This window comes from Gastrolobium bilobum, unplaced genomic scaffold, assembly GCF_033153095.1.
Source record: "Gastrolobium bilobum isolate Gb01-03AN ecotype WA unplaced genomic scaffold, APGP_CSIRO_Gbil_v1 utg3122, whole genome shotgun sequence".
In the NCBI taxonomy this organism is placed as follows: Eukaryota; Viridiplantae; Streptophyta; class Magnoliopsida; order Fabales; family Fabaceae; genus Gastrolobium; species Gastrolobium bilobum.
Genome location: NW_026897077.1, coordinates 180,732 through 252,820, shown reverse-complemented (window position 1 = coordinate 252,820; position 72,089 = coordinate 180,732). Strand labels below are relative to the sequence as shown.

General features: G+C 36.1%; 5 protein-coding genes, 1 non-coding gene and 1 pseudogene across 7 annotated transcripts; 2 read left to right on the top strand and 5 right to left on the bottom strand.

The window, feature by feature from the left end:
• Window positions 1-7,780: 7,780 nt before the first annotated feature.
• LOC133303897 (U-box domain-containing protein 27-like) lies at window positions 7,781-9,019 on the bottom strand. Its single transcript, XM_061503868.1, has one exon. The coding sequence runs from the start codon at window positions 9,017-9,019 to the stop codon at window positions 7,781-7,783; it is 1,239 nt and encodes a 412-aa protein (XP_061359852.1).
• A 10,150-nt stretch (window positions 9,020-19,169) lies between these two features.
• Window positions 19,170-19,242, bottom strand: TRNAA-CGC (transfer RNA alanine (anticodon CGC)). Its single transcript has one exon. It is a non-coding gene; the product is annotated as a tRNA-Ala (tRNA).
• Window positions 19,243-20,162: 920 nt separating this feature from the next.
• On the bottom strand, window positions 20,163-20,792 carry LOC133303889 (putative RING-H2 finger protein ATL21A). The gene has a single exon (XM_061503858.1). The coding sequence runs from the start codon at window positions 20,790-20,792 to the stop codon at window positions 20,163-20,165; it is 630 nt and encodes a 209-aa protein (XP_061359842.1).
• A 1,955-nt stretch (window positions 20,793-22,747) lies between these two features.
• LOC133303888 (RING-H2 finger protein ATL20-like) lies at window positions 22,748-25,874 on the bottom strand. The gene is made up of 2 exons (XM_061503857.1): window positions 25,151-25,874; window positions 22,748-23,214 (listed from the first exon to the last, which is right to left on the bottom strand). The coding sequence occupies exons 1-2, from the start codon at window positions 25,872-25,874 to the stop codon at window positions 22,748-22,750; spliced, it is 1,191 nt and encodes a 396-aa protein (XP_061359841.1).
• Window positions 25,875-37,899: 12,025 nt separating this feature from the next.
• Window positions 37,900-40,799, top strand: LOC133303895 (uncharacterized). Of its 2 annotated transcripts, none has more exons than XM_061503865.1 (4): window positions 37,900-38,116; window positions 38,310-38,441; window positions 39,546-39,704; window positions 40,328-40,799. In XM_061503865.1, the coding sequence occupies exons 2-4, from the start codon at window positions 38,361-38,363 to the stop codon at window positions 40,652-40,654; spliced, it is 567 nt and encodes a 188-aa protein (XP_061359849.1). In that variant the 5' UTR covers window positions 37,900-38,116; window positions 38,310-38,360; the 3' UTR covers window positions 40,655-40,799. The 2 variants fall into 2 exon arrangements, with proteins under 2 accessions (XP_061359849.1, XP_061359850.1); XM_061503866.1 differs by having other exon boundaries at window positions 37,900-38,212.
• Window positions 40,800-41,668: 869 nt separating this feature from the next.
• LOC133303887 (phosphatidylinositol 4-kinase gamma 2-like) lies at window positions 41,669-43,666 on the bottom strand (annotated as a pseudogene).
• Window positions 43,667-43,686: 20 nt separating this feature from the next.
• LOC133303886 (phosphatidylinositol 4-kinase gamma 2-like) lies at window positions 43,687-44,526 on the top strand (the record flags this gene model as incomplete). The annotated part of the gene is made up of 2 exons (XM_061503855.1): window positions 43,687-43,794; window positions 44,149-44,526. Coding segments are annotated over 2 exons (486 nt in total), but the record flags the coding sequence as incomplete, so codon positions are not given.
• Window positions 44,527-72,089: the final 27,563 nt, after the last annotated feature.

Genomic DNA, 72,089 nt, shown 5'->3' with positions numbered 1-72,089 from the left:
TAATATCAAATAAGCATTCGGGTTGCGCGCGCGCGCACATATATATATATATAGGGCTTAACATTTCTGTAGCAGCCGTAGATAGTGTTATCTACCGCTGACACAGAAAAGTGGGCCCATGGCTTTTAAAAAAAAAAAAAAAAAACTCAGGATCCGTTGCCGTATTCTAGGTTCCGGACGCGGATCCTTGCTTGCTGTAGGTACAGCAGCTGCAGAAATCATTTTTTCATATATATATAGGGAAAAGATCTGTTTACAAATTTTTTTTATAAACTTTTGCAAATCACATTATATACTCTCAGGAGAATATATAGTGTAACTTAGTGTTCTCTCGGGAGTACATAGTGTAGTTTGTAAACAAAAATTTTATAAATATAACTCTATTCATATATATATATATATATATATATATATATATATATATATATATATATATAATATTATTTTTCGCAATTATTATGAGCATTCGTGCAGGTTGGAATGGGATTCGGGTTACCAAGCCTTTGATGCGTGGAAGCTGTTGTGGATGTGAGTGGCATTGGCGTAATCAATTACTCATCTTATATCTGTCATTGAAAGCCAGAATCATGGTTGTTTTGTATACATCATCGAGTTTTGAGAAACAAACACGGAAATGAAAAGAGCATTTTATGGTAAATAAGATGTATGCATTCAATGGCACCTAGACTTAGATATCAAGTTTGTGATGCAATTATGAAAATAATCATGATTGCACGTAGATAAATGATATTAGTTCTACTTATTTCTATTTATTTCCATCTCAAACGCCACCTAATAATTTATAGTAGTCTAATAATGTTTTCATTTTTAGGTGTAAGTAAAGTATCATTGAGACTTTAAATAAAAAGAAGAAGGAAGAAAACATATAATTGAAACGTTCAAACCACGTACACAACCGCAAATATCGGTTTCGGAAGGCAATAAATCATTTCAATACATGGCTCAATTTATAGTGCAAGAGTTGCAGTCATATAATAATTATTATGATTTTGCTAACAAGTATTCTAAAATTATTAATTAAGATTTAACATATTTTACCTAAAATTATAATTGCGTTAAAGCAATAAATAATTTTTCATTTCTATTGTATTAAATATTTTATTTAAAATTTTTAATCAGTACTCTAAAGGCATTTGGTAGTAAACTCTAATTATTAAAAGATATATGAATCAGAAATTATCCCATATATTTTATGGGTATTTTTAAATTTATGTAAATTTTTAAAATATAAAATAAAATATTTAAAATTATGAGAGAGATATACGTAATTAATAATTCATTTAAATAGAATCTTAAAATATATATTTAAAGCACATTTAAAATCATACAAAAGGTATACATATTTAATTTAAAAGAATAAAAATTAAGAATGACAAGAGTATTTTTTTTATGGCAGAATTATAATTTGGCATAGTAAGTTTATGGTAATTTTAATGCATCCCAAGATTTCCATATTATTACAATTTAAGCATGATTTGATTACTCAATTTCATTTTAAATCGCGGAGGAATTTTTCCATTCTGAATTATGACCGGAAACACAGGAAAACCCTTTCTAACTATTATCTTTGATTCTTTATCAGGATCAATATTCCATTAAGTGCATGTTTTAGATATAAAAAACAGAGATGGCGCATGCTGAGGTGTCAGGTGATGGGAGGTAACCCCAAAATGCAACTGAAAAGTCAACATGCAGAACCGACGAGAAATTAAGTCATTAGAATTTATGGAGTGACAAAGAAATTTGAATAGTTTATATTATAGTATGATGAATAATTATTATGTTAAGAAAAAGATAAGTTAAATTCATTGAATACTGTGTTATCTCACTTTTTTAATATTATATAATTTGTCTTTTTCTTAACATAACAACTATTCATTTATCATGTAACATGACAAATGCATTTCTCTTATATTATATATTCATTTCTCAATACTGTATCTAAAAAAAGAACTAATGAGAAATTTTAGTGGTCAGTTATCTAGTCACGGAGCTCGTTTTCTATGGTCGGAGCAAGTGCTCCATTTCCAAATACAGGGGAGAAAATTAATATATATTTATATATATTTATATATATATATATATATATATATATATATATATATAAATGTGATGAAATTTTGCCTTTTTTATAAAAGGACCAGTGGACCACCAAACAATAATGAAATTTACTTTAAAAAAAATCCCTAGTCACATTACAAACCCACAATAACAAAAAATTTACTTTAAAATTATTTTCAAGATACTATTGAATTTTTTCAATACAAAAAAAACATTAAAATTTAAATCTATAATATGATGCAAACTATCAAATTTCCTCATCTGCCATAAGTGATTGGTTACGTGCATTAGGAAACTTTAAAAGCTTGCAATACATTATTTATTATAGTCTGCATCACTAGTGTGCATTTAAATTTGGGTCAATAGTAAAATTAAAGATAGCTGAATGGAGCAAGCATTAACTTTATCGCAATTGACAAACTAGTATTTGATGTAGATCTGATAAATTATATGCCCTCTTTTTCTCAAGATTATGGATCAGCTAATTATTTTATTAAGATTTAACAAATCGGATCAAGTTATTTTAAATTGTATGATGGAGGGTGGGCATTGTTTAGGGCCCTAAAACCATTCCAGTTTGCATGTATGCCGTAGGGATTGGAGTGGTCAAACCTATGCTATATCCCTCTCCCCCTTTTAAACCAATCCTTTTTCAATTGGGATTCCCATCCTTTCATTCCTTCCTTGTGAAAAAACAATTTTTTTTGAAAGAGAAAGCTCCCGTTACATTCATCAAAGCAGCCCTATTTCAGCATTTTGCGGCACTTTGTCTACTTCTATCTCTCTCTCTCTCTCTCTCTCTCAAGAAATTGTTTGCTTTAGGTGCATTAAATCCAATTACAAAGTCATTTCAGTTGTTCACACCCACATATTTTCCGGAACCTCGCTATTATTCTGTCCTTAAGGGGGCGTTTGGTTGAAGATTTTTGAGGAGAATGATAGGGAAATGTGAAGTGGGGAAATACAATGGCCATGTTTGGTTGAGAGAGTTTCATCATTTAGCCACCTAAATCCGTTAGCTATGAAACCAGTTTATGTATGTATCTGAAGGCAGATAGCCGGCGAGAAATTCCCTTGGCTGAGGAGGTATTTGTGGTTATCTATGTATGTGGTTTAGTGGTGTTATTGGCAATAGACGAGCGTACCCCTTGTTTAAGCGCGCGAATGGAAATGGCCGTACCAATTTGCTGACTACATCTGTTCCCTTGTCACTTTCCAAATACCGCACAGACGGAGACGGAAACATGCAAGCGAAATGGAGAAGCAAAATAGTCTTCACCATCTTCCTTTATGTGGTCTGATTCCTTTCTCCAACCATCAGTGAGCAGGAAGGTTAGTTCGCGGGAGGTAAGTTCGGAGGAAAAAAAAAATTTGTGTCTGTGGTTTTCGGTATTTTCCACACAAATGGCAGTGTTGTTCCCTTCATCCATGGTGTTACATTTTAATTTGAAGCCTTGCATGTAGGTGAAAAAATTTCTCCGGTGTTGAACCTGAGATTTCTGTTTTGTATCTGAGCTACCTATTTTCAATCTTCTCCACAAAGAATTATGGCATCATCGAGGGACAAGGAACAAGCGCCGCCGCACCATCACCAACCTCTCTTGAGCAGCCTCGTCGTCCGCCCCTCCCACAGCGAGGGCGGCGGCGGCGAATCCGCCGGTGGTCGTTCCGGCGATTTCGAGCCCGGCGAAGTCCACCGAGATCCTCCTCCCCCTTATTCCCGCGCCGATCGATATTCCGATGACCCTGGTTTGTTCCATCTCTTATGTCCGTTATGCTTATGATTCGGGTGATTGGGTTAGATTTTTTAATTTTTCGTTCCTAAAATTTGAAGAAACTTGTTCTGTTTATCTGTATGTTGCAATTTAGTTGGTTTCTGACAAAATTGGTGTCTGTTTTTTTGTTATTATTGTTTTCGAATATTGGACTTTGAAGTTGTAGATTTAGTTTTCAGTTCTTGCTACCCGTAAAACTTGTTTCAGTTTTGGTTTAATAGGTATTGGGTTTTATTTAATTATCAATTCAACTACTGATAACAACACCAATAGTTGTTGGTTGGTAATAACGAAACGTGAGAACAATTGGTGCCCATGGTTGCCGTGAAAACTTGTCTATGATATAGTTTTTGAAGTCTGAATTGGTTAAAGCATGGTTTTCAAGTAGAATTAAATGGTTGAATTTGTAGCATTCGAATTAATTTTGGGGGTTGGGTGAGAAGAAAGCTGTCATTTCTTGTTTTCTTTTTCTTTTTTGTTTTTTGACTGATACTATCTATACATATGTGGGTTTTGTTAGACTTGCTGTCTATTCATTATGTGCATGCCACGCATATGATTTCCCATCGATTATGGAGTGTCAAGAGTGAATAAATTTTGCATTTGTGTGTTACAACTCTGATGTTGCCTGCAAGATCTTGGGCCTTGAGGAAGGCATGTTGCTGTGAACTCAGCTTTGGATCCTGATCTGGGATTTTTTTTTTTTTTTTTAATTTAAAAGGGTTAGTAAGTGTCTTGGAAATAGTCCATTCTACATGAACATGTGGGGGGTTTTGCAGCACTAAATCTGTTGCATGGGTTCTCATTTTGCAGAGTCATGGTCATATGTTTGGTTTGGGATATTTGTGAAGGTAAAGACATGTCAAGTTTAATGAAATCTTGGATACAATTTGAAGTATTTGTTATACATGGTACAGTGGGCAATGCTTAGAACATCAATGTGGTTGCAGGATTTGTAGAGGACAGAAATTGACCATTAAAAATTGTTTCTGGCGAATAACCTTAAGTTATAACCGAAGTTTGGCTGGTTTATCTAGGTTCTGCAGCAAGAAGTTCTTTGTGGGTGGATGAAATGCTAATTTGCTACCTTTGCGGAAGCTGACATGATTATTTGGGAAGATAATATTCACTGATGATAAACTTTGTAGTGTTATTGGTTTATATGGTTTTTTTTTTGTTGAACTCCTGGTTATTGATGATATATTTCTTTTATGCATTCTTTCTTTCACTCAATGATATATATTCTGTCAGCATGGTCTTCATTCTGTGCATTGTCTACTGCCATTTGTAGTTTTTTTTAACTTGCCTCAACTACTTGTTGCAACAGGGTCTTCAACTACTGATGGTTTGAAAAATTGCTGATCCATGTCATCCCACATAAATTCCAAAGGCCCTCAACCTAAACCATTCAACCGATTGTGTTTGATGTAGGGTGTCGGTTTTAACAATTATGCGTTTAAGTTGGATGTAAATCAGCTTGTATATGGACCTTTGATTAATGAAGGCTTTGTGGTTATGCTGTAAAACTTTTTTAGTCCTTTTCCTTTGTTGACTTGTAACTGTGTTATTTATTATAAATGTCAGATGTTTTTATCCTTTGTTGTTATTGGATTTGAGTGCATGGTTATCAACATAAACCAGTGTTAATATATTGTGCTTCGTTCCATTTAATTAAGCTGAGATTTTTAGTAACATAGATATCAGGATACACTGTTAAGACTTAAGTCAGTGTCTACTCTATGGAAACATTCAAAGTCTGAGAAACAGCCAAATCATTTTAGACAATTGACTTTTGTTTAGAAAATAAACAGGTCAATGACACCTTTACTAATCAATTTCAATTCAACTATTGTTTAGCCCCTGGCCATCATCTTTCATTAGCATCCAATATCTCAGGATTCTTTACAGGCCCCCAATTCCCTTTGGCAAAAAGTAGAGATTAAAATCTAATTTTCAATTCATCGAAGCTGTTCTAATTAATAACTTTGACAGTTTTCTCTATTTACCTCCAGATTCCAATTCACCATGCTATAGATGGATTTGAATTTATTTGGATTAATATGCAACAAGATAATTCTTAGAAAGATAAAAACCAACTTATATTTCACTAAAAAGATGTCTCGTATATGTAATACAGATTTCATGGTCTGCATGTACAAGCTTGAGCACATGTCAAAGAAGGGAAGATAGGAAGTGATCATCAAACATCACTGAGAATGACTAAACAGTACCCCACAGGATCTTGACAACTAAAAAATCCATCCATTCATGGTCGTTGGCAACAGTCAATTTTTTCAAAGGTGAACGGTTGGGTTTTGACAACCCTGTTTGTAGCCACCGAATTAAAATTTTAATATCAGGGCTATTTTCGTAAACAATACTTCTTTTCCCATCTATATTTTACCTTCAACCAAACAAGGATTTCATAAAAGTTACCTAATTTACCCAGTAAAGTTTTTTCTCACCAAACAACTTTTTTTTACATTTTCCTACCTATCTCACTTTCCAATCATTTTCCCATCAATTACATTTCCCTAGTATTCAAAAAATTTCTCCTTAACCAAACGCCCCGTAAAGATGCAAGTTCAATGTATTCACTTAAGCACGAAATAGAAATAGGTTTCATAATAGTTTTTTGGTCAAAAATGACAAACGACGCAATTCTCGACTAATTAGCCAACTGCCTTGAAGTTCTTAAAACTCAACCCAACGCATTCCCTGTGAAATTTAGATTTATTTCAAAAAAAAAAATGGTTTTCGAATTCTTCCTGATTTGGATGGAGATTGCAGCTACTGAATTATTATTTTTTATATTTATTAATTCATAGATTATCCGACTAATTTGGTTCGAAGTCTCTAATTAAGGAAACATCGTTATCACTTGAACTAATGAATATTGATATTAAAACATTTTTTCGTTTTAAAAGAACTCGTCCCACTCCGTTGGTTGCCATATAATGCTAATTTATTTAGGGTTTTATAAGAGTTATGTCGTAAGAAAAGTGATTGTCTAATGTTATAGGGATTCGTTTTGCGTGCCGTAATTTTTTTTTTTTTTTTTCCAAAAAGTGTAGATCCCACAAAATATTGTGTGTAGAGAAGTTTGTTGTGTCATATTAAATGACAATTGCAAATCTCATTTATGAAAAATATATGGTCAAAGTTGAATTACTTCGTGGCCAAATTGTTGCAATTTGCAAAGCTTCATGCATTGCACGAACAAAAATTCATCGAGTCGTATAGTGCTCACCAAAGGAATCATCGATCATGTTGAGATATATAGTTTCACATTGGTTATATGAGCAACTAATGTGGAGTTTATAAGGCTTGGGACTCCCACCTTTTGAGTTAGTTTTTGGGGTGATGTATCCCAAGGTTCTTCGAACAGTAGGTGGACCTGTGCATTGTCCACCATTCAAGCTCAATGGGCTCTCGTGTGAAGGAACTTGTTGAGATATATAGTCTCACATTGATTGTATGAGAGCAACTAATGTGGAGGTGAAGTTTATCAGACTTTGGACACTCTACCCTTTGAGCTAACTTTTGGGTTGATATATTACAAAATTCTTTACAGGTCCATACCCACAATTGACATAAAAAAGCATATATAGAATCACCCAAATGTGGTGCCATTTTTCTTTAATCAATTTAGCAACCTATCTGCTGGGGTGTTGCACAAAATTCTGGAATTCCTCATGGGGTTTAAGAAAAGAAATTCTTTTGTAATCAATTATTAGAAATTGCAACACACTTGAATTCACCGTGTAAGAGAAAATAAAAAGAAAATAAAAATCTAGTACTTACTCCAAATGAATTTCCACTTTTTTAGTTTTTGTTCTTTTTTTTTTTTCCCCCTCTCTGTCTATAGACTAACAAAATTTCGTTTGATTTACAAGCTTTTTAAATATGTGTCTCCGAGTGAATCAAAACGGCATGATATGTGTGGTTTTGGTGTCGTAGCAAGAAAGGCACGATTTAGAGTTAACCCGAAAAATCATGAGCAAATCGGTGCACATTTGGCGCACCTGAGGCGAACAATTGCTCTGCATCAACAACAGAATCTTGGTCAAGCCATTCGCATGCGTAACCGCTTCTTGTGCCTTGTGATCCCCAAACAGATAACAAACACTCCACAGCGTCGTCATCGCGTGCTCCGTCGCCACGCTCGACACCTTCAGAACCTTGTTCAGTATCGCCGCCAAGCAAGCCGCGTCCTCGCATATCTCCCTCCTCCCTTCCCTCGTCGACGACGTCGTTTCCATCAGCTTCAGCACCTTCTCCACCACCGCCACGTTCAAATTCGACTCCGATAGCAACTCCGATAGCGTCTTCACCGCTCCGAGGTTCACGAGTTTCAGCTTGTTCCGTTTCGGCGTTGAGATCGCCACCAAGCTCGCCAAGGCGATCTCGATTAGCGCCGGATCTTTCTCCGGCGTCACTAAATTCAGCAATTCGTTTACCAGGCCTTCCTTGTCGGCGATCAAGAGCTTCGAATCGGTGTCCAGAGCGATGAAATTCAAAACCCTAGCTGAGGCAATCTTTGAATCGGAGCTTCCTCGTTGCAGAACGAGAAGCAGAGAATCTAAGCAGCCACTTTTTCCCTTCAACATAGAGTCTTTCAATCCCTCGCAATCTTCGATTTTATCCATGACCAAACTCAACGCCTTCACAACTTGTTCGAGAAAATCAACGCTTCCTGTTACTCCGCCGTCGACATTGTCGAGGAAACCAACCAGCAGGGGCACTAAGCGGTTTATTTTCGCAAGGAAGACTCGGTTATCTTCACAATCTTCAGCGAACCGAACCAGTTTTACGAGCGAGCTGAACCGGTTTTCACTGCGAGTGTCCATGTCGATGATGGCTTGGAGGACCTGGTCACGTGAAAGGACCGATTTGGAATCGGGCGGGTCAACCCGGTGCGTAACGGATTCGGACCAGATCCGGATGAGGCTGTGCAAAGTGCGGTTAGGAACGAAATCCTTGGTTTGAAGAACCTGCATGGTTGCGGGGCAAGTGTTGTTACCGTTATCTAACCAGCGTTGGATGCTGGAACGGTCGTAGGTAACTCCGGTGCAGAGGCTCACAGGGGATTTCATGACATCGAGTGAGATAGGGCACTTGAAGAAGCTCGGAACCGTTATGCATAGATTGTCTCTCACCATTGTCACTTATCTCTATAAGGAAGTTCGAGTAAAAGAAAATCAACAGAGAAATGGGATATAGTGAGCACAAGAGAATGCGGTGTTTAAAGATGGGATGGGAATGAGATATTGAGATATAATTAAGAGAGTCAAAGGTAGGTGACGTGAGATGCTTGCTTTTTGTTTTCCATAAATATTTGGGTTTTTAAGATATTCTTTGCTCTTCGCTTTGGGTCTTTGGTCAATGAGGGAATTATGGAAATGGCATGGAAAGGAGGACCGTCGGATCCTGACAAGAACATGATCAACGGATGTAATGGTAATGGGTCACACGTGCAGTGAGAGGTTTTCTTTTGTTGGATGCGAAGGAAGTAAATGCGTATGATGAGAACTTGAGGAGGAGAGTTGAATAGAACGGGTGGCGGGGACCACAAAGCAGTGGAGCGTTTTTTTATGTATACTTTTCTCTTTGGTTTGTGGTTGGGACCCATAGAGTTCCGTTTATTCTGCCTAAATGCCTAATGCACTTTTACATAGTTAGTATTTGAGTTTCAAATTTTCTCATTCATTAGAGACATATTTTTTGCAGAGTTCATATTTATTATAAAAATAAAAGAAAATATTGTATAAAAAGTAATAGTTATTGGTAGGAGAAAATAACTTTATGAGAAAATAATTTTTCTTAATAATAGAAAATATTATTTCTTGTGTTACATGAAATAACTTATTTCGTGCAATATACAAAAGTGGATGAGATTTATTTATTTTTTTACTCTCTCTTTTCTGTAACGAATCTCACCCATTTTTTTGTCTGTTTCATGCAATATTTTGTTTGATGTAACATGAGAAATAATATCCCCAAATTATTAATAATACTTTGATAGTATGTAAAAAAAAAAATTGATATTACTGTAAAATTTTAAATATAGTCCATATTACGTACATGTATCCTGCATAGTCTGTGCGACTGTTTTTCTACTAAATTAAAGACGTGTATTTTTTAACGATAATTTACATTAAGGTTACACATTAATAAAATGTGAAAATGATGAAAATGTTTGTTCTTCAAATTTAATATTTAACTTTCATTTGCATTCTCTCATTGCACATAACTAGTAACCTTGAGAGAATACTTTTATATTATCCCTCCAGCTCAATTTGTTTTCAACCTTATTTTTCCTGTTTTAGACTTTGTTTGGGAGTTGGTTTTAGGAGGAGAAGAAAAGGAAATGGATGGCTTTAGTAAGCCTTTTCCTTGTTTGTGAGTTTAAAAAAAGAAGGAGAAGAGTTTGAGGATTTTTCAAAACCCTCCAAAACTCTACTTCTTCTTAAAATTAAAGTTCTCCCAATTTGGAAGGTTTTAGAGGGAAATATTAAAAATTATTTATCTATCCTTAGCATTAAAATGTTAAAACTACATAATTTGAATCATCTTTAAATGTGATATTATTAGAAAGGTCTCAAATACCGACATAATTTATTGACGAAAAATATTTCATAAAAAATAGAGATGCAATTTTTGATGAAAATCATATACGTCAAAAAAATTTCGTCAAAACTAAAGACGAAATTAGAGACGGAACTAGATATTGCCATAATCACTAATATAAATTTTGTACAGAAAAAAAATTCATTCAAATTTTTTGATAGAATCTAAATTTCGTCGAAACTTTTAACGAAAATATTTCCGTCCAAAATTTTGATGAAACACATTTCCATCGAAAAGTTTCGACGTAAAACAATTACGTCAAAATTTTTTACGGAAAATATTTCTATCAAAATTTTGATGAAAAATATTTTCATCAAAATTTATGACAAAATATTTCTGTAAAAAATTTGACGAAAATTTTTTTTTGTCAAAATTCTTTACAGAATCTAAATTTTGGCAAAATATTTCATAAAAAAACATATTCATCGAAATTTTTGACGAAAAATATTTTTCCATTAAAATTTTAATGAAACACATTTCTATCGAAAATTGTTGACGAAAAAAAATTTCATCAAAATTCTTGACAGAATTTAAATTTCCCCGAAAGTTTTCGACTCAAATATTTTCGTTAAATTTTTTGACAAAAAAAATTTCTGTCAAAATTTTTAACGAAACACATTTCTATCGAAAATTTTTGTCGAAAAATATTTTCGTCAAGTTTTTTGATAATAAACATTTCCATCAAAGTTTTCAATGGAACGCATTTCTGTCAAAATATTTCGACATAAAATATTTCCGTAAAAATTTGACGGAAAATATTTCGACAAAAAAAATATTCTATCAAAATTCTTTACAAAATCTAAATGAACCCAGTTGGAGATGTCATAGCATTTGATGTCATAGCATTTGCACTCCAAGTTGGAGATGTGCTGGAGTTTAATGAACCCAGCTCATACCAAGAGGCTATGAGGCTGGATTCTAAAATTCATTGGCTAAAAGCCATAAAGGAAGAGATGGACTCTCTTGAGAAAAATAAGACTTGGGTTTTGGTGGAGCATCCAAAGAACAAGAAGGTGATTGGATGCAAATGGATTTTTAAAAGAAAGCCAGAAATCCCAGGTGTTGAAGCTGCCAGGTTTAAGGCAAGGGTTGTTGCTAAGGGTTTTTCACAAGTTGAGGGGGTTGATTACAATGAAATATTCTCCCCTGTTGTGAAACATGTTTCAATTAGGCTCATACTTTCAGTTGTTGCAATTCATGATTTAGAATTGGAACAATTGGATGTCAAGACTGCCTTCTTGCATGGCAGCCTTGAAGAGCTCATATTCATGGAGCAACCCGAAGGGTTTATAAAAAAGGGGGCTGAGAACAAAGTGTGCCTTTTGAAAAGGTCCCTTTATGGGTTAAAACAAGCCCCTAGGCAGTGGTATAAGAGATTCGATGACTTTGTTTTGTCCAAAGGCTTTAATAGGAGTAGTTTTGATCATTGTGTGTACTTTAAACAACTGCATGATGACTGTTTTATCTACTTGTTGATTTATGTTGATGACATGTTAATTGCATCTAAGGACATAAATGAAATTAATAATCTGAAATCATTGTTGAAAAAGGAATTTGAGATGAAGTTCCTTGGTCCAGCCAAAAGGATACTTGGCATGGACATTACAAGGAAAAGAGATGAGAGGATATTGACTCTCTCTCAATCTGAGTATGTGAAAAAGGTCTTAAAGACCTTTGACATGTACCTGGCAAAACCTGTAAGTGTTCCCCTTGCTGGTCACTTCAGGTTAAAAGCTGTAGATGGTGAGTTAGCCTCGGATGAGGCTACTTTTATGTGCAACATTCCATATTCTAATGCTGTTGGATGCCTAATGTATGCCATGATAGGATCTAGGCTTGATATTGCTTATGGTGTTAGTGTAGTAAGTAGATACATGAGTAAACCATCTAAGGAACATTGGAATGCTGTGAAATGGTTGCTTAGATACCTTAGTGGCTCTGTTGATTGCTGCATTCATTATACTGCTCAAAACTCAGTTAATTGTGATATTACTGGTTATTGTGATTCTGACTATGCTGCTGATCTTGACAAAAGAAGATCTCTAACTGGTTTTGTTTTTTGTGTGGGAGGAAATGTGGTGAGCTGGAAAGCAAGCTTGCAACACATTGTGGCACTCTCCACAACTGAAGCAGAGTATGTGGCTCTCACAGAAGCTGTCAAGGAGGCAATGTGGCTACATGGAATTGTCTCTGAGTTGGGTCTAGGTAAGAAGGACCCTCCTAAGGTATTTTCTGATTCTCAATCTGCCATACACCTGTCCAAAAATGGTGCATACCATGAAAGGACCAAACATATAGATGTTAGGTTGCATTTCATAAGGGAAATAATTAGTAATGGTCAGGTTAGTGTAAATAAAATACCAACTGAAATTAATCCTGCAGATATTTTGACTAAGACTGTTCCTCTTAGTAAATTTAGGGAGGCTCTAAATTTGCTAAAAATAAAACCTCCCTAAATTGCATGCATAGCATAGGCCTTGGGTTAAACGTCAGAAAACTCTGGTGTGCACTGTGTTCTGCTGTATGTTTAGTAAATAGGTGGAGATTTGTTAAACTGTATTTTCTAAACCATGTGGTACCTGTTTGTTTGCTATTGGGCCTAAAATATATCCTACTGTGTTTATTGGTAAGGCCCACATACATTGATATTTGTTATATCAGCTGCATTACAAATACGCTGCCGTTTTTTGGTTAAGTTGAAATTGGTTGATATTATAATACCTATGCTTTCATTTAACGCTGAGGCTCAGATTTTTCAGGCATAACGTGGCATTCAATTTGTGATTCCTTGATCTCTCTCTCTCTCTCTCTCTCTCTCTCTCTCTCTCGGTTCTTTCTTTTTCTCTGAACAAGAAAGGGAAACTTAGGGTTTGTGTCAAAAACCTGTGAGGACGATTTGAGTGTGAAAACTTGTGAATCTCATCACAAGGCTGTTGAGAAAGTTGTTCCTATTACAAAGATACATAGCTTGATCGGTTTACTTTCTGGAGATTCTTGCAAACGTTGGTGAGGAGGTGTTGCATCGTGGAGCTTTTCTTGGTTGCAGAAGAGGTTGTGAGCTCCCATGGAGTAATCCACGGTTTTGGTGGAGCTGGATGCATGATCGGTGAAACCTTTCCTTTACACGTCTTTAGTTTGCAAGTTCTTGTTTTTATATGTACTGTGATAGTGTACATGTGATGTATCTTTGTAGTTCTGTTTTTCTTTCTCTGTTATATGCCTTGTATATGCTGTATTGTTAGAGTTACAAGTTTAGTATCTTGAACTCTTTGTACCTATTATCTGTTTCTGAATAAGAGTGCATGCTAGAGGGCGTTTGACCCTCACTGGCCAACTTGGATGTAGGAAATTCTTTTACAAGAATTTCTGAACCAAGTATAAATTTCTGGTGTTGTTCTTTATGTTTTCCGTTTCTGTGTGTCGGTTTTCTGGGGTGATTCTTGGTAGCTCTATACCAAGAATTGTAACACCTTCATTATAAACAAATAAGTTTTGGGAGAGCACGGATCTCATATTCTCTTTATTTAAACCTATCTTTTAAAACAAAGGTCTCGATGTTCAGTGGAGTTTTGGTAAACACCTAAATTCTAATCCACCGACAATTTATAAAATAAAATAGGTGAGTTACATGAATATAAATACCGTAAGTTAAACTTTATTAGGAAAACTCAAAAAGTTTCAACAATCCATAAAAAAATGTTAAAAAATTAAAATTAAAAACATATGTCGCAATATATTTGTATTCTATGTCACACACGAAAGAATGGGAATGGTCATAACTCACAAGTCATAAACTTTTTTGAATTATTTACAGGGTTGGAGATATATCTGAAGCTACCATTAAGACTGAAAGACTAGTAGTTGCAAACTTGCAATTATTTGCTTATCTACCTTTTTCTCTCGGCACCTTCCAAGTTCCAACCGTACCACCTGAAGTAAAGAGCATTACTTAAATATAGATAAGTTATTTATATTTATTTGAATTAAAAAATTAAAAAAATTATAATTAAAAAGACTATTATAATTCTGAATAAATTATAATTATAAAAATATCTTGATTTTTGCTTCAAAATGATGTCATTTTGAGCTCAATATAAATAATCTATATTGACGGTAGAAAAATAAACTCTAATTTATTTTGGGTTAAAATACCTTTTAATCAAAAAACTAAAAAACAATTCTTTTTCCAAAAGAATAATTTAATAAATATATTACCTTGCTCACTGAAATAACACAGGTCAATTATCATATGGCGTTTTCTAGTATTTTTTTGCATTTTCTTTCTTTCTTGCTTAAAGCAAAACGGCTTAAAATATTGCCTTTTTTTTTCACTCCTATGTTTTTGTGGAGTTCTGTCAAGCAGTAAATTTTTTTAAAATAATTTTAAAATAAAAGCATATGAATAATTTTATACTTTTTATATTAGGACATGTTATATTTACAAATTTTTTTGTTTACAAACTCTAACAAACTACACTATGTAGGACCGGTCCTACATTAATCACACACTGTACGACCGATCCTACATTAGTGTAATTGCAAAAAAAAATTGTAAACGGATCCTGTCATTTTTATATTATACTTTTAATCTGCCAAGCACATCTATTAAGAATGGGATTACAAGGGTATATTATAAAATCAACTTTTCCAAAAATTTAAAATTAACAATAAATAAGTAATTTTATATTACACTTATGAGATATCCTTTAGGGTGTATTTGGAGCACCTGATAAAGAAGATAAGATAAGATAACTTATCCTATCCTACATTTATCTCTTGTTTGGTGGGTCAATAGGATATGATTAGCTTATCCTATTGTCTCATTTTATCCTATTCAATACATGATTTCTTATCTTATTTGGGAGCTGGATTAGGATTCGATATGATAAGATACCAATATTGGATATCCAATATATTCTCACGCTACCCAATATATTTGTATTTATTGCATTATATTTTGTTTTTTCTTTCTCCTTTCTCTTTTTACATAATCTTATCATATTGCTAATAAGTGCTCATCAAATACAGGACATGATATAGGCTTATCAGCCTCATATCATATCCTACCTTTATCATATCCAGTCCACCAAATGAGCCCTTATAATCTTACTCTTTTGAACCTTTTTGGTGCACCTAATAAGAGGGACAGAATAGGATAGACTATCTTATTATGTCCTCAACCATTGTTTGGTGAACCAATAGGATATGATAGAATTATTATTGACTTCTCTTATCATCCTCGTCGTGAAGCCACAGTTCGATCTCCAGCAAGTTGGGGTTCAATATGTGGGTATCATACCCTCCAACGACCCAAATGTCACCGGCACCGCTGCATCCCTCTGCCTCTCCATTAAGCTACTATTCACGGTTGTTAACCCTAACAAGATGATGATCAAGTACGACGAGTCCAGGTAGTATGGCGAGCTTCGAGTCTTGGGCGATGTTGGTGCTAAGATCCAGGTTATGAACTTCGATTCTCCTGGTGTTCAGGTAGTACTCTCAATATTTTTTATTTTTTTTTGGGCATTCTATTTTTCGATTCAATTTTTCATTTTCTCAAATTGGGTCTTGCTGGAATCTTGGTATTTTTAGAGGTAGAACTTTCCCCATTTAGCTTAGTTCACATTTTGACTTTTGCTTACAAAATAAGCTTAAATTTTCTCGTGGATTTCACTTTGATTTTGATATGGTATTATGGGTTGTTGTTCACCGATCACCCAAAACCCATTTTTAAGTACCTAAGAAATCAATTTTAAAATAAATAAATATATTTTTAATAGAGGGTATTTTTGTCTCTATATATATGGGACAAGATCGTTTGACATATCATCTGATAGTTATTAGATCAAGAATGATTCATGGTATCATATGCTTACAAATTAAAATCGTTAGATTAAGACAAAATCAATGACTCTCAAATTAGATGTCAAAGGATCATGTCCCTATACATATATAGGGTTTGATGTTTGTCCTTTTAAGTAAAGGAAAGAGATAAAGTGAATTTTTTTTAATTTAAATTTTAAGTAAAAAAATTAATTTTATCTAAAATAACCATTTTTAAAAGTACAATTATTTTTCCCGAGCATGAAGTGGTTTACTGCTTCGTTAGCAGTTTGAGCAGCGAAGATATCATTTTCCATATGCACCTCTATTTCAATCATGGAAGAAACCGTATCGATCAAAGCAAATTAACATGCATTTATAGATGTGAATAGTGAAAAAACAATTACGATAACTATTTTTTAAATACAAAATTCAATTATAACATTATTCTGCATTCATTTTTCAATCGATATGGTATTTCCGTAAATCATCACTTAATTAGATGTTGATAACTTTATAGTTTATCATGTTTTAATGGATTAAAATCATAGTTATAACTTTCATATCTAGCCTAAAGCATGAAAATTTAGAATTATTTGGTTAGAAAGCTTTATCCTTGTTCCTTCGTCATATTAGACTAATCTTTGCTATTTTTGTAGGAGAATTTAGTTAATTGTAGCAAGGATATGCTTCAATGAGACAAGGACAATGGGTAGTCAAGGAAGCATATGAAAATCATGATGATTGAGAGAGTTTTGAACAAGCAAGCATTTTCATGGAAGTATTATTTTCAAAGAAAACCTCCTTATCTTTCAGCAATTTTTTCATATCCAAGATGATAGATTTGGATCTTGCGGTCTTCATCAAGGTTGTAGATCTTTTCCTTAACTTTTTAATGAGACCAAGATCATGTCAATCGAATAAGTACAGCTCAAGTTATGATCGAAAGACAAAAGTTGGCCGTTGTTGGAGCACGCTTAAGCGCTCTGAGCGCACTTAAGCGAGCTAAAACACGAGAGACAGGTCTGCAGCTCCTGCCAGAGCGTGCTCTATCAGGTTCAAAATGCGAAAAGCCCATTTTTACTGATATAAATGATGGGGGAAGCAATTTTAGTTCATTTTGTTTGGGAGGCTGCAACTAGATAGTGTAAGAGACGATTGTGAAGTGCTGGAGATGAAAAAATTCATCATCTTGGAGCTTCAATGGAAGGATTGAAGACACATTTAGGAGTTTCACCATCAACATCTAAAGATGGAGAATTTTTAAAGTGGACCGTGTGCACCTGCATTGGGTGTTCCATTTTCCCAAAAAAGAAATTTTTTATGACATTTTTATCCTTATCATTTTGTTTATTTATTTTCATGTCTTGATTTTTTTTCTATTATTGGGAAAGGTGCACCTGCACCGGGAGCACAAAAAATACGCTCCTAGAGATGGAGTTTTGGGGAATCTTTATTTTTTTGTTTTGCTTTTGATTTGAACATGTCTAGCTAAATCTTTTTGTAGTTAGGGATATGGATCCGATTTTAACTCTTACTTGATTTAAATTGTTTTCAATAAAAATCTTTCTCAATTGTTATATGTTTATCCTGAACCAATTGTTCAATTTCTTGTATGACTTGATCAACCACATAGGAAAAAGAGGGTTGAGTTCTAAATAGAAATACTTAGGATCTTAATCTGGACTAATATAAATATCAATTTGTACATGTTCTAGACATAGACTTGTGAGAGTTGCAAATTTGTGAAATTCATCGTGCATAAAACCTAATTTAAGAGGGGTTTCTAAAAAATTAGGATTATAATTAGGTTAAAGGATTAAATAAATAAGACATTAGAGATTTAACCAATTATCATTTAGATGATGAATCGTTTGGTAACACTAAAGTTGGAATTTTATTAAATTAATTTAATTTACTTAAGGAGGGATCATAGATGAAGTAAATCTTAGATGTATCTTTATTCTTGATTTCAAACCCATCTTTTAATTAATTTATTCTACTGTCATCTTTATTTAATTTTTAATTAAATATGGGTTATTTATTGAAACCTTTTGAATTGTCTAACTTAAATAAAAGTGATGAATTATTACTTGAATTTAATTTTCGTAAGAACGATACTTACTCATTATTTTATTACTTCGAAATGACCGATATAGTTGTGTTGGAAACACTGTTGTAAACCTCGACCCGGTGAATCAATCATCGGACCGATTCGGGTCAAGCATTGGACTGATCATGCATCGATCCGGTCAAATTCGGTCAAAATTCGGACAATACCAGCAAAACCCGGTCAAAACTGGTGACCCGTGACCCGGTCGGGTCATGCATTTAAAAAAAAAAACCAAAAAACTAAAATTGTTTTATTTTATCAGAAAAAATTGTAGAACTCTTTTTAAAAACTTTTTATAATTTTATTTGCTAGTGTATTTTTCTACGATGAACTCAAATTTCAATTTTTAATACTGAAACAATTTGCGGAATAATAAATTAAGAGAATGTGACATATGTCATTTTAATGTAGTTGAATTTGAAAAATATGAGTTCAATGTCGTTGAGAGGTATGTTTATGGAAATTATGAGTTACAATTTAAATTGACGTAATAATAACATGCATTTTTATTTATTTATATTTATATTTTTTATATATATCCGGATTAATTGATCCGACCAATAACTCAATACCTCAATCGGGTCGATACCGGATCGAGTTTAAGAATACTGCTTGGAAACAATCTTTTTTTGCAGATGCAACTCTTGGCCAAATGGCTCCCACTGCACTGCAAGACGCTGTTCATCTTCTCACGAAATTTCAACAAAAATAGATTTAGGATTTAAAAATTGATTGGAAGACAGAAGTGGAGGTGCGGGGAATCGAACCCCGTGCCTCTCGCATGCGAAGCGAGCGCTCTACCATATGAGCTACACCCCCGTGCACGCTAATTTAAGTAAATAATCGTATTATAACTCTAAAGAAAGAACATACAATTATAAATGTGTATTTCTAAAATTTGGACGTTACAGTATTTCTACAGCCATGCGTTAATATGAATAAATGATACTATCTAGACTTGAAAACCTCCTAACTCGTATGATGAGTTTAGAATAAAATCCTTACTATATTTGAAAAATAAAATGTATTAGATAGATAGTACAGATACCAACACTCTTCTCTTCACTGCTTCAAATAAGTGAGTTGGACTTGGATTAACTACCTACGGTAAAGATGACAATTACGAATAGAAAGACAAAGAAGAATAAGAAGGGGTAACATTTGTGGACGCATCCGGTGAATTCCTACATATGGGGCATGTAGCGTTCATCTTGAGCCACTCATCTATGCAGTGTGCATGAAAATAATGGTTGCACGCAGGTATGGTCCTCAACGTCTCCTTGGGCTCGTATTCACACAGGCATATTGGGCACGTGTTCTCATTGGACTTCGGTAAGCGCCCACTCTCACCAATAATAGTCTTGGGAAGTTTTTCAATTTCAGGCCCATTATGAACGAGGGCACGGCAATAATCGAGTTCGAAAGCTCCATGCTGGGCCCGGTCTGGTGGCGATGCGTGTACTTACTGCAGATAAAGCAGGAAATCCCAATTATACCCAAGAGTGCAGGTACTCCCAGTCCTATAGTTAAGCCATATTTGGCACTTCTTGGAAGACCTGTAACTGTAATGAATGTGTCATGTAAATCAGCGCCAGAAATTTATTAGAAAATTTTTTAATACATATTTTTTAATTTTACCTTTCTCATAATTTAAAATATTTTTTTAGTTTATATTTTAAAATTTGAGTACCATCATGTAATACTATCAGGCTATCAGCAATTAATTTAATTGACAGCAACTATTTTTTGGGACTGGATAAGCATCCAACTTGAAGAGTCGTAGTATCACCTTTGAAGCCACAAACTTGGCCACGAGCAGCACAATCCCCGCACGTGGGCTTGTTCCACTTCAACTCAATATCATTGTTAAGATCAGGGGAGAAGAAGGGCGATGTTTCCATGATTGAATTTGGAATGGGAACAAGCGCTGATGACATCACCTCACACTCATGCCACGGTGATGTGTCAATAGGTCTGCTCCACAATGAAAATATCACCGATGAAGAGTTATCGCTGATGCAAGAAATTGATGGCACTGGATATGTCTTTGTTACGTTGTAAGGACAACGAAAGAAAGTGAGGTCATAAAACCCATAAACGCTGGCATCAAACATGAATGGTGGGGACACGGAAAGGCTCAAGTTCTCTAAGAAACGTTTTGGGAGACAACCATCGGGGTCGTTTACCTTAATGGTTTGGTCCTCGTAATTGATGCTTTTCACGACCAAATCCCCTGAATCTGAGAGTTTAAGAATGGTCTGGTTTTGTTTGTCGCATGAAAGTTGGAATCTTGGGTAGCTACATCGACGACCTTTATTGGCTCCTTTCAAACCGAAAGGAAACTGAATATCAATTTCACCGCATGACATGCTATCGCAAATCTGTCCCCCTCTTGTGCTTTGAAGAGAGAATATAATGATCAACAATAAACAGAACTGCGCTAAGGTAGCCATCAATTCAATTTGAGACGAAGTGAAGACTGAAAACTGTAAATAGAATTGGGATGTGATGAGATGAGATGAGGAAGCTAGCACCTCTTCACTGTTGCATCCAATTACAAAGCTACAAGAAATAAATGGAAACCCAAACCAACGCTTTAATTTTCTTTGTCAAACTATAGTTAATAGCTTAGAATAACTGAAACGCCTAATTAATGAACTAATAAGAAAAGACGAAACAACTACAAGGAACATGCTGCTGAACTAAATCTTTTGTCTCCTATCCTATGTAAGTTCCACGCTATATGATTTTGACCATTTTATTTTATTTTTTACTTAAAAAAATCAGTTAAACCAAAGTATAATAATAAAGAATTTGTATAAAAGTATTTTGTTTGTGAACGCAAATCTATACATTAACGTTTCTGCTAGTCTTGTTTTTAAATTTCTTTAGGAAATTTTCAATCTTCCCACGGTAGTCAATCCACATGGAGTATTTCTTTTTTTTATTATTAATTATTATTTTCACTTCAACAATTGTTAGCCTTGCACTACACAAGTCAAAAGCGCGTCCTAATTAATACAAATCATGTATAAAAAAAGAGAGAGGATAAATGTGTGTACAAGCACGTCAACTTAGATATTTGAAGCTGTGAAATTCATATTTTTTTTTTTTTTGTCTTTATTTTTTCCAGTGAAACTCATATCTCTTTAAGTCTATTTTTTTTTTTTCTTAAAATGACCTAAGTTTATATCATTTAAAAGAACATATATTTAAAAAAAAAATACAAATAAATATTGCGTAAGTCTGTTTTCCCATACCCCATCCGACTTCATATGTCACATGAAAACATATTCTTCCCGTGTAGATTATTAATTCATAAACTACTGTACGTGCACCGACTAACTTTTGTATTTTATATAAATTAAAAAAATATTATATTTATAAACTTTTACAAACTCAATTATGTATTTTCGAAAATAGATTCAAGTTAGGAAGGTATTTATGAGAATATATAATATAGTTTGTAAACAAAAAAAAATTATAAATATAACCTAGCCCTATAAATAATATTATATTAAAACAAATATTCGCAAAAATATTCGTTTTACAATTTAGGGCCCAGAGAAACAGAATTAACAATCAAATATTAATAGCTAGAAGGAGCTTGTACTATTAAGATAGCCTCACCTTTTTGTTTAATATAAAACCTGCAAGTTCTTCTAACAATCAAACAGAATTAACAATCCAAGAAGATAGTCATGTTATTTCAACAAAAATTAGTTGGAATCAACCATTGTACTTGTTACTATAAAACCCTCAATCCCCTTAGTTTGGAAGCATTCCTATAAATATGTATATAGCTAGGTCCTATTGGTTAGAAGCTAATTGGTTTTTATGGAGTGACTTAGATTAATTCAAAGTCAGCTCGTCGGTAAATATAAAAAACGAAATCTTATGTTAGGGCAGCGCAGTTGGTATTTGCCAATTGAGGTGGCTATTAATTCCTACGATTCTGACAATTTTCTACTAAAAGCATTCACATTCAATGTTGGTTTTCTAATTAAGCGGGTCGGAGAAACTGAAAGTAAATAAATTAAAATCTTGAATAAACTTGGATTTAGAATCATTAACAATAATTTAATCTGATTTAAATTAATTTGTATTGGCTTGATTTAGAAAAAACTTTTTATTTATTTGAAAAACGGGATTCGAATTCATTTATAAATTAAAATTCATGTTTATAAATGAATTTTTTAATCTGATCAACTAACATAACATTAAACCGAAAGTAAGAATGCAAATAGATTATGATGATGAATGGCACAAGATATCGCTAGCCGAATACAGCAGGGGAAAAAAAAAGTATATTTATGATGGTGATTCATGTGAAGCTGTACGTAGAAGGAGGCAAGGAAGAGGTAACCAAAACAGATCCCTCTGGCTCATTTCGGCATAAGGGGCAGGTAGCATTCATCTTGAGCCAAGCATCTATACAATGGACATGAAAATAGTGATTGCACTGGGGCATGCTCCTTAATGTCTCCATGGGCTGGTACTCACCAAGACATATTGAACATACTTTGTCGATGGATGAGTCGTTAAATTGTCCACTTTCATTTAGTTGGAACTTTGGATATTGTTCTATCCTTGATCCATCAAGCACCACCACTACCCCAGGGGGTTCCCGGATATTTGATTCTATGTTTGTCCATCGTTGCTGGCTATGCCTCCTCCTTCTAAACACAGATAAAACTATCCAATAGAAGAAGAACAGGAATCCAGTTATTCCCCAGACTAGAAAGAAAATGACTCTCCTAGGCCCAGGGCGAGAAATTGGGGGACTTCCACCTACGTACATAGAACTTCAATATCAGTGTTAATTCATTAACAACAAACTAGACAAGACAGCTCAATCACGGGTGTGCGCAGTTCTGTTCTATACGGTTTTTTTTTATCGAACTAAATTAAATTGGACAAAATAATTTAGTATTGAAAACTACATTGATTTATTTTTTAAAATCAAATTTAAATTTTAATAAAAAAATATGAAAATATTGAGAGAGAAAAAAGACAAATAAAATAAAGTAAAACAGCTACAAATATTTAAAAAGAAAAATAAAAGAAAATAAGAGAACAAGAAAAGTGAAAATAAGAACTAAAGAAATGAATTAATAAAAATAAAGTAAAAATAAGACACTAAATAAATGAATAAGAGAATAAACATAGAGAGAGAGAAAAGAAAAAAAGAGAAAAAAAAATCAATTCTGTTCATGAAATGATTGATTTTTCAAAAACCAATTTAGTTCATGAACTGATTTTTAAAAATTAGCTTTTTTTAAATGCAATGCAATTCAGTTCTTTTGATTCTTTTACACATTCTTAAAACTGTTCAAAATCAGTTCTAAACCCAAATAAAAAATATGAAAAGATTGAGAAAAAATAAAAAATATCGATGATACTAAAAATTAAAAAAAAAAAACAATAAACAATCAAAAAGAAAAATAATACAAAGTAAAAATAAATAAACTAAAGAAATGATTACCAAAAAAAAAATTAAACTAAAGAAATAAAGTAATAAAAATAAAAAAAGGAGGCACTTAATAAATAAATAAGTATGAGAAGAAAAATAGAGAGAAATAAAGAGAAATTAGAGAGAAAAAGAGAAGAAGTAAAAAAGAAGAAGAAGAAGTATGTTTTTACTTTTTACAAATCAAAATTGACATTTGTGCTCTTGATAGTGATAACGTATCAAAATCAAATTCATTTGATTTTATCGTGTATCTTGTATCTTTGATTTCAGATTTAATGAAATTTTTTAAGTTTGACAGTTAGAAATATGATAAATCAGTTCAATTTCTTCTGTGTGTGTCAAATTAGAGTTAAGTAATCTAAATTTAAATGCGTATGAACATTACACTAGTGAAATGATATCGACTATTTAATCGCATCTTAATATTAACTTGTTTTTTGTTACTATATTTTATTAGAGAACCCTGTTGAACATTACAATGTTACTTATAGGATGATATTTATCTATAGGAAAAGTATTCGTTTACTTTTTTTTTTATAAATTATACTAAGTATGACCGGTCATATACTCTTGATTGAAGTATGATCGGTCATACTTAGTGTAGTTTGTAAGAGTTTGTAAATAAAAAGTTTGTAAATATAACATTCGCGTTATATATATACATATATTTGTTGGAAAATTATTTTCTCATATTATATAAAAAGAATTATCTCATGTAACAGAGATAATATCATAAGCGGGATCCACAGATAAGAGTAAAGAGGGAAAAAAGAGAGAGGTGAGACCCACCTCTATTTTGTGTGTGTAGAAACTTGTAAAATGAGAGAAAATAGCCCATATTTATATTAAGCCATTCGTTTATTATATATTTCTATATTTTTTGTTTTACCGTTCTTATGCTAAAATTTCATTTTAGATAATAAAGCAAGCAAAACACATTCCGACACACTTCCTCTATCCTTGCTTACTCAAATATATAAAGTGCAATTGTGGTGTAAGTATTTCATTGAAGAAATATCATTTTCCATTACTTAATAATATCTCCTTTGTATGACTATATCATCAGGGACAGGCCATGGGAAAGTACGCACACAGAGAAAGAAGATAGAGGATCTATATCCTCATATTTCACCTTCATGGAAATTAAACATGAAATGAGTGTGTGAGAAAAAAAGAGATAAATCATTTATGATTTATCTCTTTTTTCGTATATGTAATTAATATGTATAATTGAAAATTGAAGAATATACATACCCGGGCTAGTAAAGTTGTAACAAGTAACGGTAAGACCCGTATCCGTTAAAAAGCCACAACGTTGGTCTGCTTCACATTCACACAGAGGTGTATTCCATTGCAACATGATATCAGAGTAAAGTCCCTCCTCGATTATGGATGAATCTTTGGAATGATCTTTAACCGGAACCAATGCAAAGCCAATCTCATTGCACGATGATTTCCACGAATCCAGAGACGAGTTCAACGCATACGTGATCGAATGATTGTTATTGCTTAGGCAGGGTATAGGATATAATATCCCCTCAACTATTAACTTCGCTGCTAATTTCGTGCAGTTGAGAATGGTTAATTTTTCAAAATTATCATAACTGTCCTTGTCCCATCGGAAAGGTGAATCATTGAGGTTCATGTTTTGCATTAACCTTCTAGGGAGACACGCATCGGGGTCGTTAATCCAAATTCTTTGCTTCTCAAGGGATATGTAGTTGACAACGAATTCTCCTATTTCCTGTGAGAGTTTAAGCAATTTCTGCTTCCTATCATTACACAAAACATCAAACCCTGGGTACCCACATCGATTGCTTTGATTATTGCCTTCTATTAATTGGAAAGGGAACTCAATAGGAAGTTCCCGATCAGGGCTTCCGCAATATCTCTTGTCGCAAACTGGAGTTGTGCTTCTTGTTGAGTGAGGAAGCAAGAGTACCATGGAAAATAAGAAAGAAATTGACAACGTAGCCATTAGATATATGTGATCAATTGAGTGAACAATCGAAATGTTGTCAATTAATAAGTCACGTAAGTATATGGAATAGGATAAGAATTCCGTGTAGTCCGAGACCCTGCTAATAATCTTAGTTTTACTCGTCCTATGCCACTTTCTTTCTATGCAAATTTGGATTATATATGTGGTCCGCCGAACACTTCAGGTATAATGTTATTCCTTGTATGACAAAAGTTTGGATCCATGGAACATATAATTAAGAGCCCAAATTCCATCAATATATAAAAATGAATAAAATGACGAAGAGTTCTACCTCCATTTTGTAGAATTATTTGATAAGTGAGAGGGATTATATACTTGGAGAACTAGTCTAGAAATTTATATCCATTTTTTTTTTATTAATAACCTCTTTTGTATTTAATTATTCAATATCATTAGAGGTGTAAAAGAGTTGAGCCGATCCAAGATTTAGCTTAAAGGAGTCAAACCTATAAAAAAATATTTTGAACTTGACTTAGCTCATTAGCTTGGTACGAGCTAAATTCTAGGCTTGCCTTGACTTATTTATAAAAAAATTAAAAGCTTAACTTGAGCTCATTTATAATTATAAAATGTATTTTTCAAACTCACATACGTCCAAATATTGAGACTATAAATGCATCAAGTGATGTATTCCTTCGTCAGAGAAAAAACAATCATAGAACTCACTCAGTCCACATATATTTTAAGATCGAATAACGAGTTCCACAATTTCTTTTTAAACATTGATCCAGCTCACGAAATAGAGAATGTGAGGAACAATATTTAAGAAAAGTATGTAATATAGACTAACCTTTAAAAAATTTCAGTGATAACAATTTGTAATATTAAAAAAAAAAACATTTACTATGACCTTTATTAAAATAACCAAACAAACCCGACAAACAATTGAGTCTCATCTCATATCATTATCATTCACATCCTCAAATTGAAACAAACAAAAAGATTAATAATTAATATCTACTGACAACACCTAACCAAAGAAAAAAACTACCTATTAGCATTAATACCAGACCTCATGCTACTCCAGGAAAACTTAGCACTTACCCCAAGGTCCATCAGCACTTTCATATGAGCAATTTGATATAAAAAATATGGTTAATGATTTAGTGACATAAAAATATATCAACCAGCTCACGGACTTTCAAGCGAAGTCTCATTAAATTAGGTTTGAGCTTGTTTGCTAATCAAGCTAAAACTTGAGCTCGTTCTATTTATTAAACTAGTCATATCAAGTCAAACTTAAAGTAAGCCAAGGTTTGAGCCCTTGACAAACCGCACGGTTCATTTATATCACTAATTATCATTATATTGATGAAGAGAGATAATAACAAATTATTATATTAATAAGGAGCCCGAAAGATTAAAAAATTACAATATTAATAATAATAAAAATATTATGATCGGATCTAATAACTAATTTAAGAAATATTTTTATTATATATATGTGTGTGAATCTATGTTTGTAATTTTTAGCATTTAATAAATTAAAACAAATATAAAATGTTTTTAAACATTATTTAATTATTATAAGTAGTTATGACTCATGATGTTCACATAAATTATAATATAAATTATAATAATATTATTATTTATTTATAAATCTTGATATTATAATTTCAGCTATGTTTGTGATATGTATTTTAGCAATATTATTAATTAAAATAATTAATATGAATATAGGATATTTCAGACTTGGGTGTAGTATATTTTAAATTATACGTTGTTAAAAATAATTATAAGACATCAAAATAAATTATTTAAGAGTGTAGTTTTGTATAAAACTAATAATTAGAGTTCATAATCACAGTATATATTTTTTACCAAAATTATATTTTATTATTCCACTAAAAATGTTTGTTTGTATGTTTAGAAATATAATTTTTATATTAAATATTTAAAAATTATCCTTTGATGAAAAATAGATTGTTATATTTTTAACAATAATTTTTTTGGGGAACGATTTTATGCAATCCAATTATTACATCATGAGCTTAAAAGTAGCTAGTGTTTTTATTTTTTCTTAAGGTGTGAATTGTTGAAATGTGAAGATTAGCATAAAATTTATTTAAAGTGAGCTTATATTTAAAATAAATAAATATGCACATTGTTTATTCTTGATTTAATTTAAAACATAATATAATTAATTTACCGAAAAAGAAATATAATATAATTTTGTCTCATAAAATTTAAGAAGTAGATACATCCTTATTTGTTTTCTTTAGAAATAAAAAAAATTTGCATAATATTTTCTTGAATATTAAGGTCCAAACCTTAAAATTATTATTGTTTGTTGGAACTTGGAACCATTTTTATAATATATTTAAAAAATAAATAAATAATCAAGTTAAAAATTACTTTTAATTTATTATTTTATGGCTTAATTTGCGTTTGAGTTAATTATTTTATGTTTAAAATAACATAATCAAAATTTTGATGAGATATATTAAAGAAATATATAAAAAATAAACAAAACTAACCATGACATTTATTGTCTACTTGCTTATTGTCATAATAAATCAAAATTTGTTGTTGGGGAAGCCTAAATGCAACTGCTGTGTCTTTTCCCTTACAAGGCCCGCCTGTCACATATTTTGGTCCAAAGCCCATTGTAACGGATCTACACAAATCCTTTTGTCCCATCTCTAGAAAAGTCATAATTTTTTTTTTTAAAATAATAGTGTTGAGATTTAAATCTATAATATTATGCAAATTATTCAAATTCCTTACAAATTATTTCAAATGCATCTCAAAATCAAATACTAATTGCCAAGTATCATATTATAGAAGAAAAAATTATTTTATATACTCATATAAAAATATGTGAGGTCCATGTGAAAAATAGAAAATAAATAAATATGAATTCCACACATTTTTATATGTGTGTAGAAAATAATTTTATCTTTAATAATAAATTAGAGACATTAAACCCTTTATTGTTTTGTATGATAATAAGTTTAAAATATGTGATGATTTTTTTATTTTAAAATAAGAACAAATGTCTAAAACTAATAAAAATTTATAATAAAATCATAGGCGATCTATTAACGTTATTATTTGGTACATTATCCATTAACGTTGTTGATCGGGAAAAAGTCTTATTAAACACAAGAAATAATAAAAAATAAGAATTTGTAGTAAATGTTAAAAAGTCGTTTTATAAACACGTATCTGCAAAATTTATTAATGAAATAATATTTATTTTATATTCTATTTAAATATAAAATATTATAATGATTATAAAATTTAATTTTTTTATTTTTTGTAATCTTATTTATTTTTTATTTTTAAAATTATTAACTTTATTTTAAAGTCACTAATCAAAGAAGTTTTAAAAATGTTATGGTTTACAATAAAGAAAAATGTTATATTTATAAATTTTTTATTCACAAATTACATTATATCTTACCGGTAAGACATTATTGAGTAAAATTTTACTGGTAAGACATAATATAATTTATAAGTTTGTAAAAAGAAAATTATCAATATAATCCTCCTCTACGATAAAATAATATGTAACTTTAAAACACTACTAACCAAGCTTAGCGAAAATTAAGGAACAGTGACCATTTTGCCACTGTTCATCATAATATTTATCAGAATGTCACGCGTACAGTAAAAATTTCTAAAATACCACAAACCATTATCAACCTTTTCGTATCACCTTTCTCGACGACTGTTGTGCGATGATTTGCCATACAATATTATTTAATTGCCATGTGTACATCTTACTTGGTGTCAAACAATTGGTCATTATATAGCTCGTCGCCCATGTGCCAGTTAGGTATTTGTGCTCCATGCATATCATCCAATTCTTGATCTGGATATTCCCAATTAACATTCGTGAAATGGCTAATTCCAGACTAAAATGGTATATTATCATTTCTTGCACAGTAACATATCCAAAACCCCAATATTGGTGTAGTTTAATATGATATTAGATAATTTATTATGTGTCATTAATGATTACATACCTGCAACTGGAGGGTCTTGCATTCCCATAATGCCTGGCGATGGAATTGGTTGACCAACTGCAGTAGACAGACAACAATCAAAATCACCTTCGACATCCGTATCCAATGACTCGCTGTCCGGAACAAGATCTTCATTAAGCTCTTCCTCAAAACTATCCGTATGCCAAGATGGATCGTACATGTCGTGGGTCGGCAAGATTTCATCAAAAATTTGTTGAGTTGGTGGTGCAAGCGTGGGGGACACGTCCTCATCTTCCGGATTAACCACTGGCACCATGTTTATGTCGATGATGTCAGTGGATGGTAAAGAAGGTTGACTGCTTGATTGTCCACCGTAGTTGACTTCTGCATACAATTCAATAAATCTTGACTCGCCGTGTTCAGAAGTGCTTGCATCTACTACTAACGTTACATCTTCATCTTCGACAATTTCCACGCCAACCCATTGCACGGGGTTACCCGAGGCACATCTAGCGGTCAACCGAGCAAGAGTTTGACCACGTTGTAATCTCAACTTCTTGTATATTATCTTCTTTAGCTCGTGAAGATTGTATGTTGGGCTCATGCGAAACATTTTTGCACCACCTTCAAAAACTTGCCTGTTTGGACCAAAATATTTTCTCCTATTATATTAAACAGTAGCTATTAAATCATTCCTACCCTCACTCATCTTACAAAAGTATAAAAAAATTCAGATTTAACAACAACACAAAAGTAGTAAAAGCTTACATGAAAGGAAATTTTTCGCACTTGGTGAACACACCTAAAATGGAAGTATTTATAGTACTTAATTCGCTATGTGGGTAGCAAATTATTGCTCATAATTCGCTATGCCCCCTAGCGAATTACAGGGGAGATGACACTTGGCTCTGATGTGTCAGATACGTTGCTAATTCGCTATGAGTCACAACAAATATAGTCCCCTAATTCGCTACAAGGTACAACGAATTACGTGGAGTTTTGACACGTGGCCTAACATTGACTGGACATGAACTGACCCATCTGACACATACTTCGCTACACAGAGTAGCGAATTATGTGTCCAACAGGACTGTGACACGTGTCCATCATGTTGACTGTGCAGTCTGATCATTTGTCCACGTTTTTCGCTACACTGTGTAGCGAATTACGTGGCCATTGGCGAGGTGACACATCAGCAGGCATAATTCTCTACACTGTGTAGCGAATTAGCCCGCATGGTATTCTGAGAATTTTTACTGTACGCGTAGCATTCTGGTAAATAATATGATGAACAGTGGCAAAACGGTCACTGTTTCAAAAATTAAAAGGATTGGATTTTTTAATAATTGTTGGGATTCACATTTTGGATTAATATTTATAATACAAAAAACACGATAAATATTAAAATTTTAATGGGATTACTTGGTTATTTGGAGGGAAGGACGTAATTTGACATTTGATTTGCGAATCAATGCTTCCTGTTCTGTCTGAAAGACAGAGATGTCCAGACGGTGGCTGGTATATTTTATCTAGGATCTACTCTCAGGTATCTATGAATGAGATACCCTTGAGGGTAGGCTGATCACTGTGCACAATAATAATCGACATAGTCAAGGCGTGGGGTGCGTGCACAGTGACAAGCTAAGAGAGAGGGTTTAGAGAGTATGTGTACCTTATTGGTTTAACCTTGTATTTATAGATGGGTTACCTGAAGGAGTGTAGTTCTGGGCCTCTTAAGAATATTGGGGGCCCAAGTCCAACTGCTTAGCTGTCTGGATAAGATTGTCATCAATAGGAGATTCCTTTCCTTTTGTGATGTCCTTTATTGGTCCTTCTAGAATAGGGTCCTTTGTCAGGTCCACAACAGTTGCCCCCCAGCCCGGTAGTTTGCCAGGCTGCCGGGATGTAATAGCAGTGATCTCTTCATTTTATTTCGCAAGTCTGATTTCTTGTCAAAAGTTGGATGTGTTGCTTTCCTAGCAATAATTTTGATTTATTCGCAAGAACTTGAGAATCTAAGGGCGTTCCCCTATCTTCCAAGATTATTTACCTCGGCTAGAACTCGCAACCTTACCCGTAGGCAAGAGGGTTCAAGTACCTCGACGTTGTTGGCCGGGCTAGAACTCGCAACCTTACCCGTAGGCAAGAGGGTTCAAATACCTCGACGTTGTAGGCCAGGCTAGAACTCGCAATCTAGCTCGTCTTGGCAAGACAGGTTCAAATACCTCGACGTTTTGGGCCGGGATAGAACTCGCAATCTTGCCCTTGGGCAAGACGGGTTCAAATACCCCTGCATTGTTGCGAGGCTAGAACTCTCAATCTCGTCCTGTGGGCGAGACGGGTTCAAATACCCCTGCATTGTTGCGAGGCTAGAACTCTCAATCTCGTCCTGTGGGCGAGACGAGTTCAAACACCTCGTGTCTGTTTCCGTGGCTAGAAAACTCAATCCTACCCTTTGGGTAGGACGGGTTCAAATCCAACAGATTTCCTTACGGGGCTAGAACACTCTATCCTGCCCTTTGGGCTGGACGGGTTCAAATACCCCGTGTCTGTCTCCGCGGCTAGAACACTCAATCCTACCCTTTGGGTAGGACGGGTTCAATTCCGCCGGATTGCCTTACGGGGCTAGAACACTCTATCCTGCCCTTTGGGCTGGACGGGTTCAGATACCCCGGATTTATGTCTGGCTAGAACTCTCAATCTTGCTCGTTTTGGCAAGACGAGTTCAACTACCTCGGCTTTGTGCCTGGCTAGAACTCGCAATCCTGCCCTTGGGCAAGACGGGTTCAAATACCTCGACGTTTCTTAATATTTAACTCGACTTCTTTGCCATAGTTTCATTTACCCCGGATTTTTATCCTGGGTCTTTATCGCGGATTGGGGTGTGATCCTTTTTCTAGGACCACGTCTCTCCCAACCCGTCTTCATTCTTAATAATAAACCATTTATATTCCGGTGGGCCGATCTTCATTTTGACTTTCTCTTCACAACCTACAAAAGTGAAATGTAAACATTTTGATTTCAAGTTTAGGCCGACAGTATTCGCCTTTTTCCTCGAGCCCGACTTCTCTTGCATCAGCTCTTCTTTCAGCTTGGCTTCTTTTGCCCAAGTCTTGTATTCATCCAGGTGGATTTTCTTCCTTATTTGAATGGATCTGGGTCTCCGTCCTTTTTAGAAGGGATCTCCACACCACTTGTTTAATTATTCCTTACATCACAGTATAAAGAAGATAATCAGCAATAATTTTGGTTCAATCATCAATCAACAATTTTTCAGCTGCAATCAGCAATCAATTCAATTAGCAAATTATATTTGACCATATTTTATGCTCTATGATCTGATTGAGCACCCATCATAAAACTCCATGCTCCCCCGTTTCCTTGATCTTCTGTGAACATAGGGAACGTAGCCTCATGGTGAAACCTGATGCTCTTTTTTTTCATGATAATATTTAAATTATCTACCGACGTGCTTTGCCGACATATAATGCATAACAATGTTGACCAACTTTCAAAAATTTATATATTTTGTATATAAGCATCGTATAAGAATTTGGTCCAGCAAGAAGTCATATGAAATCATGATAATAATTTTCGGGATATAAAAATAAGGAACAAAATATTTCCCTGTTATTTTATAACCATCCTGCTTGCAATAGAGGACGGTTCTGAAATCTGATCCTCCTTTTGGTCATGATGCCAAATTTTTGTAATTATTGAAGCTTGATCCCGACTCTAGTTATAACTTGGGCGAGATGCTTATTGTTGGATGTTGGTCGAGATGCTTTTTGAAGCTGGCCTTGAATTTTGAATTTCAACCAACTCCTCTTCATCCTGCATATCAATTGCCCATCTTTTGCTTGGAAAAATTGTTAGTAGCTACCAACAAAATATTATCTACTTGAGTAGATTGTGTATATAGAATATGTCATATGGTGACATTCGAAATAAAATAGAATTATCATAAAGGAAGTTATCTAGTTATCTGAGTTGTATTTCCAATGTCAACGCTTTGTTGAGAACAACATTTGTTGGATGCCTCCATGCTTTGGACGATGAAGAAGCTCAATCTAGGAATGTTGTGTCATTGCTGGCCAAGGGCATAATCAATCAATCTCTGCCACACTGGAACCGGCTTTGGAAAACACTGGAAGAATAATCGAGCAATATCCCTTTCTTCGTTTTGCCGAGTTATGCTAAGCCGACATGACAAATAGCATTTAAATAATATTACTGCCGAGCTAAGCTTTTGGATGTGTCCTGCACATCTCAGCAAGTTGCTCACAGAGAAAAGTGCCCCATCAAAGAAGCATCACGACATCTATTTGCGTTCTTATATTTGGTAGTCTGGCTTCCCTAGCTTTTCCTTAATTTGGTTCCTTTTGCCGTTCTTAATTTGACTTGCTGTCAAAGCAGTATGTTTGCCAATCGGCGCTTCAACGCTACTCATGCCGACTGACACCTACATTCCTTGTACCTGTCTGCGAAAATAAAAACATTTGATTGGGCGCATAAGCCATGTGGTGAACCTTCTAGCTATTGCTTCTTATGCTATTTTCGCATTGAGTTGATGAATAGTAAGATATATTTTTCAATCACTCTATTTGCTAGAGTTTTAGAAAATTAAGAATATTTCAAAATAAAAATAACATAGAATGACTTTTCTTCTTATCTGAGTTGATACTTTCACCACTAATCTTTCTGTTGTATGAGACGTAGTAATTGATAGCATGCTTTTTCTCCTTATTTTGTGTATTTGGTACTTTCACCTTGCATGTGAAGGCAGAAGCCGTATCTCTGTTGCATCTCAGTGAATATTAGGACTGCATCTCGTACTGGGTATGCAGGTCTCATTGTGGTCATTTCTAAGTATCTTTTGACTTTCTTTGAGTAAACATTTTCTTTTGAGTAAACATTTTCCGGGGTTGGGGCAACCCGAGCAACGAGCGTACACATAGGACTCTCTTACACCGCCCTATGACAGGTACAAGTTGGATTGACTTATGCGGTTGTACGCCTTGTAGTAATAAGTCTGTTAAATGGCGTGAGAATTGATCCTTGATGAGCGGGAATATTTGGTCCAAGTGTATTTGGAAGATTTGTATTAATGGAACCAGAGTGTGTCTTCCAAAGTGTCTAAAGCCGTTTAGGGTCATCGTGGTAAGAAATGTAGCCATTCACCATCACTTAGTGCTTGTGCTTGAGTAGAGAAAGTGCAACATTCAAAAGGTAACATTATTTAATAGGCCACGTGGCATATTTTTGGGCTATCAATTTTCCACATGCCTTTATGTTGGAGAGTTGTGGAGGATCGATCCAAGTAGTAGGAGTCTTCCACAAGAGTCTTCCTTCATATTGTAGCACATTTTGTGCTCCACTTCGTGCGTGGGGCTATCAATTAAAACTGCAGAATTACTGGAAATATACACCAGTTGTGTTTTTTGATAGATAGTGATCAATGCTTCAAGGCATGTATACTAACCAAGACACATATTAGCATCTAAATTAATTTCCAAAGAATCATGGTATCATCATGGCATATAATATTAATGTATGCGCATATATAAGAAATAATTCTTATGCCAACTAAAAATTCCATGAAAATAACAAATAAAATAGAGATATTAGGATAGAAATGATCAAACGAAATCGCAATCCTCAAATGCTGCCTTTTTGGATTTGCGTTTACTGCTACACAAAGCTGCACACATATTGTCTTCTTACTCCACCCCTTGTATGAGCAGAGATAGAGAGAATTTGATTCCGCGATAACCTTGCTAATAGCACAATGGCAACTTGACAAGTATAATAGGCTTAGTGGCTGAATCGTCTTGCACTAAAAACAACTAAAAACGCAGCCAATGCCTGTGCCCCATGTTCTCAATAAGAACGTTATCTGATATGTTTCTTCCTTCCTGCATGAAGACAAGAATTCTACTGCAACTCCAATGGTTGCCATTATTACACCTATTTTTCTTGTGTGTGTGCCGACTATAGCTATTAAATGAGAGCTGGGCAGCGATCAAAAAACACATGCCCTTCTAGCAAAACCATGTTGCTTCAAGTGCAACGTGTTTGGAAATTATATCATAATGTGTCAATTTGCAATCTTATGAAGACATGTTTGTAGCATTAAATATATTATATATATTATTCAAAATATTGATATCCTTTCCTCATTTGAGCTATATCATATGAATTGAAAGGAAAGAAATAAAATCAAATTAAAGTAGAAGGGGTTATTTCCTTATCTGACTCATATTCTGTTCGATGGAAGTCAATTTCTTTGGAATGGTTATTTCCTTGCATGATGATGTCTTTAATGGCTCGTTCCGTGTTATCCCGCCCTCCAATCCGAGATGATGCTATCATACTTTGGTGCATGGGGCTCACACCACATGTTTTCCTCTTTCTCGCATAGAAACAAATGTTCAGTAATAGAGGATGAGGAAGACAGTCAATGATTGATTTAATTCAATCAGCAATCAGCATTAATTACCTCATAATTAGCAATTATTTTGATTCAATGTAATAATTAATTCACGCCAATCAGTAATTAATAATAATTAATCAGCAATAATTTCATAATAAATATGATATTATTGACATTACCGATATTACTCGACATTCTGAATTCAAACCGGTCAATTTCTCACACAGTAATTTTGAATCCATATATCCCGTCCACCTATCTCGACTAACAGGAATTGATATCGCTGGACTCGAGCTTGGCCAACACGGACTCAAGCTTGTGCACACAATAGTGCTTACATCAGCGGCTCTGTTGTGCGCTGAGCTTTCAAGGAATCAATTATCGTCACAGTGCATCATGGATGACAAAAGTGTTAATATATCTTTCTTGACTTGAAGGCTAGGTAGCACCGATACGACACGCGACACGTGACACGACACGACACGACACTCCGACACGTCAATCCTAAAAAATTATGGATTTCGACACGTTGGGATACGTTTTAATATTAAATAATGTTTTTAAATTATATAGGGTATATTTCATTTAATATTTAATAATTTAACAAAAAAATGAAACTAAATTAATAATACCCATCAACACGTTATAAAGATGGAAGCTTTAATAAAATAAATAAGAACTGGGATGAGAGAGAGATATAATATCAGATAGAGAGATCAAATCATATTAGAGAGAGATCAGAGAGAAGAAGATACAACAAGAGCGTGATAGGAATTGACAACAATGATGTTGAGATGATCTGTTATCTACTTAAGGGGAAAAAAGACAAAAAGATAAAATAATATAATCAGGTGGAAACTTTATTAATATATTTTAACTTTTTAAAAAAATAATTTTTTTTAAAAAAATAAAAAAAATTTAATTTTTTTTTTAAAAAAACATTTTTTTTAAAAAAATTACGAAAATGCTATTTGACTGTGTCGGACACGGTCAAATTCGCGTGTCGGAATGGTCAACGTGTCGGAAAAAGTCAACCGCGTGTCCGACACCGTGTCGGAGCGTGTCGGACCCGACTCTTCCTATTTTTACAAGTGTCCGTGCTTCCTTGCTTGAAGGTGTCTTTAAATCATTCTACATTTTTGTCAAATTTGCTCGTATTTCAATGTGTCTTAAAAGTCGTCATTTGCATTTGTCAAATTTGTCCTGCAGACTAAATTTGTGAAGTTCACGTAGCTCATGTGGCAGCATGTTTTTTGGTCTCTTTGGATCTTTTTCTTGAATATTAATATAATATTATAAAGATAATCCAAATAATATTAAAAATATAATCCTTTTATCAGATATTCATATAAAATATCAAAAAGTTTCCTTTTATTAAATATTGATATATGATTTCACCAAAAAGGATCCTTTTCTTTTATTAAATATTGATATATGATTTCACCAAAAAGGATCCTTTTCTTAAATATTGATATATGATTTCACCAAAAAGGATCCTTTTATTAAATATCAAAAAGTTTCCTTTTATTAAATATTGATATATGATTTCACCAAAAAGGATCCTTTTCTTAGAAAAAAGTTTCCTTTTATTAAATATTGATATAAAATATCAAAAAGTTTCCTTTTATTAAATATTGATATATGATTTCACAAAAAAGGATCCTTTCCTCAAAAGATGAATCTTTTTCCTTCTTCCAGTGTGAATTTAGAATCTCAGTCTTGATCTCGGCCACGATCTCAATCTTTTTAACCCGGATCTGCTCGTGCTGTATCACTTAGTCCCCCTTACCCTGTATAAAATAAAAACGCACACAGGGTTCCACTTCATCAACGCGTTTCACTCACAAATTTTGGTGCTTTACTCATTTTTCCGTTCTTTGTTTTATTTTGTTTACCTTTATTTTCATTTTCCCTCTTTGTTTTCGTGGAATCTAGGGTTTCTTAATCCAGTAAGTTCTTCGCAGAAGGAATCTGTGCCCTATTCGGATGCATTTTTTTTTTCTTCTTCTTCTGTTCATCAATTTCTATCCCTGCGTTGTATTTTAGGAACGGATCGTGAAACTCCGAAACCAGAACTCGGAAACTTGTCAAATAAAAATGGATGATGCGTTTGACGATGAAGCTGAACCGGCTGTTACAATCGGCGAGTACCTTGAGGAAGTTGAGGAACGGGAACTGGTCAGTCATTTTTCTATCTCTTTGATGAACGGTGTTACGTATCTCTGATAATGGTTCTCCGATATAATTACTTTGCATCTCATTTGGTTGATGAATCTATTGTCAAGATCTATTTTATGATTGTGAATTAGATGTAATATTTTTTTTTGCTCTTATCATTGTTACGATAAAGGCCAGCATAATTACTTATGGTCTTTTAACCAGTAACCGGAGCCTATAGGTTCTCTTGGAGAATTTGAAGTGTTCAGCCTATGAGACTATCTGAGTAACCTTGTAGTTGTTAAGATTTTGACAATTTTATATAGGCATTTGAGTTGGCTTAGTGATACTGTATATCTCATTTAGATATGAAATATCTGTCTGAAGAAAATATTCAAACTATTTTGCACTTCGCAGACATTGGATGGGATGAGAAATCACTGGTTGCACTTTGGTGTAGATTGGTTTCGTTGTAAAACCTGGAGATTATGAGTTCTGTTTAAAATCTGACTATGGAAATCCCATTCTGAAGCACGTACTCAGGCTTATGCTTGAAGATATCTGAGAACTCATAATCTACACTGTGATATTAGTGTGCGTATGTATTCTGTTGGCTATTGTAATACTTGCAAAAATGTAAATTATGTTCCCAGAAATATGAAACATTCTTTGTGCTTGTTTCTTGCTCTTCATTTTGTGTTAATCACCAATTTATTTAGAGGCAAATAAAAGTGAATGGTGGGTATGTATCAAAGATGACTAACTGGTGTATTTGAAATGAAATGAAGTTCTGTTTTTTTTTTTTTGGTAATCATCTATTATTCTATTATGGACTACAAATGTGGGGCATAGATGGTTTTTGATAGTATTATTGGAGTGTGGTGGCTGGTGTATAATTTGCATCTAATTGAAATTGTTTTCTTCTTCATTTGCACTTTACTTTATTAGAAAGAAGCTGCTCGTTGATATTCAAGCTATAAGCAATTGTGATTTGGCATAAGCTATTCTACTTAATACTGATTTTATTGTTGTTATGTTTGGTACTGTTATTAGAATATTGTATGAGTTGAAAATGTTGACTCTTTAATCGTATATTTTTCCCTTTATAATTTATTCAATTTGTAGGAAGCTGATTTAGTTTTAGGGGGTGATGATGGTAAGGAGTGTACCTATAGCAAAGGTTATATGAAAAGGCAGGCAATTTTCTCTTGCCTCACCTGTACCCCAGATGGGAATGCTGGAGTTTGCACAGCTTGCTCATTGTCTTGCCATGATGGTCATCAGGTAGTTCTTTTCTTATGACTTTAAAATTTGGATTGCATTACTATAAAACTGAAAATGGATATGAATTTTGTTTTGATATTTACTTTTTGACAGTGAAATGCGAGACTAATTCACGTTGTGCTAGTTAAATATATTTTTGATTTGTGAGGACAACAGGTGTTTTGGAATGAAATTTAGCTGTTATTATGTGCTTTTGTAAAGAAAGATAGGAATCTTTGATAACTTTTTTCAATTATTAATTAATCATGTATAATTTCGGATGTTGAATTTCCTAAAATTTTCAATTGTAGATTTGACTTGTACACTAAATAACTGATCTGTAGTCCGTGTTGGGTCCCTGATTAAATGCTGGTGATGTTACCATCACACACTTTCTTCAACTTCTAAGTTACACCTAAATCATGATTAGGTTTGATGCATTAATCAAAAGTAGCCATTTTTTTTTTCCAGGGGGGTATGTGATGTTTACTTGTATTAGACATGTTATGATGCTGGGACCGATACACTTGATCTTTATTTGCTAAAATAAAATTTATTGAATATAAATCCAGTGTGATTTTGTTTGCTTGAACAATACGCATACTAATAACCTATGGTTTCATTATTATTACTATGTTGCAAAGATTGTGGAACTATGGACAAAAAGAAACTTCAGGTGTGATTGTGGGAATTCAAAGTTTGGTGAATTCTTCTGCAAGATTTTCCCAAATAAAGATGTAGAGAATGTTGAGAATTCATACAATCACAACTTTAAAGGTTCGTATTGCACATGTGGTCGCCCTTATCCAGATCCAGATGCTGACGAACAAGTAGAGATGATTCAGTGCTGTATATGTGAGGACTGGTTTCATGAGGAGCATCTTGGTCTTGAATCTTCTGATGAGGTTGGTATTTTGGATAGTGGTGTTTGGTCTTCTCTTGACCTTTTTATATTGTGTTTTTGTACATAAGGCTTCCAGGAGAATTTTATGCATTCTTAGAATTAAAAATGTAAGACTTTCTTGTTATGAATAGAGTAGCCAGGTTTTGTGTTAATTGTACTATCAGTTCATGTTGACAATAATCCATATATCTTATTACAAAAAAATAAATAAAAAAATCCATATATCTCTGAAACTAAGGTATGTCCATGAGGATGTAAACTTAAACGTTTCCTTTATTTTGTTTTCTTTTTGTTGTTTTAAATGCTGAATGTCCTGCCAAAGTAATAGGTTTAGACTTCAGATAACCATTTGCTGCATGCTTCTGCTGCCTGGAACAATTTTTCTTCAGACTTATTGGACTCCTTTAAAGTAGAAAGAAGACTTGAGCTTGAGAGAACTTACAAATTATACATTTTTAAAATCTAAATAGTCTGATGCCATGATGGGGAACTTTTTTGCTCTAAGACCCATTAACCCATCAACTAAATCCAATAAAAAATCTAGTCACATCTTATCAACAAAGTTTTATCTGTGTAAAGCTTCATATCTCATTGCCGAAAAAATTATATATATATTATTGTTTACTAATGCTTTTGTATTTCAAAAGAAAAAAAATTTACAAAGACAATATATACAAGGGTTCAAGTTTTCTCATGTTGTAGGATAGTAGGAGAGAAAAAAAGTAGAGAGAAGTTAAATGTGGGTCCCATCTTTTATATTAAAAAATAAAAATAAAATTAATTGGCACGGAAAACGAATTTGTGTAGGAAAAGATGTTACTCTCATGTAACATGAGAGTATTATTTCCCTATATACAAATGATGTTATTTGCACAATAATTATGAAACAAATTTAGGAATTTCAAAAAACCGAAAATCGATCCAATCCAAACCGAAAAAAATCGGATCGGATCGGATTTGAAAAAAAAATCCAAACCGGATGGATAATTACATAATCAAACCGAAGGGATTGGATCGGATGATTTTTGCTCGCAAAACCGATCCAATCTAGACCGCGCACACCCCTAAATATACCTATGAATCAGACAAAAGCCGAATTTGAAAGCTTATCAAGGCGAGAATCCATGATCTGGTAGACAGATTCAAGAAACATATATTCCTCCATGCCAGGTAACAATGATTCCTGTGCTTCACAAATAATCTCCTCAATTACAGATTCCTTGTTTAAATTTTCCCTACACATAATGCTTCCAATTGCATAGGGAATGAGACCTCTCTCAACCCCTTTCTTCAATAACATTGTGGAGATGCGGAGTGTTCGGGCACATTCAAGTGGAATGTCCCACCCATAATATTTCAGAAGTTCTATATCTTTTTCAGCATCCAGAGAATTAATATAATAAACTGTATCAGGAGAGTAAGGCTGACATGCTTGGGGCCAGTAAAGCCAATCAAATGTGCAATCTTCGAACTGCAGACAGAATAAAGGATTGAGCCCTTACATTCAACAATAAAAAGAATCTTAATTTTAGCATTCCAAGACTTATATGTATCAATGCAATATCCAAATTCCTTTGACCTATAAAGTTCAGCATGTCAATTGTTCTGCATACATTGCTTGCATAGAAAAATTATGTTGCAACACATTCATCCATGCAAATAACATCTATGCAAAATGATTTATAAGAATCTTGAGAATGTCTAAAACAAACTTCTTGAAACACGGTTTTCTTACATCCAATGTAACTCTTTAAGTATCATAGACGCCAAAAAGAAAACACAGCATAGATACAAGAAACACTAGACAAGAATGGGAAATGCTTACTTTCTGTGGCAGACAGTAGCCATGATCAATGGGAATGAGCAAAGTGTGGCCACCTTCCTCTTTTCTGAACAATATATTCCCAGCGTGTCTATCTGCATTGGCCATCCTTATATCGAGCACGGTGATCTTATGCACCTCCTCCACAGAAAAAGCCCCTGGTCCAATATCCTCACAGTTACCAACATTATCCATGAACATCTGCAATGACCCGATCTTGGAATGCTTTGATGAGCAAGCATACCCATCTGGGTGGTTAAATGCTTCGTGTAAGCACTGGACCATAACAGTAGGAGGAACACCGGCAAAGCCTATTGCTTCACCTGACACCAAACGTGGCCCAGCCCTTGGATGATCTAATATGTAGGCTGCAACTTCTCTCACACCTCCTTCTCCCACCTTTGTCCCTCTTTTTAAACCTTCACCATTAGATGAAACTGGTAGTCCTCGTGGGTTATTCACCGCCATTGGTTCCTCATCAATGGGCTTAAAAACTGAAACACACTCCATACCTGTGGAATCATGCATGAAATAAGTCCCACATGTGCCCTCAGAAGTTATGATAGGGTGATTTCCTTTTTTCATACCATTGAATGTGGAATTGATCATGTCCCAAAGGAAAGGAAAAAAGTTGACCTTTGGATTCACAAAAATTGGTTCCAACCAGAAATCTACACCAGGTGGTATCTGACTGGTCCTCTCTTACACCTGGAGTAGCTGCCACAACCGAAAGCTCCAAATCTTTGTGAACTGGTGTTGACTTAACCTTTGCTGATTTTTGAATTATCAAATGGATCACGTCATCATCACTCTTGCACATGTCATGGAACATTCTCTTGTCATCGAGTTTTTCACCACCTCGTAAAAGCTCTTCATCCTCGAGATCAATAAAACCTTTCCCCTTCTTTTTAATCCGTTGCTTAAGTTGCCCAACATTTCTATGCCGATCAATCTGAAATTCAAATTCCTTCCCACATATGGTCCTGAAAATGATGGAGATCATATCAGAGAGACGGAGAACCAAATGAAGAACATTCCCGGCAGCAACACCGTACTCCCTGATGGGTGTATCTTTGCGTGCAAGCTCTCTGCCACCATGAATCAGCTTCTGCTTCTTCCCTGCAATTCCTTTGCATGTCTGAATCCTATTTTCACTGAAGCAATGGAATCGGACTCCGACACACACATTGGTGTCACAGCTCCGTCCACACTAAGATATATGAGGATTGATTCGCCAGGGTAAGGTCCAAGCTGGTGTCGCCAATGTACCGATTCTTTGTGAATCGGACTCAGATAGACACGCTGGGAATATATTGTTCAGAAAAGAGGAAGGTGGCCACACTTTGCTCATTCCCATTGATCATGGCTACTGTCTGCCACAGAAAGTAAGCATTTCCCATTCTTGTCTAGTGTTTCTTGTATCTATGCTGTGTTTTCTTTTTGGCGTCTATGATACTTAAAGAGTTACATTGGATGTAAGAAAACCGTGTTTCAAGAAGTTTGTTTTAGACATTCTCAAGATTCTTATAAATCATTTTGCATAGATGTTATTTGCATGGATGAATGTGTTGCAACATAATTTTTCTATGCAAGCAATGTATGCAGAACAATTGACATGCTGAACTTTATAGGTCAAAGGAATTTGGATATTGCATTGATACATATAAGTCTTGGAATGCTAAAATTAAGATTCTTTTTATTGTTGAATGTAAGGGCTCAATCCTTTATTCTGTCTGCAGTTCGAAGATTGCACATTTGATTGGCTTTACTGGCCCCAAGCATGTCAGCCTTACTCTCCTGATACAGTTTATTATATTAATTCTCTGGATGCTGAAAAAGATATAGAACTTCTGAAATATTATGGGTGGGACATTCCACTTGAATGTGCCCGAACACTCCGCATCTCCACAATGTTATTGAAGAAAGGGGTTGAGAGAGGTCTCACTCCCTATGCAATTGGAAGCATTATGTGTAGGGAAAATTTAAACAAGGAATCTGTAATTGAGGAGATTATTTGTGAAGCACAGGAATCATTGTTACCTGGCATGGAGGAATATATGTTTCTTGAATCTGTCTACCAGATCATGGATTCTCGCCTTGATAAGCTTTCAAATTAGGCTTTTGTCTGATTCATAGGTATATTTAGGGGTGTGCGCGGTCTAGATTGGATCGGTTTTGCGAGCAAAAATCATCCGATCCAATCCCTTCGGTTTGATTATGTAATTATCCATCCGGTTTGGATTTTTTTTTCAAATCCGATCCGATCCGATCCGATTTTTTTCGGTTTGGATTGGATCGATTTTCGGTTTTTTGAAATTCCTAAATTTGTTTCATAATTATTGTGCAAATAACATCATTTGTATATAGGGAAATAATACTCTCATGTTACATGAGAGTAACATCTTTTCCTACACAAATTCGTTTTCCGTGCCAATTAATTTTATTTTTATTTTTTAATATAAAAGATGGGACCCATATTTAACTTCTCTCTACTTTTTTTCTCTCCTACTATCCTACAACATGAGAAAACTTGAACCCTTGTATATATTGTCTTTGTAAATTTTTTTCTTTTGAAATACAAAAGCATTAGTAAACAATAATATATATATAATTTTTTCGACAATGAGATATGAAGCTTTACACAGATAAAACTTTGTTGATAAGATGTGACTAGATTTTTTATTGGATTTAGTTGATGGGTTAATGGGTCTTGAGTTTAAAAATTTGTGGGAGATGATTGGGGAAAGGCCCAAGTAGGTAGAGGAGAATTAATATATTGGATCGGTCTGGATTGGATCGGTTTTCATCACTCAATCCGAAAACTGATCCAATCCAATTAAAATTTGCGATTTTTTTTCGATTTTCGATTTTTCGATTTTCGGGTTATTCGGTTATCGGTTTTTCGATTCAGTTATTGTGGTTTGAATCGGTTTGGTTCGGTTGATGAACACCCCTAGGTATATTGAGTGAATGACCAGTCCATATTTAGATGGACTGCTGGTTGCAAAAAAAAAAAAAAATGGTGTTGATGGCTAGAGGCGTTGTGGACATAAATATAGGAGGTTCAAAGCTCTTGCTTATCTCTCACTCAATGACTTCCATGAACTGTTTTCCAGGATTGTATTGTCATGATGAACATAAGTTAAAGGTCTAAATAAGATGTATTCTACTGATATTTTATGTATCTTAGGATTGTACGAGGGTTGACACAGGAGTTGGATATGTCCTGTGTACATAAAAATGTAATATGTTAGATGGTCATGAAAAGGATATTTTACTCCTTACCCCGCATCCTATAGTAAAGCAGGTCAGGTGTAGACACTATCTTGAAATATTAATTTTTTTTATTATTATTTATATGTAGTGGGAAAAAAAAAGGTTGAATTCCGTGACAATTACATGAAAGTACTAAATTTTTTTTATGTAAAATTACATCTGAATCACAATCCAGGTTTATATATGTGAAATTTTCTGAATACATGTAAAGATAAAAACATTGTATATTCTTCATGATCCAATCATCCTTAAAACTACTTGCTGATTGCTCATTTGTTGCCTTTGAGATATTGTGCCAACTTTTTTTTCCATGTCTACTTGTCTATTTATCTCCATTATCGTTATATTAGAATCTCAACTAATCTTTACACTTTCTCTCTCATCTTGAGATTTTATTTAATGGTATTGAAAAGAAATAAATAAAGTAGAAATGGAAAAATAATAAGCATAATATCCTGTTGTGACATAATTATGCTTTTAGCTTCCCAAACAAATTTTTAAAAAATAACAAAGGTGTGCATGACAACATTCTATTCTCTGGCACTGTTTTTTAAAAGAAACAATTCTTTTTTATTGGTGCCTTGAAATAGTTTCTAAGAAAAAAAAATGTGATTGATAACATATCCTATTTTTATTCCGAAAATGAGAATTACGTTTGCTAACACAACAAATAATATAATAAAAATAATACCTATTAAACATAAAAAACTTTTGAATCATCACTTTCCTTTCCATATGGTGTTGTGGTGGTGGCGGCGGCAGCGGCGTAGAAGTGGTGGCGATAGCGATGGCGTAGTAGTGGTAGTGACAGCAATGGCTCCAACGATGGTGGTGGTGGTGGCAATGATGGTGGTGGTGGTGATGATGGCATGGTGGTGACGACAATGGCTGCGACGATAGCGGTGGTGGTTGGTGATGGCGGTGGTAGTGGTGGCGATGGTGTGGTGGTGGTGGCGGCGATGGCATGGTGGTGGTTACGGAAGTGACTGCAACAATAGTAATGGTGGCATCATGAAGGTGGTAGTGGCGGCGATGTGGTGGTGGTGGCATTGGGTGGTGATGGCGTGATGGTGGCGATGGTTGGTGATAGTGATGTGGCATGGTGGTAGTGATGGTGGCGGTGGCATCATGGTGGTGGTGGTGACAATGGCACTAGTGATATGACAACGGCGGCGACGATGTTAACGGTGGTCTTGTCAGGATAATAGTGGTGGTGGAGAGTGATTGAGAGAGACATGTATTTCTCATTTTGTGACCAGGAACAAAAAAATAGAAATTTTTTTATTTTTTTTTATTTGTTCCCCAACACAAAAATTAAACCGATTCTTTTCGGGAATAAAAAAAAAAAAATCATTTTTACCAAACAAATTTTCTATCCATTTCTGTTCTCGAAAATAGAAATTAAAAAAAAACTAATTCTGTTAGGTCCTGGATAGACCGTATTGCTATACCGTATGGTATGCGCTCAGAGATAGTGTATATCAAATGTATACTAGGCTTATAGCCGAGGTCCCAATCACTGCGCATAAGCAATAGACTTATAGCCAAGGGGGTGGGTGTGTGCACAGTGTGGGCAGCATAAGTAAATAGGTTCAGAATCTTTACATGGGGTCCTTAGGCTCTTATTTATAAGGATTACCTTCCTAGGCTTGGGCCTTTAGAGCTCCCCCAATTGCAATATGATTCAACTCCCTTTCTGTTGGGATGTGATCCTTATCTTGTGCCCTTTGGCTATTTAGAGTTGTTGAGATATTTCTGACTCTATCTGTTAGTAGATTCTCAGGTGGGTAGTTGAGATATGATATTCATATCCATAACAGTTGCCCCTCAGCTCGGTATTCCAAGATTCGGAATGCCGAGGTGCTGCTGCGTCACCTCGGATCTGGTTTGTCCGAGTTCGTTGGTCTCAGATTTGAGCCTTTGATATTTTGACGTTTGCGTTCTAGCTCGGAATTATTTTTGCCGAGGTCGTTGTAAGGCTCCTTGATCTTCCTTGGTGTTTGTTTGTGAAGTCGAGTTTTAGCGTGTCGGATTTTCCCTGGGTTCGTTTCCTGCCTTCAAGCATTGTTTGATCCGAGCTTCGACTTCGTCGTGTTGGGCTGAGTTGAAAGTTTTGGCCATGTTGCAACTTTCGTTTATGACCTCGTGGTCGGGCTTATGCCTGACCTGCAATATTTAAGACGAAATTGGAGCTTGGAGGTCGGAGTTTGATCTTATCGTATCTACCTGACCTTTCATTTCACGCCTATGAGACGGTTATGACGATCCACGTGTTCTGCGCCTGTTGGCAGTTCGTGCATCGTGCAGGGCGCGCTGTCTTGTCTTTATGCAGGTCATGATGTAGTGCATTTAATGCGCGCATGAGTGATTTTACCGTTTTGCCCATGGCTACTCAAACGGTCTGAGGTCCTTTCATCTTCGCGCCTGTGGCTTTGTTTCCCCTATAAATACCAGTTTTCGAACTGGTACAGGATTTTCGTTCGTCTGTATCACGTTTTGCACTCTCTTTCCTGCTTAGTTTCTCTATACTTTCAGGCGCGTTTCTTTGAGTTTCTGGGTCTCCTTTCGCTGTCAAGGCATTCTGAGTTTGTTAACCTTCTTCTCAGTTCTTATTTTGACCAGGTATCTCTTCTCCCTTTCATACTTTTTGTTTCGAGCATTAGTTTACATTTTCTGTTGGGGAGGAGTGTTTCTTGAGCTCTCCTAACACCAAGTGGGTGATGGATATGGTGAGGCTGCTGGCCGAAATGATGGAGGGGAACTTAACGAGAAAATGGTGAGGGAATTACCTCGAGCCATCCAGTATTGGTTCTATGGTAGGGAATATACTGAGGAGGAGAAGCTCCAGCAGCTTCTCCGAAGCCACCAAGGGGGTCGTCGGGTCTCCCAAGGTGGACGTGGTAGGAGTAGTAGAGATCAGAGAGGGAGTGAGAGCCATCAACCTCAACTTAATTTCGGCGGGGGTGTTCCTCCTCCGGCTTCTATCCCTTCGATTTTTGGGTTGGCTCTTCTCCTGACCCAGCTTCTTTGTCTTATATTTTACCATCATCTCAGGTGGTCCCAGGTCCGAGGTCCGTTTTGAATCGGATTCCCTTTTTTAGGTTTAGTGATAGTTCTTCAAGTTTTTCCTCATCCGAGCTGGGTTTTCCGAGGTCGGATGTCCCTTCTTTCTTTGATGATTCGGCTTCTAGTCAAGTGCCCTTTGTCAATCTTGTCAGTAGTTCTGACGACTTCATCCCTTTTTCTTGGAGTCCTGGCTCGTCACCATCCGATCTCGGGAGTCCCAGATCGGATCTGGTTGATTTTTGTACTAATCTTGCCCTTTGTGTTCCAGGATTTTAACTATGGAGGAGTCGAACGTACAAAATTGGGTTCTTCTTAAGATCCTCCGCATACGATCTACGATGTCTCCTGCCGACGTCGCCCAACTACCAGTAGGTGACCCCAGTGGGGTGGATATGCTCCCAGCAGGCGACTATCTGGTGTGTGCGGGGCCTATTTTGGACGAGCCCCATTTCTTTTTTCTTTACCGAGATCTAATAACCAAGCTTGGGATTCAGTTTCCTTTCACCGAGTTCCAAATGGCTGTATTTCGTCGACTTCGGATTGCGCCTTCTCAACTCCATCCCAACTCCTGGGCCTTCATCCAGGGTTTCGAGCAAGTCTGCGCCTACCTCTGTCTTCCTTGTACAATTTGTCTTTTCTTTCACTTTTTTGATTTATATACAGCCCGGACTGGGGCCGAGGTTAAAGAGAGGAAAGGTTGGGTCACTCTTCGAGGTGCCCCAAATCAGGGTATTTTTGTCCCATATTCCCAATCTTTCAAGGGTTTTAAGGATGCCTACTTCAGGGTAGTAGCTCGCTCAGACTGCCTCCCCTGGTTTGCCTCGTCTTTATCGGACAGAGGGGATTTGGTAGGTCGGTTTGAGCTTTACTGGACGCAGAATCATTATCAACGGCGTCCTAGGGAGTATGCTACTCCTGGAGTGGCTCTTTCTGACTCGGAGAGACTAGCGGCGTCTGTCCTGATTGGTTATGCCAAGAAATTCGGCATTATCGATCTGAGTCGGATTATAGATAAATTTAGAGAGGATCTCCTTTGTGAGCTTGGTATGTCGCTTTCCTTTATGGCTTTTTTCCGACATGTCTTATGATTTGAGTTCTAATCTTTGATCATCTTTTGCAGTTAGCATGACGAGTGCGGAGTACATAAAGTTTTTGCCCAAGAAGTCTGGAAAGGGAAAAGCCAAAGAAGGCCCCTCTTCCAATGCCGAGGTCTCCAAAAAGTGACGGGTTGATGCCGTGATCAGTGGAAGTTCAATGGGTGATGAGGTGATCATCACTGATGTCTCTTCTCCTTCCTCATCGCCACTTCCTCTTCCCTCCACCGCTCCTCAAGGGACCCTGATTACCCTAGAGCCTGGGGAGCTGTGGAGGGTCGGAGTTACTGACCGACTTAGGGCCGCCCTCAAGCCCTCTCCGGAGCTCATCGGTGGCTCGCGCTTGACTGCTACTTTGAGAGCCTTGATAATGCGGTTGGAGGAGGATTCTTTGAAGACCACCTCTCTACTTCAAACCTTTCAAGATCTCAATCAAAGGCTCGACTTATCTGCTGCTTCCAACTCATCTCTCACTCTGAAGGTGGAGGAGCTGGGCAAGTCTAAATCCGACCTAGAGACCCGGGTTCAGGAGTTGTCCTCCGAGCTGGATAAGGCGAAGAAAGATTTAGAGTCGGCCACTGCCAAGGCAGATGGTTTGAGTGCTGAAAAGGAGACCTTCTCTAAGTCTTTAGCTGATACGGATGCCCAGATTGAGGAACTTCAAGCTAACTTTGAAGAAGCTCGGGTCGTGGTCATAAAAGTTGCAACCGAGGCCTTTGACAATGCCGTTGCTCAAGCTCGGATTCTGAATCCTGGCCTTATTACAGATGGGATGCACGTGGCATATAGCGTGAAGGACGACGCTATTGATCCCGGAACTCCTGATTTCGACTGTGCCGATGAGGAGGAGACCGGTGCCGAGATTCCAGCTGCTTCTGCACGTGCTATGGAATGAAGGGGTTGGAATGCTCATTTTGTATTTTGCTATGGGGCCTTTGAGCCTCTTTTATATTTTGTCTGAAGATATTTGCCGCTTTGGGTCGGCTTTTAAAACTCATGTTTTAATTTCATTCTTCCGAGATCGTTGCTTTACTTCCCTTTTAACTTTATGTCTGAGGTTCAATTTCGATCTCGTTATACCTGACTTGCGATTTGTCGAGGTTTTGTTAGCCGATCTAGGATTATCTTTTGTTCGTCAACAAAATTTTTATTCCTTTATTTGATCGTGAAGCTCTTTGGGCTTCAATTACTTGAGTGGAAATCAATATGCATTAATGATAGAATTTAAGTAACTACTCATTTTATTTGCACTTCAAACGAAATCTCTTTACAAGGTCGAGCTTAGGAGCTCGTTTTATTTGCTTCGAAGTAAATCAACCTACTGACTGTGCTTAATAGCTCGTCTTATTTACGTAGAAGTAAATCTTAACTATTGACCGAGCTTAAGAGCTCGTCTTATTTGCGTAGATATAAATCTATCTACTGACTGAGCTTAACAGCCCTTCTTATTATCTAGAACGTCGAACTTGAAGCCTAACTATAGTAGGCCTTCAGCTTGTCCGCGTTCCAAGTTCTCTTTACTGGCTTCTTGGAGATAGTTTCCAAGGTGTAGGCTCCCTTTCCCAAATTTTCCTTGGCTTTGTAGGGGCCTTCCCAGTTTGCGGTGAGCTTTCCATCTCTGGCATTCTTGTTGCCGATGTCCGCTCTCCTTAGCACCAAGTCGCCGCTTTGAAATGACCGTGGTGTGACCTTCTTATTGAATCTTGCAGTTACTAGGCGTTTCGCCATCATATTCTTGTATCTGGCATTCTCTCTGCATTCGTCCAGTAGGTCGAGTTCCACAAGAAGTGCCTCCTTGTTTTGACCTTCGGTTCCTTGTAATCTTTGTACCCTCCTCCAGGATGGTTCGCCGATCTCAACCGGAATCATGGCCTCGCAACCATATGTCAGCTTGAAGAGGGTTTCTTTTGTGGCAGATTGGGTGCTTGTCCTGTAACCCCACAAGACGAGGTTCAGTTGTTGCACCCAATTTCCTTTGGCTTCGAACAACCTTTTCTTGAGTCCGTTGATAATCACCTTGTTGGCAGACTCGGCTTGTCCGTTAGTCTGAGGGTGTTCCAATGATGCAAACCGATGTGTGATCTTGAAATCGGTCATTAATTCTTGGAACTTTTTATCAGTGAACTGCGTCCCGTTATCTGTGATGATCTCAGCGGGAAGTCCAAATCGGCTAATCAGATTTCTTTCAAAGAATCTCTGTATCCTGGCCGAGGTAATGGTGGTGAGGGGTTCAGCCTCGATCCACTTGGTGAAGTAGTCAACAACCACTATCAACCACTTGAGTTGTCCTTCAGCCGCGGTAAAAGGTCCCAACAGGTCCATCCCCCATTTGAAAATTGGCCATGGTGCCGTGATAGTTTGCAGCTCTTCGGGGGGTGCACGAAGGATTAGCGCGTGTTTCTGACACTGTTTGCATCTTTTGACGTGCTCCTTCGCATCTGCTTCCATGGTGGGCCAGTAGTATCCTGTCCTTAGTGCCTTCCTGGCAAGAGCTTTTCCTCCCATGTGGTGTCCGTTTATGCCCTCATGGATCTCGGCCAGCACATACTCAACTTCATTCTTATTTAGGCATTTCAGCATGGGTGTGTAGAAACCCTTTCTGTAGAGTTGCCCTTCTACTATGGTGAAGCAGGCCGAGTTCCTCACCAGTTTTCTGGCCTCTTGTGTTTCATCTGGCAGGACTCCTTTTTCCAGGTAGGCCACTATTGACCTTCTCCAATCCTCAGTCTCGGTTATCATCATGACGCAGGTCGGCTCCCGGATGCTCTGTTGTATTACAGTGCGATGGTTTCCTGAGCCTTTCGAGCTAGCGAGTATAGATAGGATGTCGACCCTATTATTCTCGTTCCGAGGTATATACTAGACTACCACCTCATCAAACTCGGCTAATAGATCCTTAACCTTTTGGAGGTTCTTCATCAAGAGGGGACCCTTGGCTTGATATTTTCTCTCAACTTGTGAAGTAACCAGCTGTGAGTCACTCATGATTTTTATCCTCGTTGCTCCGTGCTCTTTTGCTTGCACGAACCCGGCAATGAACGCCTCGTATTCAGCTTGGTTGTTTGAGGTCGGAAACGCTAGGTGAAGTGAGTGTTCAATGGACACTCCTTCAGGGCTTTCAATGATCACCCGACCCCACTCCCCTTAGAGTTCAAGGATTCGTCGACATATATTGTCCAGAGATCTTCATTCCCTTCTCCCTTTTCATTGGATGGGGTTAGCTCCAGGATGAAATTGGCCAACGCTTGCGACTTAATTGCCTGCCAAGGTTCATATGATATATCGAACTCGAAAATACTTGCCTGATGGGCTGGTTTGTTCGCACAATGACTCGGTGACCCTGGAAATAAGGTCGGAGCCTCCTTGCCGTGGTAAGCAGGGCGAATGCAACCTTTTCGAGCTTCTGATAACGAAGTTCCGGTCCTTGCAATGTCCGACCTACAAAGTAGATCGGCTGTTGTGACTTGTCAGTCTCTCGTACCAAAGCGGCATTGATGGCCTCTTCCTCCACTGATAGGTACAAGATCAATGTTTCTATGGGCTCTGGTTTTGACAGTACGGGAGGGGTGGCTAGGCAATTCTTAATATTTTCGAACGCCTTTTTGCATTCTTCCCTCCATCCGAACTCCGCCTTTTTTTTGAGGACCTTGAAGAAAGGAAAAGCATTCTCTGCCGATTTAGCCAGGTCAAGGCCGCAAGGCGACCTGTGAGCTGTTGGATTTCTTTCTTGCTTTCAGGCTGCTTCATCTCGAGGTTGGCCTTGCATTTGTCGGGGTTCACTTCTATTCCTCGGTTGGTAAGCATGAAGCCCAGGAATTTTTCAGCTGGTACCCCAAAAACGCATTTGGCCAGGTTCAGCCTGATCTTGCGAGCTCTTAGCTGCTCAAAAGTCTCCCTCAGGTCGGCGATATGTGCCGATATACGCATTGACTTGACGATCATGTCGTCGATGTAGACCTCTAGGTTTCTTCCAATTTGCGCTTGGAAAACGCAGTTCATCATCCTTTGATAGGTCGCCCCTGCATTTTTGAGGCCGAAAGGCATGACGTTGTAGCAGGAATTTCCCTTTTCTGAGATGAATGCGGTTTTTTCGTGGTCGTCTGGGTGTAGTGGGATTTGATTGTACCCAGAGTACGCGTCCATAAATGATAGTAGCTGAAATCTTGATGAATTATCAACTAGCTGGTCAATGCTTGGCATTGGGTACGAGTCCTTTAGGCATACCTTATTGAGGTCGGTGTAATCCACGCAGATCCTCCACTTTCCACTTGGTTTCTTTACCATCACCACGTTGGACAGCCACGTGGTGTATTGTATCTCCTTGATGAATCTGGCTTCTAAAAGCTCGTCGACGTGCTCATTTAAAGATTGACGTCGGTCAGATCCTATCTTCCTCTTCTTTTGGGACACTGGCTGCGATCCAGGGTACATGTAGAGTTTGTGGCAGCAGAAAGTTGGGTTTATTCCTGGGATCTCCGAGGCCTTCCATGCGAATAGGTGGAGTTTTCCTTTAAGAAGGAAATCAGCTCCTTTTTGAAGTCGGCTTCCAGGCTTTTTCCCACCCTTGTGTGCCCTTTACCATTCTCCCCAATCATGACATCTTCCAACTCCCCCTGGGGTTCTGGACGAGGTGCTTGGAGCTCATCCCTTATGTCGAGTTCAATCATGTTTACCTAGCTTTCACATGCCTTTAGCGATTGGTCCTTAGCTCCTCCACTTTTAAGCCGAGGAGGAGATGGTGGACTTCCTTGATGGACCCTCAGGGTCTCGTAGTAGCTCTCCCTAGATTCTTTCTGATCCCCCCTTATTGTGATAATCTCGTTATTCGCCCCTGGCATCTTCAGTGCTTGATGCTTGGTGGAGATCAGCATATCTCAGTCATGGATTGTAGGCATGCCAATGATTACGTTGTAGGAAGACGAGGTGTCTACCACGACGAAACGAACCCTTCCATCTCGGAATGAGTCCTTCGTGCCTAAAGTCAGTTTCAAATCAATGTAGCCTTTTGGAGGGGACAACGCTCCGTTGAACCCTACCAGCTCGGTGACGCATGGCTTCAAGTCCTTCTCGTCCAGGTTCATTCTCTGGAAAGCGTCCCAGAGAATTATGTATGCCGAGCTTCCGTGGTCAATGAAGATTCTCTTAACCCTGCAGTTGACTAGCACTCCGGTGATTACCAACCCGTCAGTATGTCCGGGTATGACCATCGCTAATTCCTCCTGAGTGAAGAACAGTCTTGGGGGGCAGGATTGTTGGCTTTCCCTTTGAAGGTCGGCCTGTCTCTGACAGACATGACCTCTTTCAGGTACTTTCTTCTTGCATTGGTCGTGTCTCCTCCCCCGCCCAGGGCTCCGCTTATCACGTTGCACTCGAATTCGGCTTCGGGAAAAACCTCATCCTTATCTTCGACCTCTTTGCCTTTGGCAGGGCGGTCTTGTCTTGGGTCCTTCCTATCCTCTCTCTTCGGTCTTCGACTTCGGCTCCGGCTCCGGCTTCTTTGCCTTCGCTTATTATTCTTCTTGCCCTGGGTTCGGATCATATATTGCTTCAACTTCCCCTCTCTGACGTGTTTTTCAATTGCATCTCGGGGTCCCAGCAGTCATCCGTGATGTGACCGTTTTGATCATGGAAGGCGCAGTATTTGTTTCTGTCCAGCCCGCTCTTGGCTTTGAGGGGTCGAGGTCTCTCGACATTGCGCATCTCGGTCTGAGCCACATCTTTCCATATCCTGGATCTGGACATGTTCAAAGGTGTATAATCGTCATATTTCCTCCTTGGAGATCGATCTTCCGACCTCCTATCGCTAGTGTCCTTCGCTTTTTTGGATCCCCTCTGGTCCCGGTCTTTGTTGTTTTTCTTACTCGGGCTCCGACGTGTCGGATTTCGCCCTCGAGATTCGACGTAGACCTTTTGCATGTCTTCCACGTCAATGTATTTATCCGACCTTTGTCGGAACTCTTCCAGATCGTTGACCAGGTCCTTATAGATGGACCTCGCAAGTGGAGAGTCGCCATCTAATCCTGAGATAATTAAGTGGAGGTGCTCTGCTTCAGTTAAGCCTCAAACCATGAGGGCGGCATCCTTGAACCTGTCGAGGTATTTCCTCAGCGATTCATTCTCCTTCTGTCGGATTCTTCCCAGAGTATAGGCCGGCATTGGATGCGCCTTGCTTGTTGCACGAAGGATTACCACCGAGCTGGAAGGGTTATAGTAGAAAGCAAAATTGATAGCCTAATTACAGTTTTTCTTCTATTATTTATCAATAAATAAGGGTCATATTCTAATCAAAATGTAATTAGTGTTACTCAGGTTGTGCCTTATCAAATGCAATAGCAAAGCTCTGCATAAGATTTACCCACAAGTTCTTATTGCGCATTTGTTTGCATTATAATATAGTAGAATATAAGAAACTGTATTTTACAAATTCTACAAGCCTATCTAACATTTGCAAAATAATCTTTTTACATGGCATATAGGTTACAAAAAATCACACACGAGTTTCCTATCTTATTCTTATCTAAGACCAGGCAACAGAAACACATCTAATAACATATCGACACAGTGAAGCTTACAAAGAAATGTGCTTCTAAAGCAGAGCAAACAAAGAAACCACGCATGAGGAAACCAAGCAAATAATCAAAGCTTACAACAGAAACTCATTTTACTTTGCATTTGTATCAGAAATGTGCTTCTAAAGCAGAGCAAACAAAATAACTAAACCATAATATGTATAAGCAACCCCAGGTCCCCAAATTCTACAACACAAATTTGAGCAAACAAAGAAACCACGCATCAACACAAAGGAGAAGCAGTTGAAATCAAGATCGAAAGAGACTTACCGAGTTTCTGATTCGGACCGGAGACGTAGACGACGAGCCTAGGAAGAAGAGACGACCAGCAAAGATAAGGTGAGAGGAGGCGACGACCAACGATGAAGAAGAGGAGTAGCTCCAACGTGAAGACAGCAGAACTTAACGAGATAAGGTTCTCCATTTCTAAACTTTTTAATTTTTATTAAATATTTTTACTTTTTTTTAAATTGTAAATTTATTTATTTTTTACAAAAAATGCCAAAACGTGTCCAAATACGTTGACCGCGTGTCGGATTCGGTCAAAATCGTGTGTCCCTCTAGTCAACGTGTCCCAAAAAGTTGACCGCGTGTCGGAAGAGTGTCGAAACGTGTCCAACACGCATTTTTCTTCCAAAAACTCGTGTCCGTGCTTCAGAGCTATGGCCAATGGGTCTCTGGTCCAATCTTGTGGGATCGACACTTTTCTTCTTTTACCTTTTTTATCTTTGGATCATGTTCTCTATGTTCGATTCTTCTTCTAACTTACTTTCTATTAGTCATTTAAGAAAATCCATTGATTATGTTATTTCCTTTACTAAAACCTCTGTCATCTTTCAGGATCGAAGTTTAGGGAATGAGATTACCAAAGGATGTGAGTCTTATGGCCTCTATCAACGGTTTCCTTCTTCTTCATCCTACTCCACCGTGGATTCTTGTCTCACTATACATGCTTGTTTGGGCCATCCAAGTTTTATCAAGCTTCAGAAGATGGTTCCACATTTATCATTTCTTTCTAGTTTAAATTGTGAGTCTTGTCAGTTTGGGAAACATACTTGTAGTACGTTCCCAAGTCGTCTTAGTCGTCAAGCTTTGTCCCCTTTTTTCTGTGATCCACTCTGATATTTTGGGACAAAGTCGTCATCCTTCTACTTTAGGGTTTAAGTATTTTGTTACTTTTATTGATGATTTTTCCAGATGTACTTGGTTATTTTTAATGAAAAAACGTTCTGAGTTATTTCCTATTTTTCAGTTATTTTATAATGAAATAAAAACTTAGTTTAGTATTCTTATTTGTACTTTTCATAGTGATAATGCATGTGAGTATTTATCTCATTAGTTTTAGCAATTATTTTACTCTCATGGCATTCTTCATCAAACATTTTTCCCTCATACACCCCAACAAAATGGTGTAGCCGAGTGCAAGAATCATCATCTTGTTGAGACTACTCGTGCTTTGTTAATTGGTGGCAATGTTCCCTACAAATTCTGGGGTGATGTTATTCTCACTGCATGATATCTCATTAATCGCATGCCCTCATCTATTCTTCATCGCCAGGTACCTCACTCTATTTTGTTTCCCCACCAAGTTTTATATCCTTTGACCCCACATGTGTTTGGTTCTACGTGTTTTGTTCATCATCTCGGTCCAAGCTTGGATAAACTAGCTCCCAAGTCTCATAAATGTGTTTTTTTGGGTTATCCTCGGTCTCAAAAGGGTTACCGTTGCTACTTTTTGACTTTATGTCGATACTTTATCTCGGTCAATGTTTTCTTTTTTGAATCAGTTCCTTTTTTTGGCTTTTCTACTACTTCTGTGGACACTGATTCTGTTCAGTCATCTCTCTCTGCCGACAACTTTGAATACCTTCCGCCTTTATTAGTCCATGTTTCTGACTCTCCTTCTGTCACCTCTTCTCCTGATGAGTTACAACATGGTTCTCTAGATGTTTCTGTGGGCTCATATCCGACTGCATCTCCTCCCTCAGCTTTAGTCCCACCTTCGGCTAGTGACCTTCCCATTGCTCTTCGTATAGGTACACGTGACACTCGCCCTCAGCAAGGTATACAGTTAATATTAGTTATCATCGTCTTTCTCCATCATATTATGCATGTCTTTCCTGAAAGTCTCCTCTTGTAGGCCGTGAACATAAAAGATGGAAAAATTAAAAAAATTGTACGAAAAAGGAAACCTTTGCCCACCCTCAAGCATGTTCAACCCATGAGTCATGCAATAAACATGTTAGGGGTTTAAAGTCAATACCTTTATTCGGATTAACATTCTTGATCAAATGCGTTCATGATCAATTCTTCAGACTTGTAGAACACAAGTCCTCTGACGGATACCCACACCACCTTGTTATCTTGTAAAAGAAGAACACTTCTTCGAACACCCAATGCCCTTCAATGGAGGTTGCTAGACTCAAGATAAGATAAGAAGGTGATTGACGCCAATAGTGATCCCAAGAAAGGGAGAGATAACCACCACACTTCTGTGTGTGTTGGCTAGGATTTCAGTGGAGAAAATTAGAGAAGAAGAGTTACGAAACTAAGGAAGATAATAGGCTATATATGTGGCGCCTCATTAATCTAAGATTAGATCAAATCAGCGCCCTCGTCAAATCCCAACTTTATTGGGTAATTTCTTTAATTTTATGCAATCAATCCAATTGATATGTTTCTCCAATTTCAGCCAATTAATTAATTTAATTGGTTTCCTTAATTTTGGTCAATCAATCAAATTTATTGGTTTCCAATCAATCTAATTGAATTATTTCCTAGTTTCTCCATCTTCATTAAATCTAATTTAATGACTACCTTTAAATTCAAATTTCAAATTTGAAATTTGAAATTAGAATTCAAATCAATTTAATTAATTTAACATTTAAATTAATTAGGTTACATTATGGATCAAGTCCAACTTGGCCCATGTGCCACCTACCCTCTCTTGACCCAATATGTGGGCTTTACCAACTTAGGCCCATTATCCCTTATTGGGCCCAAATCACATATGCTAGAATTCAAGATAATTTAAGATGTTTGTGTGCGACCTATCAGGCCCAACATAGCCACTGACATAAATGGGCTTGGACCCATTAGGCCCAATTCATTTAATGACAACACATAGCACTAGCAATGCTTTGTTATCCTAGAGCTATTTGAGTTCATCGAATGATCAACATGTTATACCTATTTGGTTACCGTGTGAATTGTCCTTCGTTTCGGTTATCTGTCCCATTAATCTGGGTCAAGGAAAACAAATCAACCCCTACGGTCTAGGGTTAGCTTTTGCCGAAACAGGGAATTTTCATTTCCGGACTCTAAAGAGTGGGCCATGTCATGACTGCTTTAATATGCATAGATTCCCAAGTCCCGTAAATGTCATTCTAGTTTCACCGATTTATGGATAACCTAATCTCTCACAGAGAATGACAAATTCTTCCAGCTTATCACACTAGCCCTGAGTCCTTAGGGCATGCCCAAGAGTATACGAGTCTCGATGTTTCAGGTAGACAAGATATATAATCAAAGTAAGCCTTCCACGGTATAGGTCTATATGACAACGTCAGGTCTAATGAAAGACACACCCAAATAATAAGAGACATTACCTATTGATACTATCTGTAATATTTCCTTGAAGTGTCTCTTTGCGGGTCAATTCAGTGAGAGCTATTCTCTAATAGGTCCTCCTACAAGTCAACTAAGACATCTCCATGTCTGTAGCTTACGAGGACTTTACCTTGCATCTCTATGTAAGTAGTTGAATCGTGTTAGTCTTACCCGAGATCAACAATGTCCATTCTCGGTATCTCTAGACTATGAACCTATTTCTGGCAACGGATATGTGGTTTCATTGATCCCTCATGATCGTGATCCCTATCACAGATCCTCAATGTGACACTCGTTCCATTCCAAGGGCTTTATCCAGTTACTCATATTCAATGTTTGAGACGTAATATGAAACAAGATAAAGAATGCATTTATTCATAAAATTTATTCATAACAATAAAGAAGTACATGGGTTCATTTGACTCTCAAATTGTCTATAGGACACCTATATACTAACATTTCCTCTTTGTCTTATGTGTCTATTCCTAAGACTACAGGTGACGCATTTTCAAAATTTGGATGAAGACAGGCTATAATCGATGAAATAAGTGCCCTTCATCAAAATGGTACCTGGGATCTGGTCCCTCTTCCAACTGGGAAATCTGTTGTTGGCTGCTGCTGGATTTATGCTGTTAAGGTTGGTCCTGATGGTCAAGTGGATCGCCTTAAAGCTCGCTTGGTTGCGAAGGATTTCACTCAAGTGTTTGGACTGGATTTTGTGGATATTTTTTCTCCTGTGGTAAAAATGTCTATTATTCCCCTTTTTATTGTCATGGCTTCTATCCGCTATTGGCCTCTCTACCAACTTGATATTAAGAATGCTTTTCTTCTTGGTGAACTTGCAGATGAAGTTTATGTAGAGCAACCTCCTAGATTTGTTACTCAAGGGGAGTCAGGTCTTGTTTGTCGTCTCTGCAAGTCTCTATATGGTCTCAAACAATCTCCAAGAACTTGGTTTGTCAAATTTAGCAGTGTTGTTCAACAATTTGGTATGACTCGGAGTGAAGCTGATCATTCTCTCTTTTATCGTCATTCAGATTCCAGATCTATCTACTTGGTGGTATATGTGGATGATATTGTCATCACATGTAGTGATAATCATGAGATCACTTAGTTGAAACAATATTTATGTCATCATTTTCAGACCAAGATCTTGGGAGACTTTGATATTTCTTGGGAATCGAGGTGGCCCAATCTAAAAATGGAGTTATGATATCTCAGAGGAAATATGCTCTGGATATTCTTGAAGAAACTGCTTTATTAAATTATAAGTCTGTTGATACCTCTATGGATCCAAGTGTCAAGCTTCTACCAAATCAGGGGGAGCCATTTTCAGATCTTGAGAGGAATAAAAGATTGGATGAAAAATTAGACTACCTCACAGTCACTCGGCCTGACATTTCATTTGCAGTCAGTGTGGTAAGTCAATTTCTTAATTCTCCATGTCAAGAACATTGGAATGCCTTCATTCGTATTTTTAAGTATATCAAGGCGTCTCCAGGAAAAAGCCTTGAATATGAAGATAAAGATCATATTAAAGTTATTGGATACTCTGATGTTGATTGGGCCGGTTGTCTTACTGATAGGATATCTACTTCTGGATATTGTGTCTTCGTTGGAGGTAACTTGGTTTCCTGAAAAAGTAAGAAATAGAATGTAGTTGTCAGATCAAGTGCTGAAGCAGAATATTGATCCATGGCTACTTCTACTTGTGAGCTCATTTGGCTTAAGCAACTTCTTAGAGAGCTTAACTTTGAAGACACTGGACTAGCAACTCTCATTTGTGATAACCAAGCGGCAATGCACATTTCATCCAATCCAATGTTTTATGAAAGAACCAAGCATATCGAAATAGATTGTCACTTTGTTCGAGAGAAAGTCCTTGCTGGTGAAATTACAACTAGTTTTGTACCCTCTAATGATCAATTAGCAGATATATTTACAAAATCTTTGAAGGATCATCGAATAGAGTTTATATGTAACAAGTTTGATGCTTATGATCTATACGCTCCAGCTTGAGAGAGAGTGTTAGAAAGAATATCTGTAAATATCTATTTCCTTATTTCATTAGGATTTGAGTTAGGTCTGGGTTAAGCCCATTAGTGTATCTATATATATTGTACCTCTTGTATCAATTCTAGACACACATATTTATTCTAGACTCGTCTATTTCCTTATTGTACTATGATATTTTACATGGTATCAGAGCCTCTGTGTTTCGGGTTCGATCCTCGCGCCCTCAATTTTTCTTTGTGAGATTTCTTAGCACATGTAGGCTGGGCCTGTTACATCATCCACCTTTCAAGCTCAATGGGCTCTCTTGTGATGGAGCATGTTAAGATATATAAAACCATTAATGTAGACTCACCCAACAATTAAGCTTTTGGAATTAATTGGTTCTTTACAATTTTGAATCTCTTATGACTACAAATTTTGAGATTTGTAAGACCCAATTTTTTTTTAATAAAAAAGGAAAAATCTCAGCGAGACACTATTATCTCTCTCTCTTTGCACTTTTCTTTTCTACCCATGAAGACACTCACATTTCTCTCTATCACTCTTCCTCTTCAGCTTTGACTTCACTCATTGAACACAAACATCATACTCTTCCCAAAACCAACCTTAGCTTCTAATTTTCAAGACACTTAGAACCACATAGCTCCTTTCTCACTTCTTATACTCCTTTTCGGATAGAGCTTCAAAAAGAAAGGCATAATCTTTGAACTGACTTGAGATACGTACATGTAGGAAAATAACCTAGCTTAGAGTAAAGGCTTGAGAGCTAAGCTAAGATAGGACAAGCTGCAACTGAAACTTCAATGGGTAAGTACCTTGCTTGAGACACTTCTTTTTTTTTCCTTGAAAACTTGGTTGTTGATGACATGCAATGTGTGTTGATTGGCTGGGGTGATGGTTTATTCGCATTTGACAGCTTGTAATAATTGAATCAAAACTTTTCCCTTAATGCATGTGTGTAGATGGGTCTAGGAATTTAATGACGAAAATCTCTTATTATATTCTGTAAAATCATATTTCGGGTATATTAGGAACATGCATGAACAGGCTAAAATCACTATTTGGCAAGAAAGATTATAATCTTGAAAGATATGAAATTTTCGGACAAAAAAAATTGGTTTATGACATCAAGTAACCGGTTATTTATCTAAAAGTATTTGGATACCTGTCTAAGAGTATCCAGATACTCCCTGGCAGAAATCAAATTTTCTTCATTTAAACCATGTAGTATTAAATGTTATTTAATTCTATGAGTTATTAGCTTACATATTTCTACAGCTTATGTATTATATGCCTTATGAAAAGGAATAACTAGCACTTTTGTTTCGTTTTCATTATTGATGCATTCCTTGATATACCAATTGTATAGTTGACACCCGTGAGAGACACCTCACCGCATCTTGAGCTCAATTTACATACAAGTCAACTAGTGCATATAATGCACATATAACAACATATTTATTGAGGCACAAAGCCATACATTTAAGTATAAGTTTATTATTGAGGCACAAGGCCATATCATTTATGTTATTATTATTAGATGATGAGTAGGTGCACTATTGAAATTAAAATTGTGAATTATATATATCTTTATAGACTAATCTTGCAAGTGTGTATGTCAAAACTTTCAAATATCGCTTGGGTATTTGGTCTTGTTTAATTGGTCTAGAATATGGAGTTGTCTCGCTCAATACTTATTGGGATTCACATCTCACCCATTTTATGGGACCCATTTCAAGTAAAAAGAAGCAAGACGGTGGACCCAAAAGTACTTGATACAATTCCTTAGATGTTGTTTTTGTTGAATGTTATTGGTGAACTTTGTATGTAGTCAGTGTAATTGAAATTTAAGTATCCGGGATAGCCTTGTAATGTATTAAGTTTCATCTTGATAGTAATGGATGACTGTATGTTGTCTATTTCCTATTTTATTTAAGTGTGGCATGTCAACTCTGGATTGAAGTGTTACAAGATTGCAACCCAGCATGGGATTTGAATATTTTGTACCACATGGCTCCCTATATTAAACTCTTAATTTGGAACTAGTGCAACGTTTTGTCCATTTTAATGCCAATTTTAAAAACAATCAAAATAATGTAAATTCAAATTTTTTATCAAAATAATGCGGTTATCCTGTATGCAGACTATGGGGACTGTCACTAGTCATATGCAGGCAAGTCTCGAATGGCTAACGTGCGAAACTTACTGGGTCAAATCATGTGTCAAGATCTTGATCATGCGATACACTACCACCCTATCTTGCATCCACTATGCATCACTTTCGGATAATGTTACATGGTCGAATCTTGGTCGTCCATCAAATATACCCCACCCCACTATAACCCCGTCATCCTGGAAATTTTATAACACATTTCATCGTCAATTGACTTACTTTATATATACTTTTATTCGTGTCTTAAACTACTCTCTCAAAAATGAGATCAAATATGCAAATGGTTCGTGTAGTTGTCTACCACTAGTGGACTGGCTCGGACCAAACTTTGGTTTAAATAGGTCAAACCTAAATAAAATATTTTGTTTGGGTTGACCTATTAACCTTGTGTATGCTAAATAATAGGTTTGGTATAACCTATATTTTAAAACTAAAAGGTCCGACTTAGGCCTATTAGTTTATTCAAGTATATAAATCGGTCAATAGGATTGTATTTCCTGGTTTGGTCACTACCACTTGTTACTTACGTCCAAACTAAAGTTGTAGATCAAATCTTTTACTAATGGTCAAGATTCAAGGGTGTTTGACAAACCACTACAACCTCCAAGACTTCGTGTTCTTCGAAACCTTACAACCTCCAAGTTTACAAGTACTTGGCAACCTTACAATTCTCTCTAAATTTACTTAGGTATTTGGCTACCTTTCAAATTCAATGGGTCTCACAACCTTTTCAATTCAAGAATACAAGAAGGGAAATATTAGGAGATGAATATACACTCGCAAAGTATGGATATACAACTTGAAGTACTATGAGTATATGGATTTTGACAATATGAGCTCAAATATGCAAATGATAGTGAAAAAGGTTTCAAAGTATGCTTAAGATGTGTTGGAATGGTGCCCAATCGACTTTAGGGCCATGGAAAATATATATATATACATATATAGTGATTTTTCCTAAAACTAGCCTTTATGGCTTTCTGTTGCAGAGGTAATCAATTAACATATGCTAGTAATCGATTACCAACCCAGTTACAGGATGGAAATTCGACAACAAGAACATTATTTTGTATTTTGGGCATAACTTGAGCTATTTTTGTCGGATTGATGTGATCTTAGTCTTGTTGAAAAGATAAGAGAGATATCTAAAACTTTTATGAGAGTACAAGATCTTAATCCATCATATTTGATATGAAAAAATGGCTGAAAGATAGCTTCATGGAAATCTTGACTTGATATGAAGGATATTATTTCAAAAATGGATTTCAATCACTTTTTATGAACGATCTTGACTTGATAAATATGTTTTGAAGTTATAATATGTCAAGGATATTTTGAATAGGTTTTTCAAATTTCTTTCAAGTATATAAAACTATGGACGATGCATGTATGACAATAAGTTTACTTTGAGAAACGTTTTGAGCTCATGCAATGCAATCTACCATATACTCTTATAGGGGTGCTAAACAAACCAGGGGCCTTTGGCTCAGCTCGTGAAGGCCTGAGCTTACATGTCTAAAATTGGTTGTTGGCACATGCTTGGACTTTTATAAAAGCTCGTTTAATAAAAAGGCCTCAGACTCTAATTCAAAAGCTCGACCTTAAAGCCTCTCAGGCTGGCCTAGTATATTATTTTTTATTTATATTTTATATTTTTTATACTACTTGTAATAGCCATCTCTTTCTCCTCAATCCATTTCATCCCATTTTATTGGTTAAACAGACTTTTTGAATAATTTTGTTCTATATTATGTTTTTTGCATATAAATTGAATTTATGAATATTTATGGAATTACTAGGGTTGTTGATTGTATATTCTGTTTGGATAAATTTTTGTTGTCTTATTTTTTTTAAACAGACTAATAGGCTAAACAAGGCTTTTATTTTTTTTAAATAAGTCAAGCCGCAAGCCGATAGTTATATTTATAACAAGTAACAGACTTGGTCAGGCTGACACATTTAAACACAGGCTTAGCCTTTTAAGACCAAAGCTCGGCTCGGCCCGTTAACACCCATATACCCTTACATATCATATTTAAGTCCTAAAAGTGTATCCTAATAAGGAATTGAACTTAGCTTCTTGTGTTGATTCTTGGATCTTGATCCTCACTTGAAATTGATGCTTTGACTTGTTAGATATGACAATGCTTGACACTTTGTTGGTTTTGGTCTTTTTTTATCATGGTTGTGATATTTAGCTTCTTTTAGATGTTGTCCATGATTTGTTGTATTTGACCTTGGTGTTGCTCTTCTAATTATTCCTTGTTTCTCTTGATCCAATGATCTTGCCACTTTGATATGACATTACTCTTCGTGTGTGGTTACATCATACATTTTCAATATCCACATATGGTTGATGCTTTTTGCCCTTGATCAATGCTCTTCTTTTTTTGTTGTTAACACTCTGTTATCATCAAAATATACCTTGTATCTACAATCTCACCCTTTTTGATGATGACAAACTTAAAATTGAGAGAGGGTTAGTATAACACATATTTTTAAATAATATATGTCAATACTCCACCTCAATTTATGAATGGTTTGAAAATTTTATATTTATCTTAAGCATTATAAACCAACATATATATGGTAGAAGCATACAATTTTCTTAATTTTCATATATTTCTCTCGCTTTTGGCAAAATCAAAAATCACAAACTAAGTTAAGCATTCAAATTCGTGAGCAACAAATTTCCATTGAGCATGGTAATAAAGACAACTTGTTATTTAGCAACAAAGCAAGAATTATCATAACAACTACCAATGCTTCCCCTTAACTCATAAATGGTTTCAAAGAAGAAAAATATGGGAATTTTAGGTTCAACAAACCTTATTTTTGACTTTCTAGTGCATTCTCTCCCTTTTTACCTTAGTTTTTACCCTTTTCAACATAATAGATGAGATTGTGCTCTATTTTGTCAATTTGCACTTCTTTTCACCCTTAGGCAACACTAGAAGGCAATAAGTAATTCATAATATATAGCAAATCGTCATGTATTGTTCAATATGGGAAAATATTCATTGAAACATAAATTAACCATTATATTAATACTATAATTATAAATGCAACACTAAGATCCAACTTGATTGATCCACAACAAGTCAAAACATCCAAAAGCAGGCAAATGATCCAATTATAAAGTCAAAATATCATCAAAATCTAGGATATACAAGTGAGAACACAATGGAAAGCATGAAATCCTAGTTTATCATTGTGCATAGTTCTTTTATAAGCTAAGGGATATAAATGACAAAAAGGGCTTGGATTTGTTGGAATTAATGAAAGAATTAATGTACAATGATCCATTGGTTATGAATAAGAAGTGGGTTAATAAAGAAAAGAGAAAAGGGAAGATGAAGAGGTGAGTTGGTTTAACAAGTCCCACATTGGACAATTAGTAGGAAATGGAAGAGTATATAAGCTCCCACCTCACTCTCTTAGATTGGCCCTTGGGTCACTACATGTTTTATATAGGGGGGAGCTAGGTGAGCTTTGGTCCACCAGACACACGCGCGTGCCGCCGTCCGGCAGGTCGGCTCGGCTCGGATCGGTTCGGTTCGGTTCATAGTGTGTAATAAAATAATTTTTTATTAAATTATTTTTTAATATTTTGTCCAGATTACCCGGTGTTGAACTGAACCGGTTCTTCCCCTCCGTGAACCAGTCACCGGTTGTACCTGTTCGTCAGAACGGTCACCGGTCGCACCCGTTTTCCGCTGCGACTGTTCATCGTGACCGGTCAGTGTCTATAAATAGACACTGACACCTTTAGAAATTTATCCAGTTTTTTGTGCACTAAAACTCTGCCAGAATTTTTCTCCTTCCGGTTTTGCATACTTTCTTTCATTCTCCGGTGTAATCTCCTCTTGCAATAGTTGTGTTCGTTTGGGCTGTTGATTGGTAGTGCCACCTTTCTTCAGACGAAATTCGTTCTATCCTGGGAGACAAATGTTCATCAACCTTTGGCATCTGTGAGGAGGGAAATTGTCTTAAGAAGACACGTTCTGTGAGCTCGGATTTTAATTCCTCTACTGCATACATTCATTCCTATGATTCTATCTGCTTTATCACACTTCTCAAGTAAGTCTGTTTTAATTATTATAATTGCACAGTGATAATTCTGATCATCTATCTCCTCTGTTTATATATGGGTTCAAATCTATTAGTGATATAATATCACCCACTGTCTTCAACAACAATCTTAAGACAATTTGGTGTTTTTGAACCTGTGATCAGTATATTCTATTTTTCGTTTTATATACTGTTTCTCTTTTATTTACTGTGTGATTAATCTGTGTTATTAATCTGTGTGATAAATTAATCTGTGTGATTAATTTCGGATTCTGTTTGTGTAACAGAAATGGCTACTGTAAGTACTAACAACGCCAATGTTACTGCCTCTGTTCCAATGCATGCTGACAAGCCTGAAAAAATGAATGGCACAAATTTCAAACACTGGCAACAGAAGATGTTGTTCTATTTGACAACTTTGAGTCTGGATCATTTCCTCTAGGAAGATGCTCCTACACTGAATGAGGGAGAACAATCTGACAAGGAAAAAGTTGCTGCCATTGATGCTTTTAAGCATTCTGACTTCCTTTGCAGGAACTATATTCTTAATGCTCTGGACAACACACTGTATAATGTATACAGTACCCTGAAGACAAGTAAGGAACTTTGGGATAGTCTGGACAAGAAGTATAAAACTGAGGATGCTGCCTTGAAAAAATTCATAGTTGGCAGATTCTTGGACTTCAAGATGCAAGACTCCAAATCTGTTGTGAGTCAAGTTGAGGAACTTCAAGTGATTGTGCATGAAATTCATGCGGAGGGAATGTCTCTTAGTGAGTCTTTCCAAGTTGCTGCTTTCATAGAAAAATTACCAAACCTTTCCAATATTATTAATAATACTACTACTTCTGTTTACTTGCTTGAGTCTTCTAACTTATGGCATAATAGATTAGGACATGTTAATTTAAGGTCAATTAAAAGTTTAATTCATTTAGACTTATTACCTAAATTTGAATGTTTAAATAATAAGTGCCAAGTATGTGTTGAATCAAAGTTTTCGGAATTACCTTTTAAATCAATTGAAAGATCAACCGAACTGTTAGATTTAATACATACTGATATATGTGACATGAAATCTACACCCTAGGGGTAATAAGAAATACTTTATTACATTTATTGATGACTACAGTAGATATTGTTATGTGTACTTACTTAATAGTAAAGATAAAGCTATTGTTGCTTTTAACCAATATAAAAATGAAGTTGAGAATCAACTCAATAAGAAAATTAAAATGGTAAAGAACGATCGTGGGGGAGAATATGATGGCCCCTTCGAGGAATTCTGTATAGAGTCTGATATTATACACCAGACAACAACTCCTTATTCACCGCAATCAAATGGAATTGCAGAAAGGAAAATCGGACATTGAAAGAGATGATGAATGCTATGTTAATAACATCCGCTTTACCATAGAATTTGTGGGGGGAAGCCATGTTGACGGCTAATTACATTATTAATAGAATGCCTCACAAAAAGACTAATAACATACCATATGACATATAGAAAGGAAAGAAGCCATCCCTGAAATACTTTAGAGTGTGGGGGTGCTTAACTAAGGTTGCGGTTCCTAAACCCAAAAGGTTGAAAATCAGACCTAAAACCGTGGATTGTGTATTCATCGGTTATGCACTTAATAGTAGTGCATATCGATTTCTAGTGTATAAATCTGATGTCTCAGATATACATGTTAATACGGTTATTGAATCAAGGGAAGTTACTTTCTTTGAAGACATATTTCCGTATAAGAAAATACATGAATCAAGTGGTAATAATGATGATCAGGTTGAGATACCTTGAGATGCTACAACTGATACTGATCCTGTAGAGGATATAAAAGATGAACCTAGACGTAGCAAGAGGCAAAGGACCGCCACATCTTTTAGACCTGATTTTATGACATATTTATTAGAAAATGAGCCTCGGACGTATAAGGAAGCTATAACGTCCCCGGAAGGACCATTCTGGGAAGAGACTATCAATAGTGAGATAGAGTCTATCTTGTCCAACCACACTTGGGAATTGGTAAACCTTCCTCCTGGCAATAAGCCTTTAGGAAGTAAGTGGGTTTTCAAAAGAAAAATGAAAGAGAATGGCACTATTGATAAATATAAAGCAAGGCTTATGGTAAAAGGCTACAGGCAACGTGAAGGTCTCGATTATTTCGATACTTATTCACCTGTTATAAGGATCACATCCATTAGGATGTTGGTCGCGGTAGCTGCATTGAATGGATTACAAATACATCAAATGGATGTTAAGACCGCCTTCTTAAACGGCGACCTGGAAGAAGAAATATACTTAGAACAACCTGAAGGTTTTATTGTTCCAGGACAAGAACAGAAAGTTTGTCGCTTAATAAAATCCCTTTACGGGTTAAAGCAAGCTCCAAAATGATGGCATGAGAAATTTGACAAAGTTATGTTGTCAAATGGATTTCGAATTAATGAATGTGACAAATGTGTCTATGTTTAAAATACTGAAAAAGGTTTTGCCATTGTCTGTCTTTATGTAGACGACATGTTGATCATGGGTAGTAATAATCAAATGATTAATGCTACTAAACAATTACTTAAAAGTAAGTTTGATATGAAAGATACGGGGATAGCAGACGTTATCCCAGGTATTAAAATCCATAGAACATCTACAGGGTTGGCCTTATCACAGGCTCACTATATAGCTAAGGTTCTTGAGAAATTCAAGAGTTTGAATATAACTCCTGTAAGGAACCCTATAGATTCTAATCTTAGTTTATTAAAGAACACTGGTAAAACTACAACACAAAAGCTATATGCTCAAGTGTTGGGAAGCCTTATGTATGTTATGAACTGCACCAGACCTGATATTGCTTATGCAGTAAGTCTGTTAAGTCGCTTTACCAGTAATCCAAATGAAAATCATTGGAAAGCTATGGTAAGAGTTTTGGGATACTTGAAGTATACTCAGAATCATGCTTTGCATTACGAGAAATACCCCGCAGTTATAGAAGGGTATTGTGATGCAAATTGGATCACCGGCTCTAACGACACTAGATCCACAAGTGGATATATGTTCACCCTTGGTGGAGGTACTGTGTCTTGGAAATCGTCCAAGCAGACCTGCATTGCAAGGTCAACCACGGAAGCAGAATTTATTGCTTTAGATAAGGTCGGTGAAGAAGCCGAATGGCTTCGTAATTTTATTGAGGATGTTCCTAATTGGCCAAGATCAGTCCCAGCCGTATGCATACATTGTGATAGCCAAGCAACTATTGGAAGGGCCAAGAATGTCATGTATAACGGTAAGTCTAGACATATACGTCGAAGACATGATACCGTTAGACAACTACTCTCGAATGGAATCATTTCAATTGACTATGATAAGTCTAAGGAGAACATAGCGGATCCGTTAACCAAAGGGATTCCTAGAGAGCTGGTTGAAAATTTGTCGAAAGGAATGAGTTTAAGGCCTATCAATTGTTGAGCATTGCGGTAACTCTACCTAGAAGAGTAGAGATCCCATGAACTAGGTTCAAAGAGACAAACTAAGTGATGGTCGACTGTTTAAACACTGTGGAGTTTTTTAAACTCATACTCATTCCTAAGACAAGGCAGTGTATTTATGAGGGTAAACACTTAGACTTTTAATGATTTCTAGATGATGTATAGTTAGGTACATTACAAGAAATCACCTATGTGAGTGTGAAGTGAGGGCCGCTTCTATGAGAATTTTTTCAAAGGCCGATTCTCTAAAACACTCGCAGAACCAGGCAGGTGTCCCACGGCCAAAATGGGCGCACAAAAGACCAACAATGCTAGAGAAGAAATTG

Bases quoted from the DNA above. Each gene is read 5' to 3' on its own strand.
- LOC133303897 (XM_061503868.1), bottom strand. From the start codon at position 9,019: ATGGTGAGAGACAATCTATGCATAACGGTTCCGAGCTTCTTCAAGTGC.
- LOC133303895 (XM_061503865.1), top strand. From the start codon at position 38,361: ATGGATGATGCGTTTGACGATGAAGCTGAACCGGCTGTTACAATCGGC. The intron at 38,442-39,545 runs GTCAGTCATTTT...TTCAATTTGTAG, and splicing joins AAGTTGAGGAACGGGAACTG to GAAGCTGATTTAGTTTTAGG. The intron at 39,705-40,327 runs GTAGTTCTTTTC...TATGTTGCAAAG, and splicing joins CTTGCCATGATGGTCATCAG to ATTGTGGAACTATGGACAAA.
- LOC133303888 (XM_061503857.1), bottom strand. From the start codon at position 25,874: ATGGCTACGTTGTCAATTTCTTTCTTATTTTCCATGGTACTCTTGCTT. The intron at 23,215-25,150 runs GTATGTATATTC...CTATGTACGTAG, and splicing joins TTACAACTTTACTAGCCCGG to GTGGAAGTCCCCCAATTTCT.
- LOC133303889 (XM_061503858.1), bottom strand. From the start codon at position 20,792: ATGTCATGCGGTGAAATTGATATTCAGTTTCCTTTCGGTTTGAAAGGA.